This window comes from Phyllostomus discolor, chromosome 1 (genome assembly GCF_004126475.2).
Source record: "Phyllostomus discolor isolate MPI-MPIP mPhyDis1 chromosome 1, mPhyDis1.pri.v3, whole genome shotgun sequence".
Lineage (NCBI taxonomy): Eukaryota > Metazoa > Chordata > Mammalia > Chiroptera > Phyllostomidae > Phyllostomus > Phyllostomus discolor.
In genome coordinates this window covers 66,683,173-66,744,120 of record NC_040903.2, presented here as the reverse complement: position 1 = coordinate 66,744,120, position 60,948 = coordinate 66,683,173, and the positions used below count along the sequence as shown (strand labels likewise).

The following is a 60,948-nucleotide window of genomic DNA, read 5'->3' as shown; positions in this document are numbered from 1 at the left end:
TTTTCTACATGTCACATGCACATCCATTGTTGAGTTTATGAGTTTACTTTTATCTTTTAAACAAAAATGGCATTTTACTTTGTACTTGGTTCTGAAATTTTTTCATTTAATACGAAAGACTTTTCAATTGTTTTCTTAGTTAATCATCTAATAATAGTAGACTTTTTAAAAGTTGAAGTTACAGAAGCAAAGTAGTTTTAAGAACACAATGTTAAGTTCCCAGTAAAATGCTCTTTAGTCCACTCAACTTAATTTTAAATACCTTCATGATAGAAAAAGTTCCTTATATTTCCCACTAATGATTCATCTTAAATAGAAAACAAAAATGGTTGCAACATTTATCAATATATTGTAGTTTAATAGAAACATAGATGATACATACAGTTCATCCAAAAGTATTTTTTAATATAAACATCACTTACAAACAAAACCAAATAATGTTGACATTTTAGTTCTAAAAAAAATCATGTTGTTTTAAAACACTAAGATGCCACCTCAATAGTGACCGCTTCACATTTTCCAGTCTCTTGATCTGTGCACGTCACATGTAAAGATCCGTCCCTAAATGAACAAAAAACAACACTCCATAAGCTCATTTTATAAAAACAGAAAGTCCTTAAGAAATTAAAGTAATTAATAAAGAAGAGAATTTTAATTTTTGAAAGAAGAGTATTAGGATAAGGAAGAAACACAATTTCAGTGTCTCTAAATTTAGTATTATATGCTATAATTATGTAGTTTTTAAAAAAAATTTCCTCCTAGACCACTGATACAAAAGATGGGGTTCCTTGAAAACCCATGATGATGAAGATTTTAAGTTCAAGACTTTGTCCAAGCTCAAGATGCACCATGTGATTTTCAAGCCCAGGCCAAAACAAAACTTACCCTAATAAATTCAACATTCTCACTAAGTATGGTCTATGAATTGTCCTGAATATTAATTTTAAAGTGATATACTTGCAAGACATATTGGTAAGGATGAACTGCTGTTAGGGAAATGGTAACAACTGGATATATGCAATAATTTATTTCCTAGAGATTTTCTGTAGCAACAATAAATTAAACTTATCCTTTCACAGGACAAATAATATGAAATCTGCAAATCTTAGAAAATTATATTTAAAATTAATAAAAATTATATCCCAACTTGCATGAAACAGTTTTCTGGTTGACTACCCCAAAATAATTAGAGTTCATAAAAAATTTAGAATACAAATGACCTGAAATATACTTTTCTTTGTAAGATACAGTAGTTCTTCAGGGCAAAAAAGAAATGTAAATCACTAATAAAATATTTAAGTTTTGACTAAACGATTTCCCCAGAAGGACAATGGCTGAAGAATCAATAAACTAACAGAAAAGGTCAAGTCTCAAAGTGCATTTTCTTAGCATCAGAAGTAGTTTAATTTTGTACCTTTTCATAGTGAGAACAGCTAATATGTCATGTAATCCATTTTCTTTTTTATTTAAATCCTGGAGTATAACCTGTTTATACAGAAACAACACAAAGAGGATTCAGTACTTTGACATATTAATAAGCAGATGAATCAATTATTTCAATGGATTAAATCCTACTTATTACTTAAATAAAACTTTTAAAATAAGGCAGTTTTCAATTTTCCTATCAGTTATCAAAATTCAGAAAATTAAGCATTCTTAACTATGAAATAAAAAATCTCCTCCAGGAGGGCACAGAAGATAATTAATATATTTGCCCCTCTTAAATGCCATGTCCTAGATTAAAATGATTGCAGACTACTTTTCTTTTTAGTAATCAAGCCATACCAGTAACATGCAAATTATATTTTGGTAAGCCTTCTATATATACTTTAAAAAATTTAAATGTTTTAAATTGGAAAACATAGTTGAAAGAAATCTGTGGCAAGTTAGAGATGCTAATGACTTTACCATAAAATTCCTCAGTTTCCTAAAGACAGGTAAACTAATAAACCAAGTTTGGAAGTAACTTTTCAAATTCTGTCATTATCAAGTTTTATGACCTTAAGCATGACACTAAGAATCTTGCTTTACTCATTTGTAAAAGGAGATTTGAACAGATGGCTTCTCTAAAAAATTCTCTCTCCAAATTCAGTGTGCGTGGCTCTTTTCCTTCTGACATCTGTGTGTGTGTATGTGTATGTATACATATGTATATATCTGGGTGTGTGTGTGTGTATATATTATATAAAATGCTGATAGTAGTTGCAGAGTCTCACAGTAGTATATGAAGAGAAAAGGTGGTAAGTGTATGAGAATGAGAAGCTAAGGGAGTAGCAAGACTGCCACCTGAGGTTAGAAATGTGGCACACAGGCAAGTGCTTAGATAGTAATACACAACAAAAATATCTGGACGAGCTTTTGAAACCTTTACCAGTTGAAGCTGCCCTTCTCCAGTAGATTTTAAGATGTTAAGCCTGAGATGGAGTCCAGACAAGTTATATATGTGTGTTTTCATTATTCTTTTGTTGAAACCAGAAAATGGTTATAAAACTGAAGATATACATTCTCTTGTCACCTACATTTGTTTTATTTTTAAATAAAAATAATTCATGCTCATGTCCTGTGATGTTTATAAAAAATTCAGTATAAGGTGTTAAAAAGTAAGCAAACAAAAAAACAAAAACAAAATATCCTCAAACCCTCTTGGTATCTTCAAAACTACCCATGTTAAGCTTCCTTAACAGTTCAAATACCTATAGCTATCTACATACTTCCACACACCTACCCAAACACCTCTTCCCTCCCATGGACCCGTGCCCTCAATCTTTTTAATGAAATACAAATGATGTTCCACAATAAATATGGTCCTGTAGTCCTTGCGTGTGCATATTTTCATGTAACTATATTTCTTGGGCATGTTCTAAGCAAATAACATTGCTCCTCTCACTCTTTTAAAATGATTAGAGGGGACTATATAGTATGAAATGTGTAGTATTTTGAAAAGCAAACTTACCCTGGATCAGAAGCAACATGGTTTAATAGAAACAACATGGGCCCAAGTATAAAACCAACCTGAGGACAAATCAGCTCAACCAAGAAAATAAGGTATTTACTACCATAAGCCTGTTTCCTAATCATCTACAAAATGCACATAATGTCTACCTCACAGCATTTTGAGAATATGTAAAGTGTGTAGTACAGCACCTGGCATTTAGGAAACAAAAAGTGACATTTCCCCTGCCACTCACTGTATCACCAAGGAAGGTCAAGGACTCAAACAGAAAGAATATAAATCCAAATTGTATTGTGTTTTTATTTTCCTGACACTTTCAAATGAAAATTGTCTATTTCTTCTTTCTTACAGAAACGAGTAAATGGAAGTAATCCATTCATAAAAATGTGTTAGATGTCTTATATATTTTCTATTAATTATTATTAAACTGAATTTAATCCATAAAGAAAAGCTAGACAGTTTCATGTGACTAATTCATAATCCACTTTTCATATTCACCTGTGCAAACTTGTTTTCCTCCTTTGCAGAGTTTTTCCCCTCAGACTCATACAGTTCAAGGCACACTGAAGATATACTTCCAGGGGCTTGTAATGTGTGTTGTCTTCGAGCTGGCAAAGGAGTCCCTGATGGAAACAGTACTGTAAAACTGTTGGCTCCTGATTCATCAACTCCCTAATAAGCAGGAAAATAATATGCATATCCCTTGATATTTATTGTTACAATGATAAAAAACCATTCCTTTAAAAATGTAATATATATTTCTTGCTGATAATTGTTGCAAACTATAGACAGACAAGAGAGTAAAATAGAAATAATCCTTAATCCCAACCCACTTTAAAAATAAATTAAAACAGCCCTGGCTGAGTGGCTCAGGTGGTTGGAGCATTGTCCTAGGCGCCAAAAGGTTTCAGGTTCAATCCCAGTCCAGGTGCATATGACAGGCAACCGATCCATATTTGTCTCTCACATTGATGTTTTTCTCTCTCTTTTCCCTCACCCTCTCTAAGTCAATGAATATATCCTTGGGTAAGGATTAAAAAAAACGGAAACATATCTCTCTACCTGTATTAGAAATTTATGATTAAAATTACAGTAATTAAGGAATTAATATGGTACATAAATACTAACTTTATATAAAACCCATTAAAAGTTAAATTATAAATACAAATTTAAAATTATTACGAGTACATAAAGTTTTATTGTGAAAACATGGTATGAACGAAAACTTATGGCATCAAATTTATATCACTTTTACAGAAAAGGAAAGCTAAATGTACCTTAACTAAGATATCTTTGGCTGAACACTCTATCTTCAGAGAGTCTTCCACTAAAAGGTTTTCTTTCCCAATAAGTATTCCTGCTTCTATAGCTGCACCAATAGGGATAACCTCATCAGGAAGGATAGAATTTAGAAGCTCGACCGCTGGGAAAAGATCTTTAATCAGTTGCTGTAGCCTTGGAATTCGAGAAGACCCTCCACAAAGGACAACCTAAAAAATAAAAATAATTTTCAGTTTCTTACTTTTAGAACACTTTTTCTCAAAAATAAGTGTAATAGGCTGATAGCAGGCTGACCCATCTTTTATCATATGTAATGGTATAAGAAACCGTATTTTAATATTATTTTGTTATACTTGCCAAATAAATTCATATATAAATCATTGTCACTGAAAAACTTTATGTAAAACCTCTCCTTTTTGAGTTTGTCCCTTAAATCACCTGGCTCTGATAGTGAATAGGCTTGCGTTCACAGGACTGTAGCAAACTAACACTTAAATCCAGGGAAAAAGCATCTCATTCCCCAAGGCACTACACCTGGGCTCACCCACAGAGGGACAAAAAGGCCCATTTCCCAGTTCCTCCCCAGAAGCAGTCTGACCAGTACTGTCATAGCTGCTGCCTGAAGGTCTGGCTTCTAATCAGCCTGTAATGAGATGTTGATTGGGATGGTCTTGGCACAGCCTCAACTACTAAGGGCCAATGAGGACAAAGATGGTAGCTTAGATGTACACAAAGGTTTGAGAGGCAAGAAGGAACTAGGGTAGGCCTGACTGACAAGGTTCACTTCCTACACAAAACCAGCCTGTCAAGACTGGAAGAGCTGGCAGTTTTATGTAATGCACAGAAACCACCACAAGGAGTCAAGATAAATGAAGATACAGGAGAATATGTTCCAAACAAAATAACAAGATATATCTCCCAAAACTGATCTTAATGAAACAATGATAAGCAATTTACCTGGTAGAGAGTTCAAAATAACAGAAACTAAGATGTTCACTGAAGTGAGGAGAGTAATGCATGAATAAAGTGAGAATTTCAGCAAAGAGGTAGAAAATATAAAGGAACACCAAACTGAAATTATAGAGCTGAAGATTATAATACTTGGACTAAAAAGTTCAACAGGAGGGTTCAACAGTACAGTAGATCAAGCAAAACAAGGGATCACTAAACGCAAATATAGGGCAAAGGAATTCATCCATTTAGAGAAGCAAAAAAAGGTAAAAAAGAATAAATACAGCTTAAGGGGATTATGGGACAAGAATAAATGGGCCAATATGTACGTTAAAGGGGTCTCAAAAGGAAGGGAGAGAAAAGGGCAGAAAGCTGATTAAAAAGAAATAATGACCAAAAGCTTCCTCCATAAACTGGGGAATAAAACATACATCCACATCCAGTAAGCCCAAAAAGTACCAAAATAAGATGAATCTAAAGAGACCCAAGTTGATGCACATTATAATAACATTATCAAAAGTCAAAGAAGAATCTTAAAAGCAGTGAGAGAAAAGCAACTTTATATATACAAGGGAACCCCCATAAGACTATTAAGTAGTTATGTCAACAGAAATCTTGCAAGGCAGATGGGAGATATTCAAAGTGCTGCAAGGAAAAAAAAAATTGTCAGCCAAGAACCCTCTACCCCGCAGCGGTCATTTAGAACTGAAAGAGAAAGTTTTTATACTCAAATAAAAGCTGGAAGAGCTCATCACCACTAGACAGACTTTATAAAAAAGTGTTAAAGGGAGTTCTTCAAGTTTAACAAAAATGCTAATTAGTAACATGAGAACATAAGAAAATATAAAACTAACTGATAAAGGTAAATATATAAATTCAGAGTAGTCTAATATTGTAATGTGGTGGTAAGTCATTAGTATAAAGATTAAAAGACAAAAGCATTAAAAATAACTACAATAATTTGTTAATGGATATACAATATAAAAAGATAATAAATTGAGACATCAAAAACATAAAATGTGCCCTCAGTAGTGTGGCTCTGGGGGTTGAGCATCATGCTGCAAACTGAAAGGTGGCTGGTTCAATTCCCAGTCAGAGCACATGCTTGGGTTGTGGGCCAGGGCTCTGGTTGGGAGCCTGTGAGAAGCAATGGATCAATGCTTCTCTCACACATTAATGTTTATCTCCCTCTTTCCCCCTCCCTTCCCCTCTAAAAATAAATACAATCTTTTTTTAAAAAACCATAAAATGTGGCAGGGGGAGTGAAAAATGTAGAGATTTTTGTATGTTCAAAGTTATCAGCTTAAAATAGGCTATTATAATTTAAGATGATTTATGTAAGCTTGTGGTAATCACAAAACAAAAACCCATAGCAGATAAATAAAAAATAAAAAGGAAATCAGAACACATCATTGCAAAAAAAAAAATCATCAAATCACCAAAGGCAAAGAAGACACAAATTAACCAAACAACAGGCAGAAAACAATAAACAAAATGACATTACTAAGTTCATACCTATCAAAAATCACTTTAAACTATTTCTATACACTAACAACAAATTAATGGAAAGAGAAATTAGGAAGACAATCTCATTTACAGTAACATCTAAAAGGATGAAGTACTTAGAAGAAAAATCATCAATAATCACTTCTTATTTCACAGTCTTTTTATGGATGTTCTCAAAGCTCAGTATGTTGGAGAAGAGGATCAACTGATGAAAATTAGGCCTCGTTAACATTAGGTGTGAAATGACAGGGGTATCATATCTCATGTCAGGGTATGAGGAATACAGTTGAGGGATTCAAAGATAAAACAGACAAGCATGTGCCCTTGCCCGGTGGCTCAGATGGTTGGCGTGTTGTCCTGTGTACATCAAGAGGCTGTGAGTTCAATTTCTGGTCAGTGCACATAGTAGGTTGTGGATTTGATCCCCAGATTGGGGCATATAAAGGAGGCAACAAATGGATGTTTCTCTCACATCAATGTTTCTCTCTTTGAAAAAACCAATAAACATATCCTCGGGTGAGGATTAAGAAAAAAGAAAAGTATGTTTGCCATGGTCAAGTTCCCTAAAAGGTCTGTTTTGAAGGTCAGAAAAAAGAAATCTTCTCTAAAATCTTGAGATCCCACATAAATACCAGGAGGTGAAAAATGTAGACTATAGCCCTGGCTGGTCTGGCTCGGTGGCTCAGTGGATTGAGTGCAGGCCTGTGAACCAAAGGGTTGCCAGTTTGATTCCTAGTCAGGGCACGTGCCTGGGTTGTGGGCCAGGACCCCTGTAGGGTGTGTGCAAGAGGCAACCACACAGTGAAGTTTCTCTCCCTCTCTCCCTCCCTTCCTCTCTCTCTAAAAAAATAAATAAAGAAAACCTTTAAATAAACCCATTGTGAATTTTTTTTTAAAGGAGAATGTAGATTATGTTTTTTCAAATTTTTCATATTTGACATGGGAAAGCTTTGTTACTATGAACCACGTCCCTGAAAACCTTAGCTTTTGACATTTTTATTTAAAAGAGTAAAAAACGTATGAATAATGTGTTACTATTAATGATGACAGTAACCATCAAGTTTTAAATAAATTCTTTAAGCATCTAGTCTGTAGTATGAGATTCTTTTTGAAAACTTACATTTTAATAGGAAATACATCTTTCAAACAAAAATAACTATTTTAATGCCTTTTCAACTATAATTTTCACAGTAATTTAATAAAATAAACTGCTATTAAAAAATCAAACCACCTTATCTACTTGGGTATTTAAAAACATGAATCTAAAACAATGAGGAAAATAAAAAATACTACAGGTTATTCTGAAAATAAAGAAAATAAAAATCTATCAAAGTTAGTGGAATAATACTAAGGCTATTAATAATTAAAACTACAGTTAATTTTTTATTAGGGAAAAAATTAAATGAAATAAATGAGTTAGCATTCAATATAAGAGTTTAGAAAAATAATGAAAGTGTCCTGGGAAGGCTGGAAAAGAAAAGCAGAACTAGACCAATTAGAATAGAGAAAAACACAACTTGAAAAAAAATCTCAGAATGTTTTTTGTGGGGTTAGTGGCAGAAGTTGGAGTAAATAACAAAACCATTACCTATCAATCAGGGAAGGAAGAAAAGAAAAAAACTCAGAAAAAAAAAAGAGAGAGAAATTGGATTGTTTTAATTCAAGAAACTTTTTTTTTATACTTTTAAGTTTTAGTATAAAAAATACATAAAATTAAAAATTATGCCCTGACTGGTGTGGCTCATTGTGTTGGGTGCCATGGGTTAAATTCCCAGTTGGGCTCATGCCGGGGTTGTGGGCCAGGTTCCGGGTGGGGGTGTGTCAGAGGCAACAGATCAATGTTTCTCTCTCACATCAATGTTCCTCTCCCTCTGTCCTTCTCCCTTCTCATCTCTCTGAAAATAAGTAAAATCTTTTTAAAAATTACAAGGACATTATGCAAAGTTATATATTAAAAATTCAAGAAATCATTATGAAATAGGTCTATAAAATACTCAAATTCAAAATTGAAGCAATAAAGAGAAATTAGGAAAATTATAAAAACACTTCAGGAATTAGTTTCAGATAAAATCTGTTTATAGATAAATTCTTTAGAATTCTTGAGGAACAGAGAATATCCATGTATTAAATACTAATCTGGAATACTTAAAATGATGAAAAGGTATTCAATTCATTTTATAAGCACCTGTAGCCCAGGAACAAAACTGAAAACAAACATCTAAAAACAAAACCCTCTGGACCAGAGGGTGCAAAGTAGCAACTTGCAAATTACATCAGGTAAGACATGTTTTATCTCTCCACACAATGTTTTAAAAAGTTCTGTATTAGTTACTAACATTTAAACATTACAGTTGTTTTAATTAAGAGTCCTTATTTTGGGCATCTCTTAAAAAGCCAAAGGTTCCAATAGCTCTGGCTTGCTTTCCTGAAAGGTAGCCATCGGCAGGTGGGCAGCAGCTGCCCCCTTGGACTAGGAGCTCCTATCTGTAGGTGGCACAGCCACCAAGACCTGCTGTGGCTCTCACACCAGCTAGTGGGCATTTGCCATTAACAATCACACTTGTGCTCGTGCTTTCTTACAACAGAGTTCAATGTAAAACTTTTAAAGCTCTTTAAACCCATCTCTCAATCTAGTAGGAGAATGGAAGACCAAGAAGAGTGGGTGTTCCAAGAAAAATAGTAGGGAGCATACTTTTTTGCAGAATGGAATGGTCAGGTAACTCAGCTGTACTATATGGCTGCTAGCCAGCCTAATTGTGTATTTTTCTATGTATGGAAAGAAATTGACTTTTTAAAATTCATCTGTAGGAATAACAGCATAGATATAATTCAAATGCTGTTTTTCTGACATTATATTCCACATAAACATTACTAATATTTCTGTCCCTATAAAGATTGATTTGTTCATTCCTAGAGATTTTACACAAGAACTTGAAAAATAATTCTAAAGCTCTCTGGAAAAAAAGTATGCATAAAGAGAATTTTTAAAAACTGCAATGTTAATAATGAAGGTTTATACCTACTCAGAAAATAAATTGCTTTTTGATGAGCAATTTGGTAATAAATACTAAATCTTAAAATTTCAGAATTAACTCCCAAATTTAGTTTTCAGGAAAGCAAGAATGTTCACAAAGGCACAAAGACTGCTGTTTACAAAACCAAAATAACCTACACAACCAACATCAAGAATTAGTTTTATAAATTATGATACATCCATGCAATAAAATACTATGCATTATTAAAATTGCAGTTGTAGTCCTGGTCGGTGTGGCTCAGAGGGTGGAGTCCATCCCTGTAACTGAAAGGTTGTGGTTCGATTCCTGGTCAGGACACATGCCTAGGTTGCCAGTTCATCCCCAGTCCAAATGTGTGTGACCTCTGTCTTGGCACAGAATCCCAGTCTGGGTGAGTGCGAAGGAAGCCAATCGATGCTTCTCTCGCATTGATGTTTCTCTCTCTCCCTTCCTCTTTCTCTCTAAAAAAGCTAATGAAAATGTCCTCAGGTGAGGATAAAAAGGATGCAGTTGTAGAACCTGGGAACTTGGTTAAAATGGAGGGAGGGATTGATTATATTAATTCATTGATATGCCCTTCCATAAGTCAATTAAACTGAGAGTAAAGGAATTTAAGAAGATATAAATGGAAGAAAGATCTTGAGTTTGACATTTTAACACATTTTAGAAGCTAGAAAAAAAAGATGTAATTGTATTAAGGCAAATGAAGTTTCACATAACCAAAGAGAAAAGGCAAAGTGATTTGACTCATAAAATCCCAGAGTGGCTGGGCACTCAGAAGCACCAAGCCTATACAAAGCAAGGGTGAAGCATGGAAGTGACAGCACAAAAGCCTGGTATAGAGTTACTGAACCCTTACCCTTCCCTTAATCCAGAGAAGTGGCCACCAGCACCTTCTCCCACTCAGAGACCAAGGTCTGGACCACAGAACTATGGGACTTGGGTACAAAGTGGGCATGATGAAGACAAGGGGAATGAGGGAAAGTTTGCATTTTAAAGAGGAGGAACCCTGAAGCTTCCTGTCCTCCAAAGGCTAGACACCAGACATGTTCTTTCAAGCATGAGATCAGAGATTCCTCTGGAAAAACCAAATACTCTGAAGACTAGACTTCCAGATACTAAAATAAGAAAGGCAAGAGGCATAAGAATAGAGAGAGAGCATGGGTTATGGAGGCATACTGCCTGAGTTTCAACTCTAGCACCACAGCTTATATGTCAGCATTAGAACTTGAAGCAAGTACTCAATCTCTTTGGAAACCTCTTACTTTCCCCATTTGAAAATGAAGATAATAGTGCCTACCTTTTGGTGCCATTGTAAGGATAAAATGTGTTATGGACTTTAAGTTCAACCATCCCCTCCTCCTTCTCTGTAAGAAGATTAGACATCCCTGCTCCTGGCTACTGCCCTGACTTTGAACACCTCTTTGTAGTTAAGTTAGGTTGCCCAGCCCTACTGTCAGGCCCAGCCTCTTGTCTAGCTTTGGACAACTGAATGTGAATACACTCAAGTGCACATAGCTAAGCAGAGGATTTAAAACCTGTGCAAGTTCTGTACGCTCGAACCTGGGTCATAGAATGAGAAAAATCATATCACTGGACCTACAGATACCTTCGGTTGCCCACAGGCACCACAAGGGAGAAAAAACTGTTTTGTGTAGAAAACCACTGAGATTTGGGGGCTATTTGTTATTGGCAACAAACTAGAGACAACTCTACTTTTTTAAGCTCTCAAAGGCCTGTATTTTAGAAATATCTGGAGGTGAATCTTTAACAACATCTTAAATCCTAACAATGTATTTGCCTTCTATTCAAACAATTGAGAACTGTACCATTTATGATATATCTAAATGTCAGGGCTCTATGACCAGTTGATGAAGAGAACTTACATTAATTGGTCACCCATAATATGCCATATACAATATTTCATTTTTTTCTTCATAACAACCCTCCAGAACAAGTTATACTTATAATACTTACTCGTGTTATTACCCTCCTAGTAAAAAAAGACAAATAAGACTTGGGAAATAAATGATTTGCCCACTCTGCAACTATTAGCAGTGTGAGTCTTCTGATTCAGGTGTGTCTGTCTTCAAGCTCATTCATTTCCCACCACCATTTTGCTACCATTTTATACTCTTGTCTTCTTCTTCATAATCCACCCCCTAACTTTCAAGCACATAGCACAAAGCTTGACATATTATAAATGATCAAACAATTATTTATTGAATTGCAAAGAAAAAAAGACTTTCATCATATAGCAACACCAAAATAGTTAAAATATAGAAACTTTTAAACTACAGACGAATTAAAAGAAAACAGTATTAAATATTTGTCATATACCTGAACAAAGATGGAATTTATAAACTTAGAAGCAGCTGAAGAAGTCTCTTGGTCTATTTAACAGACCAAGAGATTTAAATAAATACATGAAACTTCAGTATGCCAAATACCCTTCTCCCTAATAAGACCAAAATTAAACAGTAAACTACATACTTCAAAAGATCACAGTAAATAACAGTTAATATTCTGATTATATAAAGCATCTGCACAAATTTTAAAAATATAGATTTAAATAATTCAATAGGCAAAGAATATGAAATATTTACACACATTATGTGAACATTAAAAATCCTTTAATAATCAATAAAATATCAAGTAAAAATCTTTTTTTCAACTCTTCAATGGAAAATTCATCTTTAAATGATAAAACTCAGAGCCAGTAAAGTAATGTATATTCATATTTCTGATAGGAGTGTTAGTTAATTTAACATTTTTGGAAAGTAACCGAAAGTAAAATATATAGTCTGAAGCTATTTAAACTCTTTGACCCAAAAATCTTACAGTGGGAATCTACTCTAAGGAACAGCCCTAAACTTGGTAAAGGCTGAAACGCAAAGATGGGCATCACTGTTCTGAGGGCAGAGAAGACCCAGTGTAGGTGTCCACAACGGAAAAATGAAATCATTTACATTGCCTTTTCTTTTCTAGGATATTAAGAATCTATTTAATATTGAGTTGATGAAGACTATACAGAAATACAGGGAAAGAAATTGGTTATATTATATGAAGAAAATAAAATTCAAAATTGTACATGCAAATTAAATTAGTTAGAAGTATTTTAAAATATAACACTTGTTGCCTTTTGGTATTTCTGAATTTTCTTATATGAATACTTACAATTTTAATAATGAAATTTTAAAATTTACATACACTTTAAAATGAATGTAAATATCCTTAATGAAAAAACAAAAAATTAAGAATTTGAATGTTTTTGAAGTTCTCAAAATGTTTTCTTATGCCAGTAGAGAGGAGCAGTGTGGTATGCTGGTTATGGGTAGACTTGGGAACTACACAGAGTTAAATCCTGGGTTTACCACTTAACCACATGCTCTCCAAGAAATTATTTATCTCTTTGCACCTTGGTGCCTTCACTTATAAAATGGGAAAAATAAGAGCACATACCTCATGAGTTGTTGGTGAGCATTCAATGAGTAAATTCCAAGTAAAACACTTAGAAATAGTGTTTGACACATGGCAAACATTCGAATACCTGTCAGTCATTGCTTACATATTAAAAAATATACTGAAAAGGAACTATTCTTTTTTTGCTAGGAAACTTATATAAATGTCACTAGAGTTATCAATCAAAATTTAATCAATTTTCCTTACTCATTAACACGAGCTTGGGAAATATTTAAATTCATAAAAATATTCTTTCAGTACCAAGGGGCTATTTCCTAAATTCCAAGTCTGAAATTAGTCTTAAAATAAATAAGAAAAATATAAAAGTATTACCTTGTTGATATCATCAGCTGTAAATCCACTTTGTTGTAAGAGTGCTCTGATTGCTTCTATACATTTATTAAAAAGTGGAGAACAGAGAAGTTCAAATCTTGCTCTGTACACATACATACACAGGAGAAAAAGACAAAGAAAAAGGCCTATTTAATTAAACAAGACATCTTTTTCTTATGAAGAGTAATGCCAAAACCTAATGTGACAGTTTTCTTAAGAATAGGTTTATAATCAGAACAGGTTATTTAGCACCTAGCAATGTAATAAATAACATGGGGGGGAGAACATCTAAGTTATTTATCTTAAAATGTCTTTTTACATTTTACATTTCAAATCCAGGTTGGAGATTCTTACCAATGGCCTACTTAGAGGTTTTATAAAACAAAAATGAAGACTCAATGTATGACAGTCCCAATAATAAATCTATTGATCTAAATCAAACCATCATTTAGAAGTGTTTGCTATATTTACATGTTAAAGTTTTAAAAGTTATTTCTATTTTTCTTTAAAATCTGAAACTATATTATACCTAACTTAGCTCTTTGGCACCATCTGGGAAACATGAATGCTAGTATATAATTTTTTAAAATTATATTTTATTGATTATGCTATTACAGTTGTCCTGATTTTTCCCTTTTGTGCCCCTTTCACCCAGCACCACCCCCCTCATGTAATCCCCACACCTTGTTCATGGCCACGGGTAATAAGTTCTTTGGCTACTCCATTTCCTATACTGTACTTCACATTCCCATGGCTATTCTGTAACCACCTATTTGTACTTCTTTTTTTTAATATAATTTAAAACAATTATTTATTTATTTATTTTTAATATAGTTATGGATTATGCTATTACAGTTGTTCCATTTCCCTTCACTCCCCTCCACCCTGCAAGCCTCTCCCACCCACATTTCCCCCTTTAGTTCATGTCCATGTGTCATACTTATACATTCTTTAGCTTCTACATTTCCCATACTATTCTTGCCCTCCCCTTGTCTATTTTTTACCTACCATCTATGCTACTTATTCGCTATACCTTTCCCCACTCTCATCCTCCCACTCCCCTGCTACTAAACCTCCGTTTCTGTAGTTCTGTTCCTGTTCTAGTTGTTTGCTTAGTTTGTTTTTGTTTTAGATGTGGTTGACAATAATTGTGAGCTTGCTGTCATATTACTGTACATGTTTTTTATCTTCTTTTTCTTAGATAAGTCCCTTTAGCATTTCATATATTAAGGGCTTGGTGATGATGAACTCCTTTAACTTGACCTTATCTGAGAAGCACTTTATGTGCCCTTCCATTCTAAATGAAAGCTTTGCTGGATAGAGCAATCTTGGATGTAGGTCCTTGCCTTTCGTGACTTGGAATACTTCTTTCCAGCCCCTTCTTGCCTGCAAGGTCTCTTTTGAGAAATCAGTTAACAGTCTGATGGGAACTCCTTTGTAGGTTACTGTCTCCTTATCTCTTGCTGCTTCTAGGATTCTCTCCTTCATTTTAATCTTGGCTAATGTAATTATGATGTGTCTTGGTGTGTTCCTCCTTGGGTCCAACTTCTTTGGGGCTCTCTGAGCTTCCTGGGCTTCCTGGAAGTCTATTTGCTTTGCCAGAATGGGGAAGTTCTCCTTTATTATTTATTCAAATGACTTTTCCACTTGTTGCTCTTCCTCTTCTCCTTCTGGTACCCCTATAATTCCAATGTTGGAACGTTTAAAGATGTCCTGGAGGTTCCTAAGCCTCTCCTCATTTTTTTGAATTCTTGTTTCTTTGTTCTCCTCTGATTGGACGTTTCTTGCTTCCTTCTGGTCCACTCCATTGATTTGAGTCCCAGTTTCCTTCCCATCACTATTAGTTCCCTGTACATTTTCCTTTATTTCACTTAGCGTAGCCTTCATTTTTTCATCTAATTTCTACCAAATTCAACCAATTCTGTGAGCATCCTGATCTCCAGTGTTGTGAACTGTGCATCTGATAGGTTGGCTATCTCTGTGTCGCTTAGTTGTATTTTTTCTGGGGCTTTGAACTGTTCTTTCATTCGAGTGCTTTTTTTTTGTCTTGATGCGCCATTAGTAGTGAGGGGCGGAGACTTAGGTGTTCAGCTGGGTGGGGCAACCCAGTGAGTCGCTGGGCTGTGAGGCAGTGTGTGGGGGAGGGGTCGGAGAGGGAACTATGGCACTTGCTCTGCTTTCTGTTGGATTCCACTCCCTTCCGCCACTTCCCCCCAGCAAACTGGGCCCTTCTGGTGCTGATTCCCAGGTGGGTGGGTCTGTGCACATTCTAGGACCCTGTGGGTCTCTCCAAGGAACTCTCCTGTGAGGCTGCGAGTCTGTCCCAGAACGTCAACCCCCACAGGTGTTTTCAATTGGTGTTTTGAGGCTTTATTTCCCCGCACTGGGACCCTGGGTTACGCAGTCTGACTCGTTCCCCAGTTTCACCCAGTTTATCTGGGCGTGAATGTGGAAACGCCTGGTCTGCCAGCCACCTTATACGCAGTGCCTGGCTTCACAATAGCTGCCTCACTGCTTCTGTTCGGTAGCCATTGCTTTGCCGTGAGTCCTCTCTACCCAGCTGCCTGACTCCGCCCCTCCTACCAGTCTGGATGAAAGTTTCTTGTTTAACTCCTTGGTTGTCGGACTTCTATACAGTTCAATTTTCTGTCAGTAGTGGTTGTTTTTTTCTGTTTCTAAATTTTTGTTGTCCTTATTTTGGTTGTGCGAGGAGGCACAGTATGTCTACCTACCCTATTTGTATTTCTTAGTCCCCTCACCGCTTCACCCACTGTCCCCCACTCCCCCCCCCATCTGGCAAACATCAAAATGCTCTCTGTATTCATGACTGTGTCTGTTTTTCTTGTTTGCTTAGTTTGTTTTTTAGATTCAATTGCTGATAGATTTGTATTTTTTGCCATTTTACTGTTCATAGTTTTCATCTTATTTTTCTTAAATAAGCCCCTGCTGGTATATAATTTTAAGAACAATTTGTGTTCATGAAAAATGTACTCCCCAATTTTATACTGAACTTCTTAGATGGAGACTGATTTTTAAATGTATTTGTGCTATCTCTAGATATTGAAATATATCTTGTGGTTACAATCTTTGTGATAAAGGCAAAATTTCCTAACAAAAAATTACAAATTCTAATACATTTTTAATAACCGATATTAACAAGCCAACATATACTGAGTACCTGGAAAAACTTAGCACTAAGTTAGAAATTCTGCAAATAAAAAATAAATAAAGACACCCTGCCCACCTTTCACCTTTTGGATTATAGCTTGAAATCTCTCTTAAGAAATCTAGAGCAGTCTAACAGAATTTTCTGTGAGCTTGAGCCATATCAGACTATTGAGCACTGGAACTAAGTGATCCTGAGAAATGGAATTTTTGGTTACCTTTTCTCAGTAATTTAAATTTAAATTGCCACAAGTGGCTAGTGGCTATGGTATTGGATACAAAGAGCCGGAGTCTTCAGAAAAGCCCAGGGCGAGTGTGGAAGCTAAGCTATAATGGCCAGATGAAGAAAGAATTTAATAAAACATAGTGTAATCCTAAAAATAATATAATGCTATAATTCTGGACCTTTTTCACTATGTTTCCAAGTCACCTGTTAGAAGTTTGGGAAGTTTAAATAGTTTAACTAATGGTAGCTGTTATTATTGTTAGTAATATGCAATGTAAAATAAGGCAACATCCTCCCTGTGGACTTTCTGGGTAAAAGTACAGTAACTTGTAACCAAAAGACCTGGGCATTAAAAACAATTTTATGCACATTATATGTACATTACACCTGTGTTTACTGAATGTCATAAAGCTACTAAAATTTAAAATGTTGATGATGGATGACAGAGCAAATGAACCCAAGAGAAACATCAATTTTTAGTATAGTGTAATAAAGAGTATCGATTTTGGTGTCAAACTGGCTGGGTTCAAATCCCAGGTCCATCGTTTACTAACTGTAACCTTGGGCAAGTAATGAAACCTCTGTGTGTTTCAGCTCCCTCACATGTAAAATAAGGACAACAGATTGCTGTGAGAATTTGACGAGTTGATACTTAGAATACAGGCTGCCACACAGAGTTAACCATTAAGTTATAGCAAACCACCACCGAAGCATGGGCAAGGTCCACACCAAATTTAAGCTCTAAAGTAGTAATGGCCATATAGTCCATCGTGTGACTGCCATTTTGTAAGAGAAATCTGAAAATCTCAAACTTAAGTCTCCTCTCCTCTTTTTTTAAAAGATCCAGGATGCCTTTTTCATATACTGCTATTTGCAAACAATAAGCAATCACAACTGACACAATTGCTTTGGAACAGTTACTTAAAAACTGGATCCTAGAAGTAAAGACAGGAAAGTTCTCCTTTTATAGACAGCAAATAAATATCAAATGAACAAACAAAAAATCCAAAGTGAGGAAATTACACCTGAAAATGAATGCACTTGAAATTTTTATTAAAGTTTTTTGAACTTCAGTTTTACCTGGACACAGTGCAGTCAAAATCTTGACCTTCGTATAATGAATCAAGGAAACAATTGGCACTTCCCAAGGTGGATAAAGAATGTTTTGCAATGTCAGCACTGTTCATCAATTTCACCATGGCTCGGGCATTTCCTCTGATATCATGTTTGAAGGACCTAAATTAAAAATACAGTCTCTGAAGTTTAAAAATTACTAAGTCATTTAGCATTAATTATAATTAAAATCTGAATAATCCCTACTAGGATAATAAGCAACTCACGAAGCAATATTAACACCAGATTTTAGAATCTGGCTTCTAACCCTCCAAAATTTCTGAAGAAAATTCTCTATAATTATAAGAAGAGTCTCCCCAAGAAAAATCAATAACCAATGTACTTAATACTCTGGGAATTCTGCATTCTGTACCCTTAAGAATAGAGTGTACTTTGAAGAAAGCGGAGTAGCTATCATTTTTCTTGCAGATAAAACAAATGGAGGTTGAAGGAGATTAATGTAACTGGGTAAAGTCTCATTTTTCACCCTTCACAATTGCAACCCAATCACTGTTTAATGGTGTAAAATTATCTGTCCAGCATTAAAAAAAGTGCTTCTTCAAAGATATTTGACACATACATAATGTGTAAAATTATAGTTCCTCTACCTCCACGATGAATGAATAACACTGCTTTATAAGCAGTGGTCAATGGCCTTGTTTCTAAATATGTCTCATAAATTGGAATTGTGAATAAAATTAACAACACTTTACCTTGAATTGGAACACCTTTATAACAAAAAGTGGTATAGAGCTCTATTTAACAAATGAGAATCACCACTTTTTCATGACTTTTTTACCCAGTTTAGCCAAACTGATGAAAACATTGTTTCAGCTACATTTTTTTAAAGCCATAGTCTCCAAAATATAATCTTTATATATTATATTTGGCTCCTGATATGCCACATAAAATTAAAATTTTAAATGGAATAATTACATCCAGTAACAAAACTAAAATATTCCTTGTGGTAGTAGATTAGTAATTAAATAAACATTCATTCCCTGGAATGTGATAGAATGTGACTATAAACACGGTAATCTTCAGATCTAAACTTAAAAACTGTTCAGAAGGCAGTGAGGCCTCAGTGCCTGTACTTTTTCCCTTCAGCAAGACATAAGTACAGCACATGAAGAATTAAGAAATTGAACTTAAGATCCAACTTCACACAGTTCAGTGTCTGGTAATCCCTTAAACTAAGTAAAAAATCCACGCCCACTGCACTGGGCAGTTTGGTCACTACTTCCCCATGTCTGCCTGGATAGACATTATTAATTCTAGACACAAAAATATCCAGTACATTGGTAAAAACACATCCTCCTTCTAAGCAGAACAACTCCAAATAAATTAGGGGGAAAAAAACTAAAGGGAAACATCAATCAAAATATATCATGAAATCCATTAATACTTACCTCTGAAACTCAGAAGCTAGGTGCTGTGCTAAGGTTTCTGTAAAATGTGTACCTCCAATGTTATAATCAGTGTTTGTTGAAAGAACGCGATATATTCCACTGTTAACTTCCATGACACTGACAGATAATGATGTTCCTCCTAGTTTGAACACCAAAATATTGCTTAAAAAAAGAGATAACATGAGTGAGTTACGAGAGAATCAACATTTTAAAGCTAGGGTGGACTTTTTACACTAAGGAGTCACTTATTTCAATCCCTTTAAATCAGAAATGAGGAAACCGAAAATCTCACACGAGTAACTAAGTTGCACGTGGTCATCACTTAGTGATGAATCAAGCCTAGAAACCAGATCTTGATTTTAAGTTAGTTATCTTGTGCTTAGTTGTGCTGGTAAAATTACATTCTTCTGAGTAACTGGAGTTCAAAACGCTAACCTATTTTTTTTTTAAAACAAAGGTTTTATTTAATTGTTTTTAGAGAAAGGGGAGAGAAGGAAGGAAACACCTTCCACCTGTTTTTTTAAAACAAAGGTTTTATTTAATTGTTTTTAGAGAAAGGAGGGAGAGAAGGAAGGAAACACCAATGTGTAGTTGCCTCTTGAGCGCCCCCTTCTGGGGACCTGGCCCACAACCCAGGCATGTGTCCTGACTGGAAATTGTATCGGTGTCCCTTTGGTTTGCAGGATGGCACTCAATCCACTGAGCCATACCAGGCAGGGCCCAAACACCAACTTTTCAAATAAAGAAAAGATTTGTGATTATAGTGAATTGTGATTTTAAGAGAATTAAATACAGAAATTTTGTGTTATTATTATCCAAGTTACTACTGCAATAACATACTCTATAAAAATGAAACATAAGCAAAACTAGGAGCTAACTTCCTATGTATCAAAATTTATAATTTCTGATATTTCATATCTACCTAAAAAAATTTCTTGTGATTTATACATTTTTACTCAGGGTGTGAAATATGAATAAGGTGAAACAATTTGGGGAAATTAACACATTAGAATTAATTTCTCTAAAGTTGCATGGTATGTCAGATCTATAAATTTGCCCTGACGTGTGTGGAGGCTCAGTTGGTTGGGTGTCTTCCCTCAAAGAAAAGTTTGCCAGTTCCATTCCCAGCCAGGGTACATGCCTGGGTTGTGATTCAATCCCAAAATGGGGTTTGTGTGAGAGGCAAACAAACGATATTTCTCCCTCATACTGATGTTTCTCTCCCTCTCTTTTTCTCTCCCTTCCCCTTTCTCTAAAAATAAATAAATAAGATCTTAAACAAGTAAGACAACTTTGACAACTAAATTAGGAGTATGTGTTGCTATTTCATAATCAAAAAATTCTTAAATCCCCATGCTGGATTTCTTGCCATCTCTGGCCAAGATGAATGTATATAAAACTACTCACTGGTTATAAACACATTTAATAATTGAAATTGGTAGTAAAATTAAGTGTCCTCGCTTGGGTTGGAACATGGCTGGGATTACAAATTTCAAATCTCTCTCCATTAAAGGGACAAAATGTGGTGACAAGAGGAGGGCAGGAAAGCCCAAGCTTTCATTCTGCTATGCCCTTTCTCTGCTTTCCTAGGACATCATGCTTACCTATTGGAAAAACTCTAGAGGAGAGTTTTGATGCTTTTTCATTCACAAAGACTTGTAACCACTGCATTTTATAATCACCTCTACTGATATAATTGTTATAATCTATAATATTTTCTGCACTGAAAACTTAAAGCTGCAAATACGGTTTTTACCTTTTTCCAGTGGGGGAGTCTTGTCCAATTCCATAAGCCAGGAGAGCTGCAGATGGTTCATGGATTAACCGCAAAACATTAAAGCCAGCGGCTCTGGCTGCTTCCCTGTGGACAATTTGCTTTCAATGAATTTAATATCATATGTTCAAATTTACATTTTAGAAAAGATTGCTAAAGATTTTATGCAATAGCAAATAAGGTTTAGTAATTAGAACATGAACAGTAATGATTTTTACAAGCAAGATACAGAACGCAAGAAACAGATGTAACTCTGTAAGAGTAGATCATTTTTCATTTAAAACAATAATGTTCCGAGTCTAATTTCTTAACAAAGAAAAAAACATGTGCTTATATTGAGCAAGGAAAATAAAGCTTTCAAAAATGCCCATGCTTACAAACTTTAGATCTAAGGTGAAGAAATACTTACAAATGTATTCTAAAATTGCATATTTTTATATAATTTCAGCATAAACCCTAATTACCTAAAACTAAGGCAAAGTGACTCATAAACATCAACTTAACCTGGTAATTAAATACATTTTCAATCAAAACAAGGTATTTTCAAATGCGATTTATTTTTTACTATATGATAATATTGTGAAATATGTATTTCCTTTAACTAAGCAAATAAGATAAATCCCATATTATACTTACCCAAGAGCATTTTTTTGCTTTTCTCCAAAATCGAATGGAACAGTAATGACCACATCATTTGCATCTGAGCCCAAGACAGAATGTGCTGTTTCTGTACATTAAAAAAAAACCATAAAAATAAATTCTGATGGACACAAAAATATGTCAAGTGGTACTTGAGTTTATCAATTTGTAGCAAAGATCTTCTAACTACAAAGATTTGCCAGTCCACTTGTTTGTCCCATCCTGTTGATTTTCTACTCTTGTTCTCTTAAACCATGCACTACTTTTTGTGGTTTTAGTATAGTTTGTGGACATAGAACTATGTACTATGCCCTAGTTCTAAGTGCCCAGCTTTTAAGCTTCAAAGTTTCAACCATCTCCCAAATTAGACTCGTTCACTGAGGATGAGTTTCTAATGTGTCAATGTAAAGACAAACAGCACACAATGTCAGTACGACACATTAAAGGGCTGCCTTACATCCCATGCGTTCGTGACATAATCCTAGAGCTGACGTGAGCTTTATCAATAACCTGCTCCAAAATTTCCTAAATTGTTCCAAAGAACATAACTTAGCTCCAGCCCTTGTCTGAAGTGGTGATGAAACCAGATCTATGTAACCTGTCTAAATATTGAGAGTATACTGTCGATCTTAAAGAGGGAGACAGATACTCACTCTTCATTGCATTTATTTAGCCGCTTCATCTTGAGAAGTTTTAAAAATGTTAATCTGGCCCAAACCATTTACATTACTTCTAGGGAAACCAAAGTCAGGGAGTTAAGTCATTTAACCACGGTCACGTAGAAGTAGTGGCCCAGTCAGATACAGAGTTCAGGTGTCCTTACTGCTAATCTGTTCAACCATCTGCTTCTCCCCAGGTCAAAAAATACATCTAACTTTTTAAGGTTAATTTTTAAAAGATTTTCTCTTCAGCTCAATACCTTTCATTTTACTAAATATCAGTCTGGCAACATCTTCTGGATTAACAAATTTGGTTTCCTCTCCAGTATCTATTTTATATCGTAATTTCCCATTTTTTTCAATGACCTAAAAGAAAATTATAAGTGTGTTAAATAAGGAATAATTTTAATAAAAATACAAAGTTACAAACCCATATTACAGGTAAGTACCTTAGTAATTACTTTGTGTAATAGGGAATAATAGAACCATACTCACTAAACATCTACTTTCTGTGATGTATTTCTGAGCCTGTGGGTCATCAGAGCTGTCCATAAAGATAAAGATAGTTATGTATTAAAATCAGTATCATTCATATATAAGGTTTAAAGAACAATGTATTTTTCAATAGGACTGAACAAATATAAAAAATAAACAAAATTAAGCTGCTTAATATTAAAAAAACTTCAAGTATTACAGACTGATTACATGAATGGGTATTTATAATGGTTATAGTAATTCTATTAAAGTATTAATCTTTGCATTTGAAAATAAATAGCTTTTACTTGTTCTGCTCTTGCTGATATTAAGATACTATACATTTGGTGGTGAGTTTTCATATCAATGATTTTGTTACATACTTCCACATCTATAATCTGAAAACACAACCACTGGGATATGAAGGGTAAAGCAGCTGTCCTAACACCATCTTTGTTGTTTGGTCTGTGAATTAACATCCAAAATCAAGAATGAGCAAAACTACGAACGTTATATACGAAAAGGTGCCGAGTATTACAGGTAGATGGATCTATAATGTATTATATAAAGTGGGTACTAAATAAATGTGCATGGCAATGAAAAAAATTACTGGGTGTTACATTGTTCAAAATAGTAATACCAGTTTATGTAGACTATAAAATATTTTCACATGTATTACCTCACATGATCTTCACAATAACTAATGGGGTTAATTTGGCAGGTATTAATTCAGAGGTAACAGGTTCACAGATTAATGACTTAGCTAATAAGGGGCAGAGTCAGTATTTGATCCCAAATCTTCTCTATCAGGGTATAGTTGTCCACACTTTACCCAACTGCCTGGCAGTAAGAAGGTACACGATTCAAGTACTTCTGTCCCTTGAGCAGAAATAGATCTTTGATTTGATTTCATCTAGAAATTAAGTAGTAAATCCTTCCTTCAAACTATTCTTCCAGGGGGCTGTGGCTATTCTGTTCAGAGGCCAGTGTTAAATGTTTAAGTGAAAAAATTAAGTGGCTAATTGCTGAAGGGTCACTGAACATCTGGTGACCCTAACCTGTATAAATACGACTCAAGGGGCTGAAAATTGACAAATTTGGCTTAGAACTCTGTCTGAATATTTGTATATTCTTCATACTTCCTCCTCTATCATCTAAAAATTGGTAGAGAAGGAACAGGTTTTAAGAGCAAGAAAAAAAGATGAAGTATGCCCATAGTGATTTTTTTTGTACCAGTGTTATAATCTGTGCACATTTACCAGTTTTTTTTTTAGTACAGAATTTAAGTCAACCAGGATAATTTATCCTATTATATGTAGGCTATCTACTACTCAGACAAGATATTTGCTGCGAAATAATAGTTTATGGAATACACAGAACTGTTAGAAATGGAAAATTATTTCTCAACTGCTATGCAAAGAGGGCCTTGCTTATGTGAGGACAGAAAGCACACACAGCTCTCAGGGACATGTAGAGGCAAGACCCTCAAGATAAGTCAGCAGAAAAACAGAAAGCGGAGAATGCAGGTGACAGCAAATGATCACAGATAGTGCCAGAAAAGTAGTGAAGTGACCCACAACTACATACAAGTAAAAACTTTATTTGTCCACACCAGGATTATGTAACAGAAAAGCAAAGGGCGGTGGGAGATTGGTACACACAGCACCTCATTTACATCACGGTCTTTAGGAGGCAGAGTGTTAATCCTACCATTGTATCACAACCTTTACCAGCAATGCCACTTTCTCTTCCTCTTGTCTTTGCACAGTCAGCAGGCCCTTGGACCTGGCACACACCAGCACTAATGTGCTACAGGGTTTTCTTTCCCACTACTGTCACAGTTTGGTGCCTTCTATGTGCGTGAGAGTATTTTTACATTCATTTATTTGATGCTCACAACATTCCAGTGAGGTAGGTAGGACAGTTATTAATTTCCCACTTTATCAGTGAGAATCCTGAGTTACGGAATGGTGAAATGACCCACCTAAGGATGGACAGGTAGTAATGGTTGGGCCTAGAGCTTAGGCAGGATTTCCGAGCTTGTTTTTCAATATAATGTTCCCTTATTACAACCTTCTTCCTCTTAACAATATTTTCCCCTTTTCTCTTTACTTCTTTAAGCCTTTCCCTTTAGTTTTATTCCCACATTAAGGCTACTTCACCCATTACTTTTCATAGTACTACCTCCAAAGTTTATCTCCACTTTTGTACTTCAGCACTTCTATTATCTGAAATAAACCCTTGCTTATGTATTTTGCTACCATTAATAGATTTATATAGTACAGGCCTAATTGTTCACCAAATACTTCCTTGTTTTTTCAAAAAAGTCTACCTACCTACATTAGCGTTACCTAGTTTTAACTGACACCTAACCCTCCATATAATGGACTATTCAAATGATTTGCCAATGTAACTGTGACAGGGTTAGAACCTGAGTTCTAACTAGATTCCAGTGTATGCTACCATACCAGCTGTCTCCTACATCCATCACCCACTCATCAGAGCAGCTCACTTGCTTGCCATCATGGTTTAGGTGTTCCCACTGTTTTCTGGATTGTTTCTTCAGCTATTTGTATTTCCAGCATTAAATATCCCAGCCTGCAAGATATAAAGCCTCTCCCAACATGCTCAGTCATGTTTCCAGCCTCTAGAATGAAGAAAAACTTTTAAAATTGGAAATATGGCTTAACACTTTTCTATATCCCAAAGGGTTATGTTTTTGGCAAAAATAGAATGTATTTGTTGAGAGCTTGTGCCTAAAAGGAGTTATCTGTTGCAGGTGGTCTTTATTTACACCACCTTCAACTGTTCCCAAGGTTGTTCTCTTCCACGGTACGCCACTAACTAGGTGATTTTTCATCTACACCACGTGAGAAAAAGTGACTTTGGAAAGTTCCCTAGAAGGGAAGTTTTCTAGGGATTTCCTTCTGCAACACGAGAAACAAGACTAACAGAAAATGAAGTTAGCTATAAGAACTTGGGAAACTGATATAATTCAAATTCTTTCCATGATATTGAAATAGCAACCCAAACTTAAAGATATATGATTGTGCATGTAAGGGCCCCAAATAATATGGAATGCAAAGAATTTACTTAGATTTAGTATTTTATAAAACAGCCAATCTCATTGTATCAGATTATCAATATGAACCATAACACATGATTGGGGCTCCCTGTCAGTTCTTAATTGTATCCTTATAGAGATGAAGAACTATGAAAATGGAGGGAAAGATGGCATGACTACTGAGCGCTTATTAGTAGGTATGTCACAGACACAGCAGTGAAAATAACAGAAAGATACAAATACATGTTGTGTCTATAGCAGTCTTGAACTATAGAGGGTTTTTAAAAAATGAAGACTTCAAATTCCAGAAAACAGGTTAAACATATATTCAAGCAATGAGGTCATGGTATACAACCATAATTCTATATCTTGTTAACTTATGTGCCTCACTCTTGCCTTACCTTGGCCAAGGTCATATACATTAATAACTTATATGTGTATAGTGCTTTTAAATTTTTAAACCCTTTCAACTCTATTAGCCATTTGATCCTCACAACAACCCTGTGAGGTAGGCATGTCAAGAATTGTTAGCTAGCTCCCATTTTACTGAAGAAACTGGTATAGAAAGGTAAACTAAATTCCCTCACATCAGTGACAAAGCCAGGGCTAACTAGCTTTTTGGACTTGGCTCCATCCATTTTCCATTACGCCACCTCTCACATATCCAAAGTCTTCCAATTAGTGGAGAAGTTTGGGAAAAGCAACTAGCACGTATATTCCTATTCTTCTGCATATTTATGGCTCATTCCCTCTTTTTTCTGAGGACATGGAAAAGGAGCCAGGGTACCAAAAGGCAAGTGTTTAGGATATACACCCTTTTATAATCAGTTCCTAACTTTTGGTATTTGAAATTAACCTCTGAAGCAATTTTTCAAGCCCTAGCTGAAAAGCACCGGTTGCCTCTTCCACTGCTGTCGCCAAGCGTCTGACTGCGATCACGGCATCCCTGCGGAGCTCGTTGGCCGCGTCTTGCTGGGCACTGGCTTCCTCACCAATAGCAATCAGCCTGTCCAATTTTTCTTCCTCACGCTTTGAGAGTTCTCGTGCCAATCTCCTGTTTTCTGCCAATTCAGCTGCAATAGTCCTGGCCACTGACCGCCTTCTTCGCCTTGCCCACTTTGGAGGAGGCTCACTGGTCAAAGGCCTATCCCCACCAGAAACAAAAGGAACTCCGGAGGAGGAGATTGGAGGCTGCTGTGTGGAGGCCACCCCAGGAGTGTTTCGGCTGGTGCTGGTGCAGGGACTGGGCTCACCGGACACACCCAGTCTGGTCATGGGGCTGCTCTGACAGGGAGCAACTGCACCTCTGAAAAGGTGGTGGGAACTGCTGTAGCTGGGGGTCCCTTGAGAGCACCCTGAAAAACAAAGCAACAATGTTGCAGAGAAGACATTCCTGCTAATGGAATGCATGGAGCCAGCAGCAGAGTTGAGAGACAGTTACAAACTGTGGTCATTCCTGAAAGGCCTTTCCACAAGGGACTAGGAAGAATTCATTTCCTTACTCTGGACATTTTAGTTTGTTGTAGTCTTACCTCCAACACCTCCCCCTTACCTCCCTGAGCCCCTTTCCACTTAGCTATCCAACCCACTCTATATCCACAAATGCCTAATTAGCCATTATAAATAATTCCAAAATAGTTTGGTTCTAAAGAGTACTTCTACATTTAAAGAGCTCTAATATTTTACATACCTAGCGTCATAGCTTTTAAATATCTGGAGCCCCTTATCTTACTGTTAGGTTTAAAAAAGAGGGAAATGGGTAAAAAAATAGGGACGATGCTGAAAGGAACACCATCCAAACATATATTGCTGTTTAGAACCAAGTGACTCTGGGACCCCAATCCTTCACATTTGGGAATTACCTGCGCCTGAGGATTCATCCCAGGAGTCCTCAAGGTCACTGGTTTCTTGCATCTGGTCACTGATTCTCAGTTGACAATCCTCATCTGATTCCTTAACTGTTTTCGAGATAGGCTGATGATCTGCTGCCTGAGTGCTTTTTGCTCTCAGTATGCTGGTTCCCTCTTCCCCTGGGGTGTCAGAGACCCTTAAGTTCTGATCATAGTGTTTGGCCCAAGAAGCATCCTCCATTAAGTTGTCTGGGTTAGTCACTACCTGATTTCGGAGAAGCTGATCCAATGTGTCATAAAATGGACAGTGTGGTGGGTCACCCACACTTGTGGTGTGGGCAACATATGCCTTTAAATATAATGCCTTCAGAACTTTAAACTTGGAGCGGCACTGACGTTCCGTGCGGCGGAAGCCTTCCTGCTGCATTCGCTTAGACACAGCCTGATAGACATCTGCATTGTGATGCACAGTCTGGAGGCGTTGAATATACTCTGCCTCGCCAAGTATGGAGAGAAGAGTCCGTGTCTCCTGTCTGGACCATCGGATGCCCGCACTGCTATTGGAACTGGCCATAGTGGACTGGGAAGGCTAGCTGAAGAAAGCTCCTGGGCAGCAAGGCGCCAAATCTGAAGGTGTGGGGAAGCTCTGGGTGCTTTCCGTCTATTTCCAGGAGACAGCAGATTCTTCCCTCTCAGGGCTAATTGCTGAGAAGCCAGGTCCAAGGACCAAATTTCTGGCTGGAAAGCCACAGGGGAACGAGAGTTACAGTAAGGATAATTGTGGCAGCAAGTTAAGCAATGCTACCTGTAAGTAGGTCGCAAACAAGCAGGATGCCAAGATTGAGAAAGCCCAACTCTGGGAGTTCATCCAGGATGGACACTGGACCAGGGACTAAAAAGGGGCTTTACTGGCTTGATAAACAAGGGGACTGGCTCTTCCACGAAGGACAGAATGCTTCCAAGGCTGAAACCTGGTACAACTGAGTGTCTGTAAAAATCACCATTGTCTTGTAAGTAGACAGACGGAGATGGGAAACACCTGGAGCATGAGGCAGCTTACTCTGGAGAGGTGCTAGCAGAACCATGGTGTAGCAGTTTGTTTGAGGGGTGCTCATCCTTCACTAATCTTGGCCTAAGCAGCATGCTGTGGCTATGTATTACCCATCTGACTGTCACCATTGCACTCCTTCATTAAAACATAACTTTTAGAGCCAGAAGTTATTCCTATTAATACAATACTTTTTGTGTAATATAGCAGAAGACAACAACATCATTACTCCAACTGTCTACCCCAAAACAGCAGCATAAAACAAAGAGGACTACCAGGGGATATAGATCCATGGACATGTTCTAGATTTTGATTGGATCAATGTATCTGCTTATGATACTACACTACATTTTGCAAGATGTTATCATTGGAGAAAGTGGTAAATCCAGTAATACATATGACCTCTTTGTATTATTTCTTACAACAGTATGTACAATTACTCAAAAAATTCAATTTAAAAAATCATATTGTCAGCTGCTTACAGTGAATTTAGCTTCAACATCTGTAACTCATTGCTTTTTTATTTACAATTTGAATATCTCTGACACCAACTAATTTGTCTTCATCATCACAAAAATTTGAATTCATTCTGAAATACTATAGTTTTTGGCTTACTGCATAGATATCCTAAGGGAAAAAAAGTGTAAAGTTCAGTTTAACTACATGCAGGTAAGGAATAATAAAAATACCTTATATATAAAAAATATTAAATTTAATCTATAATCCCAAAATTCTAACATCAACATAAGGATACTTCTATTTACATTCTCAACTGAACAACATGGAAAGGAAACAATCTGGGCTAAGGGTTAGAAGTCCTGAACTGCAGTCCGATCTAGTTCACCCCCCTAACTAATTTAGGGTACCTTGATTTTCTCATCTGTAGACGGGGAAGGATTAAAACCTACCTTACCAGTCTTATAGGGATTTGAGAGGATTAAATAAAATAATAGATGTGAAAACACTCTGAAAACTTAAAAACACTATATCAAGCATTACTAGTCCAGTGAAACTGAAACCCCCTAATTATAGTGGGAATCTATAATTTGAGGAGACATGAGTCTGGGGAAGCAAGCCTCTTTAATGTTTTTAATTAAAGTTATAACAGATGATTAACCTGATTCTTACTCAAAACATTAATTAAGCTATTTCTCTAGTGATTAAATTTGTAAGCCACTGGAAAAGCTAGTTCCCTGAAAGTGTCACAAAAGGACCCAAGGAAGAAAACCCATAGTGTCTACAGAAATTATGAACAAATATAGCAGATTTAGCAAAACTCAACTACAAGGCAATAAAGTCGTCAAAGTCCCACAAAATCTTTCAAGTTCCCTCAATTAAAAAATATAAAGTAAAAGTCCAAATCACCACCTCTGAATGACACAAACTGTCAGAACTAAAGGAATGTTGGCATTTGCCCATAAGACCTGTCAGCAAGTCTGAGTGAATCCCATCCTTGAGAAGACTCAATACTAATCATCAAAAGAAACAGCCTACTGAGGTACTCTCTGAAATGACTCAGCTGTAAAAATCAACAACAAAAAATGGTGTTTCTAGCTTCATTCCACATTATGTTTAAAATGTATAAACACATTTTTATTACCATATGTAAAAGTAATATTTTACTCCATACCTTCTGCCAAGAATCTGCTTTACTTTCATTACTGTATTTGAAATATTTCTTATTCTACTTTGCTTTGCTGCCAATCCAACAACCTGAAAAAGAGTAATATATTACAATGCATGTAATTTTTACTTATTTCAAGGCACAAAAATGCAGGGGAATAGTACCTCTTCATTTTCTGAGTAAGCAACAACAGCTGGAGTAACTCTGTCTCCTGCATCATTTGCAACAACATCAGCCCGGCCATCCTGGAGAAAAACACACAACTGTATTAGTTCTTCTGAATGAAATATATAGCTCATTAGGCATATTCAGACATATTCTGCCAGTGTTACTGTGCCATATATGTGGAAAGAAAACTTGCTCTATGAAAATTTTAAACTTGTAGATTTAATTGCCACTATTAATTTCCTGGACTTATTATATAAGGCCAACATTCCATGAAGAACTGCCACATCTTTTTTGTCTTCTCTGCATAGTCAAGAATTGGAACATAGTAACAACCTATCTTTATCCAAAAATAAGTCTTATTACACCACCCTTTCTACTTCTCTTCCTTTCTCTACAAATACATCTTTATTCCCCTTTCTACAAAAGATGAAGTGGCACTAATCCCTTTGCCTTTTCCTTACAAATCATTTGACATTTAAACGTGAGTGTCAAAGAAATGCAGTATTATTGTTCCTCCGATCTCCCCACTGAGAGGAAGGCCACAACTCTCTAAAGCAGAAAGACCAAAGTCAGCGCAGACGACGCACCATCAACTCGCTTCACATGCTGCACGGGATCAACAGCTCTAGTTCCAGATCACTGCCACCTCGCCCTTTCCCGGCAAACCTCCTGAAACCTCCAGGCCTCCTGCGGCCACTACATCCCTGAGACCCTCCGGGTTTTCTGCAGCCTTGACGTCCCCAGGCCCGCCCCAACCCCGGGGCCTCCCGCGCCTACGACGTCCCGGGGACCTCTCCCCTCCGGGACTCATGGAACCAATACGTCCCTGAGACCCTTCTAGACCTCATGGAACCCAGGACGTCCCCAAGACCGCTCTGAGTCTCCAGTGGCCTTGACGTTCCCGGGACCGCCCCCTTCCGGGCCTCGTGGAAACCACGGGGTCCCCGAGACAGCTTCAGGCCTCCTTCGGACGCTGCGCGCCAGCTTCTTCATGACCCTCCGCCAAAGCGCCGATGGCTTTCCGGGGGTTGCAGGGGAGGAGGTCGGGTCCGCCCGTACCTTGGCCTCAAAACTTCCCCGCAGTAGCGTCTCTCTGCGCGACCTTCCTAGGCCGGTGACATGCCTTTCACAACGCCATAGGTAACCAAAGGACCTGCCTCGCACTCAGAGAACGGGGTGGCTGACAGTAGGCCCCTAGCCCAGCCCCTCATTCCCTCACCTTATAGACGGCCACACAGGCTGATGTGCAACCCAGGTGAACTCCGATGGCCGCCATGAGGCGGCAGAGACGGTAGCAGCTGTAAAGACTGTTCGCCGGCTGGCTACAAGTCTCCGGCTCCCAACAGCCCCATCAGGCACCGCGGAGACTTCACGTTCCCGCCCGCCCACTGCGTCCGGTCCAAACGCCGCGGCCTCCTGCGTCGTCGCCAATCAGCGGGAAGGTCCCGCCTCTCACAGGGCAATTAACGAATAGCTTTAGTGCCTCTCTCTCCCCGCCCCGCTGAAAAAGGCACCGCGTGTACTGTAGTGCGCATGCGCCAGTCGGGGTGGGTGCGGGGGAGAACAATTAAAAAAAAAAAAAAAAAAAAGGAAAGCTCGCCTCGGCCCCGCCCGGTTCTTTGCTCGTTTCAGGAGACCCAATACTAACGTGGGTTGAGTTGCGTCATTTTCCCTAGCAACTCCGGGTTTGCTCCGCTTTCCAGAGTACGGTAGCAGTTTCCGGCGATAGCGTCTAAGCTGGCGTTGGGTGCAGGTGTCTGAGGAGTTTTGAGCTGCAGTTTCAGGATGTGGTGCGCGAGCCCAGCCGCAATGGTGGCCTTTTGCGCCTGGCTTTGGGTCTCTAACCTGGTGCCGACGCAGGGCCAGGAGACCGCGGGGCGCTCGGGGGCCGACTGTGAAGGTGAGCGGTGTGAAACCTGCTTGCATGGCGGTGGCACCGCGCTGCAGCTCAGCTGTTGTCGGCTTTGATTTTCTTCACGTCTTGCCTATAAATAATATTTCACTCCGAAAAAGCGAGCCCTTTCTCTAGTTTCCTATTGCCTAAGCCCGAGTCTGGGCGAAAGTTCGAGCTGGGCCTCAAGATACCCCGAGGCGCGTCTTGGTCTGTCGGTGAAGGTTAAACTGCGTTGTCTAGGCTGGTGGGTTTTGATGTGGATTCGATTTTGTGCAAACGCGTCTGGATTCAGACGACCCTGACGCCGAATTGATTCAGCTTCTACTAACCGGCGAGATTTCCACAGGAGATGTCTTTTAAGTTAAATCAGTTTGCAACTCCCTAAAGGAAAATAAAACCTGACACGTTGCCTGTAATTGAGTTGAGGTGGCTTTAACTAAGGACTCTGAGGACGTAACTAGCGTTTGTTATGACTACAGGGAAAAGTTGATTTACAAAGGAGGACAATAACTCTTAAGAAATACAGAAGAATGATTCCTTTGAAGTACACGGAATCTCAGCTGTGGATTGAAATCAGAACACATGCTCTCTGGCTCTGGCAGACTTACCTGTTTTTGGCAAAATCAGCGTGGTAATACTTCCTTCTGAAGGCTGTTAACATCAAAGATAATTAGGTCCACTAGCTGCATCCTTTTGCACTACAGTAGCACTTAACCCGCAATGAAATAATTTAAATGCATATCCTCACTCTTCTGTAAGCTTGCAATCATTACTTAACAGGAAATTGTAAATTCACAATATGTGTTGAATGAATGGGTGTGTTACAGCTAAGCTGCAGAATACAAGTCCAGTTTTCTGTCAGCCCTGCAATATTTAAACTTTTCTCCAGAAATTAAGAATATCTATATGATGTGACTTTGGAAAACTTTATATTGATATTTGCTGAGTTAAGTTACAATTTTGTTTAAAGATCGCTTACGATTGTGTTGTATACATTCCAAGCCAAATTTTTTGAGGCATAAACAATTGATTAGTTATGAGTAATTTATTTTCTGGAGCTTCTACTTAAAAACATTTCAGAAGAGCCAGAGTATCTGGATTAATACATGTGAAGCTTATGCCATCTATTCTTAATTTAATATGCATATTGTGTTTATTAACTTGCATGTCTGACTAACCTGGGTATATATTTCCTTTGTTAGATAAATAAGATATAGATTTACAGCAAAAGAAACACTAGTTTTAGAACAAGAACTAGATTGTAGATCTGGTTCTCTTACTGCATATCAGACTATCATTAGCCACTTAATTTCCTTCAAGATATAAGATTAAAATGCTATTTTATACATAATTTAAGGGAAAGGTAAGAAACTGATAGTCCAGGAGCCACCTGGGACCTACTGAAATATTAAGTTCACAAAGCATTTTGAAATACATTTAAATCAATTGGCTGCTTTTAAAATTGGAAGACTTCTGCCTTTTCTTAAAATACCAGGTGACCTGTTAAGACTAGTCCACATGTCCATGTAGTGGGAATTGGCTGTGGCTGCTTCTTTTAGAAGGAACATGTGTCCTCAGAATTTTGTTTCTGTCTTTCCTACACTGGGATTTCCTCACCCATGCATTTTATTTGCCTGGCCCCTGTGAATATTTAAGTTTCTGAGTCCTGCTTTAGGTGATGTGATGCTTACTGGAAAAAAACAAACAACTGTAAACATTTCCAGGTCTTTAAAGGTATCATATTATGATTATTTTTTAAACTTTTTATTTTGAAATGATTGTAGATTTGCTTGGGACTTTTAAATTTTATTTTATTAAAAATTATTGTATTGTACCCTGGCTGGTGTAGCTCAGTGGATTGAGCGCGGGCTGCGAACCAAAGTGTCACAGGTTCTATTCCCAGTCAGGGTACATTCCTGGGTTGCAGGCCACGGCCCTCAGGAACCGCACATTGATGTTTCTCTCTCTCTCTCTTTCTCCCTCCCTTCCCTCTCTAAAAAAAAAATCAATAAAATCTTTTAAAAAAATTATTGTATTGTTGACACCATTACAGATGTCCCCATTTTCTCCCTTTGCCCCCCTCTACCCAGCTCCTACTTCATCTTCACTACATTGTTGTCTGTGACCATGGGGTATGTATATATGCACATATGTTCTTTGGCTAATCTTTTCCTGTCTCCGCACCCCCCCCACCTCCCTCCCCTCTGAGATCTGTCTGTTCCATGTATCCATGCCTCTGGTTTTATTTTGTCAGTTTATTTTGTTCATTAGATCCTACATGAGTGAGATCATGTGGTATTTGTCTTTCTCTGACTGTCTTATTTCACTTAACATATATTCTCCAGATCCATTCATGCTATTGCAAAGGGTAGAAGTTCCTTCTTTTTTACTGTCATGTAGAATTCCATTGTGTAAATATACCACAGTTTTTTTATCTGTTCATCTACTGATGGGCACTTGGGCTGTTTCCAGACCAGGGACTACTTTTAATAAAAAAAAGCCCACAACATAAATAAAAGGTGGATGGTTACTTGGTTATAGCAATAAATACATGCCAGGATCCTTAAATTACTAATTGTTAGGTGATTTATGGTAAGATTATTCTCTTCATGTAAGCCAAGGGATAAATTTCTATTCTTATCTTGGCTTCTCTGTGGCATGGAATACCATTGACTTCTTTCTCTTCCAGAAACTTCCTTCTCTTGATAGCACTGATTTTGCTTTTTTCTTGCCTTTGCTTCCTGTCACTCTGTGCCCACTTGTTCATGGTATCTTTCTGATTCTGTAGCCATGGCTTCAGTATTAGACTTTTCTGGAGTTCTGTCCTCTGCCCTCCTCTCTTCTTAGCCTACACACTCTTCTGTCCAATCAGAGTCTAGCTAACTAGAGCCTGATTCATTTCAAATGTTTATATCTAATCTGCTTCCTTTCTGGAGTCCAAGATTTTGCACCCAATTGACGACTGAACATCCCCACTTAGATCCCCTATACCCCAAACTCATGGAGTCACAAACCAAAGCCATCAACTCCTCCCTTCTCAGGCCCCAAAACCTGGTAACTAGACCAGACTTCTCTTTCTCCCTGATCCCTTATGCCCATCAGTGTCCACTGATTCTACTTTCTGGTTGACTCCCTTCTCCTTCCATTGTCTTGTTGCAGATGTTCACCATTTCTATCTTCCTCACTGCCACAGCAGCGCTCTTCCTGCCCCATTTCCATCTCCTCTTTAGTCTCCTGGCAGTGTTATCATATTACTCCCTTGTTTAACATCTTTCATTGGTCACACATTCCCCTGTCCCCCCAGGTCAGTGCCACCCCTTTGCTTTCCCCACAATATCTAGTCTACTTCTCATGTTCAGTAATGGTTTTGGTCTCCTCCATGTGTGCACTCCTTGAAAGTCAAGGCTGTTTTCTCTCACGATATCACCCCTGGGGCTACCACAATGCAAGGTGTAAAATAGGCACTTAATTTTGTTGAACAAATGTATGCATATATGTTGCAGTAAAATTTTATGTAACAGTGAGTCAAAGGTATATCTCTGGAAGTACAAGTTAGAATTCCCAACCCATCATCTAGGTAGTAGATTGGCAAAGCAACAGCTAAGGTCTAGAAATCATATGGACATGTATTATGGGAATAGTAGAAGAGCTAGGAGGCACTGGAACACTGGGTTTCTTTTGCAGGAAAGTGTGAATTAGGGGTCACTGAGAAGCCTAAATGATAATTTCTGCTGAGTTGCAGCATTAATTATTACAGCAATATCTCCTTTGCATACTCGATATATTTGCTAATTTAACTCAGCAAACTAAATATTGGCAATGTCTCATTTTTCACATTCTGTCAGTATCATTTAACACAGCTGCTTAGTCAGTCCCCACTTTTTTTTTAATGCTTTCTTCATTATTTTCTGGGAATACACTCACTCTTCATTCTCATCCTACTTCAATGGCTGCTCCTTTAAGTCTTTTTCGAGTTCTTTCTCACATTACCAATTTCTAAACAATGGAGTTTTAATAAGACTGAGACCTGGGACCACTTTCTTCTCCATGTCTCCTTATTCCCTGATCTCATCTCTTAAATACTATTAAATATTGGCTTGGCCAAAAATTCAGGTTTCTTTTTTTTTTTAAATAAAACTAACATTTTTCATTTTCACCAATGACTTTATTGGTTTGGATATTATGAGTATGTCAGCTGTCTCCTGCTATTGGCTTCCAGTGGGTAGATGCCAGGGGTTCTGCTAAACATCTTTCAATGCATAGGACAGCCCCAAAGTCGAGAATTATTTGGCCAAAATGTCAAGATAACCAAGAAACTTTGAAAGCCACTTTGACACATTTGATCAGTCATAGCACCTTCCCCATATACTGTACCATACATTGCACAAATCTGTTTTTTGCATTTCAGTTGTGTTTTTACCTTTCTTGAAATAATAAAGCATAATATGCCAAAAGTGTTACATATCTTCTTCCATCTTCAATATTAAAATGGCTGCACAAAAATTCACCAGTTTTCATAAGTTTTTTTTAAAAAATGCATGCTGATATGATAGCTGTCACAATATAGTCTAACAAGATTGTTTTGAATGAAGTTAAAGACAAATAAGCTCTACTAGAGTCATTATATGGAAAAAAACGAAATGAGCCCTGGCTAGTGTAGCTCATTGAATTGAGCACAGGCCTGTGAACCAAAGCGTTGCTGGTTTGATCCCCAGTCAGGGCACATGCCTGGGTTGCAGGCCATATCTCTAGTAGGGGGTACATGAGAGTGAACCACACATTGATGTTTCACTTCCCCTCTCTCCCCCTCCCCCTCTCTCTAAAAATACATAAAATATTTTTTTAAAACAATGGAATTTTTGACTACCCCAATACTATTTGAATGTTGATGTGCTACAAATTTAGGTAGATAGACCTCACCCCTAAATTCCAGATTTATGTGTCCAGCTGCTTCTCATAGCTTCTCTTTGGATTTGTATTATTCAGTGTTCCCCAGAGAAACAGAACCAATAAGTGAGAGACAGGGGAGAGCAGGGAGAGATTGATTTATAATGAATTATGTTACCTGGTTATGGAGGCTGAGAAATCCAAATTTCATATTCTGTTCACTAGAATATAATCTTGAGGGCAAGGGCTTTTTCCCTTCATTGCTGGATCTGAAGAACCTAGAGCATTGTTTGGCACTTAATAATTGCTCAATAAATATTTGTTAAAGCCATGACTGGCTTATATTTAGTGTTCTGTTCTTATTAATAGCATTAGAAATCAATATGATTTCTAAAAGATGGTATGACTTGCCTTCCAGCTGAGAATACTAAAATACTGGTTAAAGTAAAGATGTAAAAATTATTAAAAATGTAAGTTAGGAAGGCATACCCAGAGACCAAAAACAAAATAAAAGTGGGAAGCAGGTAAAGGAGCCCTGAGGCTGACTTTTTCTTTTTTTAATTTTATTTATTCTTGTTTAGAGAGGGAGGAAGGGAAGGAGGAAGAGGAAGAGAAATATGGTTGCCTCTTGCGCACCCCCACATGGGGACCTGGCTCACAACCCAGGCATGTGTCCTGACTAGGAATTGAACAAGTGACCCTTTGGCTTACAGGTCCACACTCAGTCAATTGAGCTATGCTAGCCAGGGCTATGACTTTTGTTTTGAGGGCATTTGCTACCCACTGAGCTGAAGGTAGGTATTCACAGCTTTGGTAAAATGGAGAGAATGAAGACAATGTCAAGGACTCTCCCAAGTTAGAAGTAGAATACAAGATTATGCCCCACCTCACCCAGTTAATTAGGAATTCCACAGAGCTTCATTATAACAGGTAATGGGAAATTAAGTACAACTCTACTACCATCTTTATAGATAAAGGAAATTGCATTACTTGAACTTTTTACTGAATAACAGGAAACAAAAATATCTCCAGATAGTTGATAATCACAGGCTAACCCCACACATGGGCTGAAGCCCAAATTCATATTACTTGCATGGTTCAAAACATCTCAAATCAAGAATTTAGTTTCAAGGGATTTCAAGCAAACATCAGCAAACGCCAGTCTTACAGATAGGAATCCACCTTCCACCTAGTCCTCAAAGAATTCCCACAGCTGAAGTTCTAAGAGATAAAGCTTACATTCAGAAAAATGACAAACCCATGTGGAAGCCCCATGAGATGAGGGACAGAAGAAACGAGAAGAAAGAAGCAAGAAGAGAGACTGAGAAGGCTTCAGGTACTGGAATTACTAGGGATAGAATATAAAATGTTTATCATGTTTAAAGAAATAAAGGAGGGATTAAAGATGTAAATAAAGGGCAGGAGGCTATTAATAAAAAGTCCAACCATATTTGGAAAAATACCAAATAAACTCCTACTAATAGGAATTAACGGGGTTAATCATAGATTAAACACCTGAGCAAATTAGTGAGTTAGAAGATTGACATAATTATCAAGAGGGAATCCTTGACAGTTTAAGAGATAAAAATATGAAAGATAAAGCTACAATGAAGATAAAGAAAAATTCCAACACAGGTTAAGTGGCCTGAGGGGAGGATAGCGTGTTTTCCCAACCCGATGCTGTTATCAGTCCACAGATTGGGAAGTCCAACATGCTCCAAAAGGTATGAATAAAAATATCCAATTAATATCTAATCACACAATAAAGGAATTGGAAAACACAAAGGAAAAAAAGAAAATTTTAAACATGGCCAGAGAAAAAAGAAAAGCGGAAATTCCCAGGTTTGGACCCAGAGAAGGTGATATCAGAGCCCAAGTACTGCCTTCTGAGTGTGGTTTTGGGAACTAATTTATTTAGGGCAACATTAAAAATAAAATTAAAACAATGAGGCAGTATACAAAATATTCATGAAGTTCTGGTTACTCTTGAAGTCCTAACTCATTGTAACATGTGTAATATACTTAGTAGTTCTCCCCTACTTCTGCCACTGCCCGCTAATCTGGTGGTTCTTTTTCTTCTACAAAATCAAACTGGAGCAGATAAGGGGGGGACCAACAGCATGGAAGGAACTGGGGAGTATTATGCTAAGTGAAATAAGCCAGGCAGTGAAAGAGAAATACCATATGATCTCACCTTTAAATGGAACCTAATCAACAAAACAAACAAGCAAGCAAAATACAACCAGAGACAATGAAATTAAGAACAATTTAACAGTAACTGGAGGGGAGGTGGGAGGGGATAATGGGGGGGAAAGGGGGAAGGGTTTTCAGAAACAACTGTAAGGGACTCATGGACAAAACCAAGGGGTGGTGGAATCAGGGGAGGGAGGCGGGCATGGCTGGGGTGGGAGAGACTGGTGGGGGGAAAATGCAGACAACTGTGCTTGAACAACAATAAAATAAAAAAATAATTTAATAAAAATAAGAAGAAAGGCATTAAGGATATAAAGGGAGGAACTGACTGTGGAAAAAAAGGATATAAAGAGGATATTTTCAAACAAAAAACAAATAAAAATAAACAGAAAAATGTTTTTTTCAAAATTTCCTCTTCTATTTTTTTTTCCTACCTCCTCTTTAAAACTCTTTTGCTTGATTTGGAATTTCAGCGATGGTCTTTCTCCCTAGTCCATCATCTTCCCAGGCTGTTAATTTTTTTAATTAAATTTATTGGGGTAACATTCATCAATAAAATCATTTAGGGTTCAAGTATAAATTTTCTATGATACATGATCAGTATATTGCATTTGGTGCCCACCACCCAAAGTCAAGTCATCTTCCATCACCATATGTTTGCCCACCTTTACCCTTTACTACCTCCCACCCCTTTCCCTCCTCTATTATGTCTTTCTGGAACTCATATAACTTAGGTATTTGGCTTCCTGAATTTCTTGCCCTTTTTCTACTTCTTTGTTCTTTGGTTTAATTTCTGGGGATTTTTTTTTTCAACTTAATCTTCTAAATAAATCTTGTATGGACTTCTCTAACTTTAGCTATCATATTTTTAGTTATCAAGAATTCTTGTCTTTTGGTTGTCTGGATATTGTTTATATTTGATTTATCACTTTTGTTCTAAGAACTTGTTTATTTTTACCAGCTACTAGTTTTATTGATCTTTATTTTCTCTACCTAATTAATTTTTGTTCTTTTATTATTCAATATCTTCTATGTTCTTTTGTTTTATATAGTTATGCTTTTTAAAACTTGAGTGAATGCTTACTCATTAATTTTCCATTTTTCTCTTTTGAAAGGTACACATTCAATGTTATAAATGTCATTCTAAGTACTACCTTAACTACATCCCTTAAGTTTTCTAGATAGCATTTGATAGGAATTAAGTCCTAAAAATTACACATTTACATTACTATGTCTACTTCCACCCACCGAGGACCAAGAAGTGTGCATGTGAAAATATCCAGGCATATGACTGCATTGACCATGTTGTTTTTGTTACCGATTTCAAATTATGCTCAGAGAACGTGGGCTGTTACGATGCAGGGTTTTGGATACTTGTTTAGACTTGCCTTTTGCTCGATAATGGCAGGTTTATAAAAATGTTGCTTACTTTCTTGAAAACATTCTGAATTTTCTAATCTGGAGGAGAAATGCTCCATATACGTTATTAGGTGGACTTTGTGAATAGTATTGTACAAATGTTTAATGCCCTCATTAGCTTTAGTCAATCTGATTAAATAATTGTTGAGAGGGTGTTAAAACATCTACCATGATGGTGTCGATTTGCTATTATAAATCTGTCAGGATTTTGTATATTATCAGGCTATGTTATTGGGTGTACAATACTTAAAGTTATTTTATATTTCTAGTAAATGGTTCATATTATAGTTAGTAAAAGAGACTTTTGTTATTCCCAATAAACCTTTATATGGTAAACCAGATTTTGGATAGAAATGTTCTGACTTATCTTTTTAATTTTATATTATTTTTTAATTTCAAAATTATTTAACTCATTTAAAATAATAGCAATAAATCCATTACATGTTAACATAAATAACCTGATTTTGATAGAAAATAACTGCTTCCCAAAACAAAAAGTCAAAATATATGGAGATTTCTACTCCAACTCCAGATGGCATAACAGAGACTGTATTTACTTTTCCTTCTAAACTAGAAAGCCAGATGAAATATGTAAAGCAATGTTTTAAAGTTGACATTCAAGGTCATTTTATATTAGTTTCAGGTGTATAGCATAGTGGTCAGACAATCATATCATCTACAAATTGATTCCTCTGGTCTAACATCCTCCTGGTACTGTGCATAGTTGTTACACTGTTGTTGACTATATTCCTATGCTGTACTTTCATCCCCATCACTATTTTGTAACCACCAAATTTTTATTCTTAATCCTTTCACCTTTTTCACCTACTTCCAACCCCCCCCACCCCGGGCAACCATCACTTTGTTCTCTGTATCTATGAGTCTATTTCTGTTTTGTTTGTTCATTTATTTTGTTCTTTAGATTGCACATATAAGTGAAATCATGTGCTATTTGTCTTTCTCTGACAGACATTTCATTTGCATAATATCCACTAGGTCCATGGTGTTGCAAATGCTAATATTTTATTCTTTTTTATGGGCAAGTGTGTAACATTCCACTGTATACATATTACCACTTTTTATTTTTTTATTTTTTAATCCTTTTCTGGGGATATACTTATTGGTTTGAGAGAAAGAGGAAGGGAGAAAGAAAAACATCGATTGGTTGCCTCCCATAGGGGCCCTTACTGGGAATCAAAAAGGTATGTGTCCAGACCCTGAATAGAATGCACAGCATTTTGGTGCACAGGATGATGCTCCAGCCAACTGAGCCACACCAGCCAGGGCTGTATTACCACTTAAAAAAAAATCCACTTGTCTATTGATAGGCCTGTTGGTTGCTACATGTCTTGGCTATTGTAAATAACTATAATGAACACAGGGATGCATATATCTTTTCTTTGTAAAAATATATATTTTTATTTATCAATTTTGGAGAGAGAAGGGAGGAAGAGAGAAAGAAACATTGATTTGTTGCTCCACTTATTTACACATTCATTGTTGGATTCTTATATGTGCCCTGATGGGGAAATCGAACCTGCAACCTTGGCATATCAGGATGATACTATAACCAACTGAGCTACCTGGTTAGGGCTGCGTATATCTTTTCAAATTAGTATTTTGGGTTTCTTTGTAAATATAACCAGAAGTGAAATTGCTGGGTCTAAGGCAGTTCCATTTTTAATTTTTTTAGAAACTGGCATACTGTTTTCCACATATCTGTTTATTTTTAAAACTTTTCATTTTTTATACATTTATGCATATTTAAATTAATGATATATTTGGGTTTTATTTCTCTCAGTTAATTTTGTGTTTTTAAAAGAAATTTTGTGTGTTTTTTCTTGTGTTTTTTTTCTTTTATTGCCTTCTAGTGGCCTGATAATGTTTTTAAAATCTCTTCATGTGCCCTGCACTAATACTGATTTAGCAGTAATTTATTTACATTTTTCAGATACTAACTCTGACATTTTTAACATGTTTAATTTGCTAAAAATTAATATGACTTAACAATTCTCTTTTGCTACCCTCCTCCTGGATGATAAAGGACCTCATGAAGTTTAACTCAAATTCATCTTTATTTCCCTAAGTGTTAGGATTGTCCAGTATTGGGGTTTACCTGCATTTATGCCCCTACATGTCCTTTATTATTGTTTTTATAGTTAACTGTTAGATTTTTCTCCAATTTTCCATTTTCTTTCCTTATCATTGCTTCTTTTTTATTTTTTCTAGTTTCTTTTTCTTAAATTGTTGTTCAAGTACAGTTGTCTCCATTTTCCTCCTCTCAGCCCCATCTATCCCCACCTCTCACCCTTGATTCTACCACCTTTTGCTTTGTCCATGTGTCCTTTATACATGTTCCTTGGCAACTCTTCCCCTACTTCCCCCACTGTTCTGCCCACTCCCCTCTGGTTATTGTCAGATTGCTCTTAATTTCATTCTCTCTGGTTATATTTTGCTTGTTTGTTTGTTTTGTTGATTAGGTCCCACTTATAGGTGAGATCATATAGTATTTGTCTTTTACTGCCCGGCTTATTTCACTTAACATAATGCTCTCCAGCTCCATCCATGCTGTTGAAAAGGGTGGGAGCTCCTTTCTTTCTGCTGTGTAGTATTCCATTGTGTACATGTACCATAGTTTTTTGATCCACTGGTTTACTTATGGGCACTTAAGTTGCTTCCAGCATTTGGCTATTGTAAATTGTGCTATGAATGTTGGGGTGCATAGGTTCTTTTTTTTTTTAATATATTTTATTGATTATGCTATTACAGTTGTCCCATTTCCCCCTTCACTTCCCTCCCCCCGTACCCCCTCTCCCACCCACATTCCCCCCCTTTAGGCCATGTCCATGTGTCATACTTATGCGTTCTTTAGCTTCTACTTTTCCCGTGCTATTCTTGCCCTCCCCCTATCTATTTTCAACCTACATTCTATGCTACTTATTCTCTATACCTTTTCCCCCTCTCTCCTCCTCCCACCCCTACTGCTAGCCCCCGATGTGCCCTCCATTTCTGTGGTTCTGTTCCTATTCTAGTTGTTTGCTTAGTTTCTTTTGGTTTTGCTTTAGGTGTGGTTGTTAATAATTGTGAGTTTGTTGTCCTTTTACTATACATGTCTTTTCTTTATCTTCTTTTCTTAGATAAGTCCCTTTAGCATTTCATAAAGTAAGGGCTTGGTGATGATGAACTCCTTTAATTTGACCTTATCTGAAAAGCACTTTATCTTCTCTTCCATTCTAAATGAGAGCTTTGCTGGATAGAGTAATCTGGGATGTAGGTCCTTGTCTTTCATGACTTGGAATATTTCTTTCCAGCCCCTTCTTGCCTGTAAGGTCTCTTTTGAAAAATCAGCTGACAGTCTGATGGGAACTCCTTTGTAGGTGACTGTCCCCTTATCTCTTGCTGCTTCTAGGATTCTCTCCTTCGTTTTTACCTTGGCTAAAGTAATTATGATGTGCCTTGGTGTGTTTCTTTTTGGGTCCAACTTCTTTGGGGCTCTCTGCGCTCCTTGGATTTCTTGGAAGACTGTTCCCTTTGCCAGTTTAGGGAAGTTCTCCTTTATTATTTGTTCAAATAACTTTTCCACTTGTTGGTCCTCCCCTTCTGGTACCCCTATAATTCGGATGTTGGAACGTTTAAAGGTGTCCTTGATGGTCTTAAGCTTTTCTTCGATTTTTTGAATTCTTATTTCATCATGCTTTCCTGCTTGGTTGATTCTATCTTCCTTCTGGTCCACTGTGTTGTTTTGAGACTCAGATTCCTTCCTTTCACTATTGGCTCTCCTCCATATATCTTCCTGCATCCCTTTTATGGTAATCTGCATTTTTTCATGTAATTTGCATCCAAAATCCACCAGTTCCGTGAGCTTCCTGATCACCAGTGTTTTGAACTGTGCATCTGATAGATTGGCTATTTCTTGGTCACTCAAAAGGATGAGTCCTGGGGGACTGATCTGTTCTGCTGGAAACATATCTTCTGTCTTTCCCTATCTCTCCTATTATTTTATTTATTTATTTATTTTTTCTCCGGTCTGGTCGCTCTTGTTATGGTAGGGGGCGGAGCCTTAGGTGTTCACCGGGCTGGGTGCCCCAGTCGCTAGATTGTGACATTATATGTGGGGGCAGGGGCGGGAGCGGGGACAGGAGGGATCAATGGCGACCGTTCCATACTCCTGGAGCCAGACACTTCCCTGGGCTTCTGGGCCGTGAGCTCTGCCCTGGTCCACAATCGCTGCCCCACTGATTCCCCCAGCCGCTGCTTGCGTACTCAGGGATCACCGCTGCACCGCTGCGCTCCCGCGCCCGGATTGCTGTCGCGCCGATTTTGCGCCAAATTTCCCCCGACCTACACGCACCTGCGACCCGCGCCAGCCCCGCGCCTGCTCGGCTAGTCATCCCCTACCAGTCTGGATGTACGGGTCTACTTCAACTTCTTGGCTGTCCGACTTCCATTTAGATAAATCCTCTGACAGTTCTGATATTATGACTGCAAATCATTTGTTGTAAATTATTGTGGTTCTGTTCTTGGTTGTGCGAGGAGGTACGGTGCGTCCACCTATTCCTCCATCTTGCCGGAAGTGCCTCATAGGTTCTTTATCATCATTACTTCTTATAACTTGATCCTTCCTTCTGGATTTTAGTATCCTTTCTGAAGTGCATTGTTTAGCAAGTCTCCTACAGTGCTTCATACATAGAAAGTGTTCAATAAATCCCTATTCACTGATTAAATCAATATATCAAATGAACATAGTTTAAACAACTTTAGGTGTCTAGTTTGTGCATTAGAGTGATTTATATATCTTGTCCCATTTGCCAGGCAGATAGATAAGACAACTGATTATTGGGTCTAGGGGATAGAGCACATCACCTCACTTTAACTAATACCATGAATTAAGAGGGAGCATGGAGAGAACCAAGGGCCTATGCCTCTCTAATTTTCTGTACTATGTTTCCCTAGAAGTCTCTTTCAAATATTAAGGCTATACTTTTCCAGCTTAAGCTTCTGGCCTCTGTTTCCTTCTTGGTTTGCTTGTGCCATTTGAGAAAGCAACATGGAAAAGCAACCCCCTCCTACTGTAGAGTAACTGAATAAATAAGTGTGAGCCCAGAGTCATACCATCTGGAGTCTAATTTTTTCTCTACCGCTTATTGGGCAAGTTACTTGGCCTTTCCTTGGCTCATTTCCTCTTCTATAAAATGAGGATGGTAATGTATCTACATCATACATTCTGGGACTCATCAAAGTCCCAGAATGAGCTTAGAACAGAAGGAGCTTAGAATAGTGTCAGCACCTATAAACACCCAACACATGGCTGTTGTTGCCCTTGTCTCTCATGAGCTTCATTTATTCACTGGCTCTTGACCCTGGGATCAAATACAACTGTTCCTTTTGGGGTTTAATGTCAGGCTCATGCTGATGGAACATATAGACAGAGGCAGACCACCAAGGGGCTTCATCCAAAATACATATTCAGGTTTTTCTCCATGCTTTAAAATAAAATGTCCCTTGAGTGTAATAATAGGGGACATTTACACCCCTTCGACATCAATGGCTAGATCTTCTAGACAGAAAATCAGTAAGGAAACAGTGGCCTTAAATAACACACTAGGTCAGATGGATTTAATTGTTATCTTTAGAGCATTTCACCCCAAAGCAGCAGAATATACATACTTTTCAAGTGCACATGGAATTTTTTCTAGGATAGATCACATGTTAGGACACAAAACAGGTCTCAATACATTTTAAAAAATTAAAATCGTATTGAGCATCTTCTCTGACCACACTGGTGTGAAACTAGGAATCCATTGCAAGGAAAAAAAAACTGAAAAGCACACAAAGACATGGAGGCTAAATAACATGTTACTAAACACGGGATAACAGTGAAATTAAGGAATAAATCAAAAAATACCTTGAATCAAATGAAAATGAGGACACATGAAACCAAAATCTATGGGATATAGCAAAGGCAGGCCTAAAAATATTCATAGCATTATAGGCCTATGTCAAGACACAAGAAAAATCTCATATAAACAATCTAACCTTACACTTAAAGGAACTAGATAAACAACACAACCCAAAGTTAGTAGAAGAAAGGAAATAATAAAGATCAGAGCAGAAATTAAAAAATAGAGTCTAAAAAAATACAAAAGATCAATGAAACCAAGAGCTTGTTTTTCAAAAACATAAACAAGATCGATAAACCTTTAACCAGATGCACAAGGGAAAAAAAGAGAGAGGACCAAAATAAATAAAGTGAGAAATAAAAGAGGGAAAGTAACAACTGACATCACAGAAATGCAAAGGATTGTAAGAAAATATTATGAACAACTATATGCCAACATATTGGACAATTTGGAAGAAAACGATAAATTCCTAGAAACATGCAATCTCCCAAAACTAAATCAAGAAGAAACAGTATGTCTGACTAGACTGATTACAACTAATGAAATTGAAGCAGTAACCTAAAAACTTTTAACAAACAAAAGTCCCAGAATGAATGTCTTCATGGTGAATTTTACCAAACATTCAAAGATGAACTAACAACTATCCTCAAACTATTAAAAAAATTCAAGAGGAGGGAACACTCTCAAGCTCATTTATGAGGTCAGCGTTATCCTAATTGCAAAACCAGGTAAAGACACTACAAAGAAAGAAAGTTATAGACCAATATCCCTGATGAACACAGATATAAAAATCCTTAACAAAATATTAGCAAACTAAATCTAGCAATACATTAAAAAGGCCATGCACCATGATCAAGCAGGATTTATTCCTGGGATGCAAAGTGTGTACAATATCTGCAAATCAATTTACATGATATGCCACATAAACAAAATAAAGATAAAAATAATATGATCATATCAATTGATTCAGACAAAACACCCATTTACGATAAAAACTCTTAGCAAAGTGGGAGTAGAGGGAACATATATCTTTTTAAAAAAATTTTGTTGGAGTTTTTTTAAAGATTTTATTTTATTTATTTTTAGAGAGGGAAGGGAGGGAGAAAGAGAGAGAGAGAAACATCAATGTGGGGTTGCTGGGGGTCATGGCCTGCAACCCAGGCATGTACCCTGACTGGGAATCGAACATGCGACACTTTGGTTTGCAGCCTGCGCTCAATCCACTAAGCTATGCCAGCCAGGGCTCGGGAACATATATCTTAACATAATAAAGGCTATATATGAAAGAATTCACAGCTAACATTATACTCGATGTGGAAAAACTAAAAGCATTTCCCTTATGATCAGGCACAACTCAGGGATGTCGTCCGCTTTCATCATTCTTATTTAACATAGTACTGAAAGTCCTAGCCATAGCACTGAGATGACAAGAAGAAATAAAAGGCATTCAAACTGGAAAGAAAGAAGTAAAACTGTTATTATTTGCAGATGACTGGTACTGTATATAGAGAATCCTAAAGATTCCACCAAAAAAGTACTAAAAATGATACATGAATTCAGTAAAGTAGCCAGATACAAAATAAATATCCAGAAATTGGTTGCATTTTTATAAACCAATCGTGAACTATCAGAAAAGGAAACTAAAAAAAAAGTCCCATTTACAATTGCATCAAAAAAATAAAATAAAATACCTACGAATAAATTAAACCAAGGAGGTAAAAAAACCTGTACTTGGAAAGGTATAAGACATTGAAGAAATTGAAGAAGATACAAATAAATGGAAGCAGATATTGTGCTCATGCATAAGAAGAGTTAACATTGTTAAAATGTCTATACTACCCAAAGCAACCTATAGGTTCAGTGCAATGCCTATAAAAATACCAATGACATATGAGGGAGTATCCCCCCAAACTGGAATTATCTTCTCAAGGGCAGGCAAGCCTCTTGTAGTGCAGGCTTCCTCCACTAGATGAGTGTTCTAGGAACTCATCTGTATCAGTGTACCAACTGGGGTTGTTGTGAGAGGCTGAATTTGGCTTCACTGAATTTTTTTTAAACATTCTTTCAACGAATTTGCCCATTTCATGAGGGGTGATTTACGAGTGCACCTGCCCACACTGCACTGAGTGTTCAGCAGTTTTTGACCAAAAATGGCATGACCCCTGTGCCCCACTGTCCCTATTCACCTGATCTCACCCCGAATGACTATGTTTGTTTCCGCAATGAAAAAAGTCCTCAAAGAGAAATGTTGTGCAAGAGGTGAAACAAAAAATGTCAGAAGCTCTAAAAGGCATCAAAATTGACACATTCAAAAACTGTTTCAAGCAGTGGAACAAAGATCTCAATAGGTATATTGCATTAAATGAAGAATACTTTGAAGATGACTGAAGTTTGAATACATAATAATAAATACAAAAATTTTTATAAATAAATTTGAGGTTTTGGGGGGCACCCTCTCATATTTCACAGATCTAGAACAAATATTTTAAAAAATTATTTGGAACCACAAAAGACCCTGAATAGCAACAGCAATCTTGAGAAAGAAGAACAAAGTTGGAGGAATCACGCTACCTGATATCAAATTATACTACAAGTCCATAGTAGTCAAATGAGTATGGTACTGCCATTAAAACAGACACATAGATTAATGGAAAAGAATAGAGAGCCCAGAAATAAACCCACACCTATATGATCAACAAAGGAGTCAGAAACATTCAATGGGGTAAAGACAGTCTATTCAACAAATGGTGTTAGGAAAATCGGACAGATACGTGCAAATAAATGAAACTAGATGATCTTCTTATACCACATACAAGAATAAACTCAAAATGGGTTAAAGACTTAAATGTAAGACTTGAAAGCACAAAACTCCTAGAAGAAAAGAGGCAGTAAGTTCTCTGACATCTCTCTTAGCAGCATTTTTTTCTGATATATCTCCTCAGGCAAAGGAAACAAACCAACAAAATAAACAAATGGGGCTATATCAAACTAAAAAGGTTTTTCACAGTGAAGGAAACCGCTGACAAAAGGAAAAGCCAATCTACCAAACAGGAGAACACATTTGCCAATGTGTTCTTACATTACATCTAGTAATAGCTTAATATTCAAAATTTATAAACAGCTCATATAACTCAACAGCAGAAAAACAAGCAATTCAATTTAAAAATGGGCAGAGGACCTGAATAGACACTTCTCCAAAGAGAACATACAGGTGGCCAATAGACATATGAAGAAATGCTCAACAGCACTAATCATCAGAGAAATGCTAACTATCCCACATTGAGATATCACCTGATACCTGTCAGAATGACTATCATCAATAAATCAATAAGCAGCAAGTGTTGGAGAAGATGTGGAGAAAAGGGATTCCTAATGCTCTCTTGGTGGTAATGCAGACTGGTGCAGCCACTTTGGAAGACCGTATGGAGGTTCCTCAAAAAATTAAAAATGGAATTGCCTTATGACTTAGCAATTCCACTTCTGAGTATATACCTGAAGAAATCCAAAACACTAATTTGAGAGAATATATGCACCCCCATGTTCTTTGCAGCATTATTTACAATACCCAGAATATGAGAGCAACTCAAGTGGCCATCGATACATGAGTGGATTATCGATACCATGAGTGGTGGTATGTAATACAATGGAATTATTATACTCTGCCATAAAAATGGATGAAATCTTACTATTTGCAACAGCATGGATGGACCTAGACGGTATTATTCTAAGTGAAATAAATCAGAAAAAGACAAATACCATATGATTTCACTTATATGTGGAATCTAATGAGCAAAAGAAATGAACAAACAAAATAGAAACAGACTCATAGGTACAGAGAACACACTGATGGTTTCTAGTGGGGAGGAGGCCTGCAGGTCTGGTTTTAAAAGAAGTGAAGGTATTAAGAAGTGCAAATTGGTAGTTAAAAATAGTAACAAGGGTGTCAAATACAGCATAGGGAATGTAGTCAACAATATTGTAATAGCTATGTGTGGTCCTAGGTGGATACTTGAAATATCAAGGGGACCACTTTGTAAATTATGTGATTGTCTAGTCACCATGTGGTACACCTGAAACTTGTTCAAAGTAGTACTGAATGTGAAAAAAACAAACAAACATGTCCCAATCATCACATCCTACAGAAAGCTGTACTTTCTTTAGGGCTAGCCAAATTTGTAGGAATGTTCTTGATTCAGGTGGAACTTGGTTCCAGAGATTGATTGATTCTATAAACTCATATTATTCAAAGCCTAATCCTAAGCTAATAGCTACAGGCCCTAAATCATTCTTCCAAATATTTTTGATTCACTGTTATGATGTGTTAAATCATAGTTATACTTTTTATTGGATGAGTAGAACATATACACAGGTGTGCTAGTGGTTATCTTGTATGTAAATATGTAATTTCTCTATTCCTTCTAGTATGTGAAGAATTCTTGAACCGGTTCTACAACTCATTGATAGCCAGAGGAATTAACTTTTCTTTGGACACCATAGAAAAAGAATTGATCAGCTTTTGCTTGGGCGTCAAAGGAAAAGAAAACCGCCTGGTATAGTAAATTTTCACATTTGGTTTTACCTTTGGGCTTCAGGGAAAATAACGACACTATTGTTTCTGATCTTGGACTTAACTGTTCTCCTGCTCAGATGCTGGCCCCAGGCATGCTCGCCATAAGAGCAAGTAGGAACTTTTCATTCAGTGAAATGCAGTCCTATGACTTTTAATCTAGAATACATCTGTTTTCATTTTGCTTTTGGAATAAACCACAGGAAATCAAGCTTATATTTTGTTAAATAAAATTACACAATTGAATATCTAATTGAGAATTTATTGTTTTGAGTTAAGAATGGGAAGTCTTTCTATTTCTTACTAAGACAATTAGTTCAACCTTTCAAAATATTTTATATCCTTGTTTATACATCACCAATGAAGTATTTTTATTTTCTTGTAATGATGCTTATAGAGTGTTTCCTGAGTATACACAAATGACTTTTTCAATATACTGGTTTATATCATGAAAAACAGTCTTAGGCCAATTTGTTTTGCCTAAAATTGTATGTTTAACTTTTCAGTTAAGTTTGCACTGTAGGCATCTCATCACTGGCACACAGTAAAAATCTCAGCATTTATTTGAACCATTAAGTTTTATATTTGTAAATATAAAATGATTAAGTTGGGTGGTTTGAGAAGCAGCATAACATGAAAAGTGGCCTGAACTATAGAGCCAAAATACTAGATTTCTTAAAATTCAATCTCCTTCTGCCCTCGGCTCTTAGCTGGAGGAAACAAATCCTAAAATACAGATGGGCACCTCCCTCGCACACCCAGGTCTGGTAGAGGCAGCCACAGATAGTGAATGGCATGATAGCTCCAGACAGGTAGCTCGAGGTCAGTCACACACAGTGTCCGACACCAACCGGTATCTGAACCCTGAATAAATGGATCCAGAACCAACACAACCAGTGGTGGGCCTCAGACCACACCAGAACTCAACCCATCTAACCACACTAGCAGCACGCCCAAAGGGGGATTCCAGCAGGCACCAAGCCCTACTGGGAACAATTCTGCCTTGGGGGGCGGCATCTGCATGGCCTCTCATGCATGGTGATCAAGGTTTACCCTTACAGTCAGCCAGCCTGAAGGGTTAACTCAACCCATGAAAAGGCCAACAGCATTCAAGACTCAACTCCACCAGGGTACACATAACTTCCAAGAAATATTCCTGGAGCATGGAGCTCAGGTGATTTGGAAGAGTGTACCACTGAGGCCATTGAGACACCTTCATCATAAAGTCATCATAACAAATTTGGGAGTTAGAATAGATTTACCTAATACACAGAAATAAAATGGGGAGACAAAAAAAACATGCCCTAAATGAAAGGACAAGAGGAATCCCCAGAAAAAGAATTAAATGAAATGGAAGCAATTAATATTCCAGGTGCAGAGTTTAAAACAGTTGTCATAAAGATGCTCAAGAACTTTAGGGGAAAAATGGATGATCTTAGTGAGAACTTAAAACAAAGAGATAGTAAATGTTAAAAAGGATGTAGAAACTATAAAAAAAGAACCAGTCAGAAATGGAGAAAACGATATCTGAAATTAAGAATGCACTAGAAGAAATTGACAGTGGGTTAGGTGAAGCAGAGGATGGAATCAGCGATTTAGAGGACAAACTAAGAGCAGGTACCCAAGCTGTGCATCAAAAAGAAAAGAAAATGTAGAAAATGAGGGAGTTCTAAGGGACCTCTGGGACATCATCAAGTGTAACAATGTCTGCACCATAGAGGTACCAGAAGGAGAAAAGAGAACAGGGACCAAGAACATAGTTGAAGAAATAAGGGCTAAAAACTTTCCTAAATTGGTGAAGGAAAAAGCTACACAAGTTCAGAAAGCACAGAGTCCTGATCAAGAGGAATTTAAAGAGATCCACACCGAGACACATTATAATTAACATGACAAAAGTTAAAGACAAAGAGAGAATCTTTTTTTAAGATTTTATTTATTTAATTTTAGAGGGGAAAGGAAGGAGAAAGAGAGAGAGAGAATCAATGTGTGGTTGCCTCTCACATGGCCCCCACTGGGGACCTGGCTTGCAACCCAGGCATGTGCCCTGACTGGGAATCAAACCAGCGACCCTTTGGTTCACAGCCTGCGCTCAATCCACTGAGCTATGCCAGCCAGGGCAAGAGAGAATCTTAAATGCAGTAAGAGAGAGACAGTTACCTAAAAGAGAGTTCCTATAAGGCTGTCTGCTGATTTCTCAACAGAAACACTTCAGGTCAGAAGAGGTTGGCATGAAATATTTAAAGTGAAAAGCAAGGACCTACAACCAAGACTATATAATCCAGCCAGGCTATCATTTAAAACTAAAGACCTTCCCAGACCACCCCCCCCCCCCCCCCCGCCAAAAAAAGGCTTACAGAACTTGTCATCACCAAACCAGTATTGCAAGAAACATTAAAGGGCCTGCTTTAAAAAGAAGAAATAGAAATTGAGAGGAACCTAGATATAAAGAAAAAATGTCAATAAATTAGTACCTATCAATAATAACCTAAAATGTAAACAGATTAAATGCTCCAATCAAAAGACATAGGCTAGCTGAAACACAAATACTATATGATCTCACCTATAAGTGGAACCTAATCAACAAAACAAACAAGTGAGCAAAATAGAACCACAGACATGAAAATAAAGAGCAAACTGACAGTAAACAGAGGAGAAGGAGAAGGAGTAATAGGGGAAAGAAGGGGAAGGGTCATGTCAAGGAACACCATATAAAGAACCCCAAAACAAGGGTGATGGGGTGGGGATTGACTGTGGGAGCAGGGGAGGAGGAATGGATAGAGTAGGGAGAGCGACCGGGAAACTTGGGACAACTGTAACTGAACAGCAATAAAAGAAAGATTTTATTTATTTATTTTTATAGAGTGGAAAGGAGAGGGGAAGGGAAGGAGAGAAACACTGATGTATGAGAGAAACATTAGTTAGTTACCTCTCATACATGTACACACCCAGGCCAGGGACCAAACTCACAACCTGGGTATGTGCCCTGACCTGGAATTGAATGGTGACCTTTCCCTATTCAGGATGATGCTCAACCAACTCAGTCACACCAGTCAGGGCTGGAATTGTGTTTTGACACAGTGGTCCCACTTCTGGGAATATATCTTAAGAATCCCAAAACACTAATTCGAAAGAATATATGCACCCCTATGCTCATTGCAGCCTTATTTACATTAGCCAAGATCTGGAACCAGCCCAAGTGCCCATCAGTAGATGACTGGATAAAAAAGCTATGGTACATTTACACAATGGAATACAATATGGCTGTAAAAAAGGAAGGAAATCTTACCTTGTGTGACAGTATGGATGGAATTAGAGAGCATTACGCTAAGTGAAATAAGCCAGTCAGAGAAAGACAGATACCATATGATCTCACTTATACGTGGAATTTAACAAACAAAATAAACTTCTGAACAAAATAGAACAAAGGCATGGATACGTGGAACACACTGACAGTGTCAGAGGGGAGGTGGGTAATGGGGCTGGATGAAAGAAGATGAAGGGGTTAGTCAGAAAAGCATGTATATTGTATATAACACCTAGACACAGGCAACAGTATGGTGAGAGCACGAAGGAAAGCAGGTGGTGGTTAGGAGGTGGGTAAATTATTAGTGTCAACAATAAAATAAAGTTTAAAAATGAAATAAAATAAAATTCAATCTCTTCTCCTTGCTAGCTGGTGACCTGCAGTTGGCTTGGGAATAAAATGTAATAGTACTTACTTCACAGGATTGTTATGACAATAAGTCAATACCTGTAGAGCCCTGAGAGCAGCGCCTGGCACAGGGAACACTCAGCAAGCCTTGGAAAATTGTATGAACTGTCAGGAACTTCTAATTAGAATTCTCATGGGAATGGAGTCGCTTATTTTCTGGTGTCTTAGCAGTGCTTAAAATTTAATAGCTGGTCCATGAAAACTAGGTTAACCTCTTTCTTACTTCTGAAAACCACATCACTTGCTTTTCTCAGTGTCTGAGCCACTAAATTCTCTTCATTCTCCTTCAGTGCTATTATCTAGGAGCAACCAAAGATGCAGCCACAAAGATCCTAAGTGAGGTCACCCGCCCAATGAGTGTGCACATGCCTGCAATGAAGATTTGTGAGAAGCTCAGGAAGATGGACAGCCAAATCTGTGAGCTGAAATATGGTATAATGGAGTCCAGTGTCTTTTTTTCCATAATGTCTGAAGTATTGCCAATTCTCAAAACAGGCTATGTTTCTAGAAAGTCGGTGTTAGAAGGGAAGGAATTCTCCAGTTGCCACTAGGTTGTTGGGTTGCTGAATGATACTTAATGCTACCTGACCTTGGCGTGAGAGAAATGAATACCAGCACAATCAACTTTAGGTAAAACTGTCAACCCAAATAGAAAAGTTTAAACTCTTAAACCACCAAGCCAGTGTTGACTGTGCACGTCAAGGAAAATTCAAAGTATCAAGGGAACAACTACTCACAGGGATTTAGCTCTCAGTAACCCATTAAAAGAAGTTGCATTTATTCCAAGGTGATGAAAGGACTCAGAAGTTTTAAATGTGTCTGTATCTTTTCCCCTAGATTTGTCTGTCTATTAGTTTGCCTGCCAGCTTTAAATTTTAGGAAATAGGTTATTTGTAGCAAATCAGGTTTTGCCTAATGAAATAGCCTTTTTGAGAGTACCTAAAATAAACAGCCAGGATGGAAAGATGCCCTACTTAAATCATTATCCTTGGCCTATATATTATTAACATAGATAAATCTATTATTTTTATACTGAGGATTTCTATCTGGGCCAGCCTTTCAGGTAAATTGAGTAGGTACAGTAAAGGCTTTTGGGGGGGGGGGTTCTTTCTTAGCTTATCCTTAGCACCCGAAGTTCCACCAGTACAGAACCCATTTCTTTTGCTCAAGTAATTGTTTTATGTTACATACCCAAATCCACTGTAGTATTGTAAACTACCTAATTAGCACCCGGACTGAATTATTTTAATTTTATTTCTAACATAGCTGTGTAGAATCGTTATGCACCATCATTACCTAAGTGACTTTAATAGGTTTAAGGTTGGAAGATACTCAAAACAACCTGCTTCTGAACTTGCCAAGGGCAGACTCCCGCTTCCAGGGTAGTGATTATGGGACAGGCATCCCTTTTATTGGCCTTCCAAGTAACGCAGGAGAGGCAGGAATCACTGAGTCCATATAAACAATATTCTTGAAACGGACAAACCTGTGCTTATTCTTTAGTTCACAGAGTTATTTAGAATATTTTCTATTATGTGCAACAGAACTTACTGGGTTCTTGACATAGCTATATTCATCAGATATTATTAAGAAATGAATATTTACTAGTGTTTTGGGCAATGCTGGCCACTAGAGGCCCTTGGGGAGCCATGACTAATTTTAATTTGGTATCAAACTTTCCTTGTAGTTTTAGAGGTCAGAGAGGTTTCCCCTTTTTAAAAACTAATGCCAGAATTCTAAATTCTTTTAGAAGAGCTCAAAGAAACTACTGACACTGTCAATGAGTGTATTCCTCATTTAGAGCTGTTTAGTTTGATAGACCACTGTCCCAATGTCTTGTTCCCTGCTTATTATTGGCAAGGAATTTGAGATTGAACACGGGTTTTTGAACTGTGGGGTAATAATAATTTGGCTATAAATGCTTCTACTTTTATAGGTATTCTGTTAAGTCAGTCATGAATTAACAATCAAGATAAAGTATAGAGTTGGATTATATTTCAATGAGGAAGTTGACTTTTAGTTTTTTGACCTGAAAAAAATATTTTTGCTTGTTCCTGTATCTGAAAAGGATGGATATCACTATAAAAATGTAAGGGTAGCTGATTCTCCAAGTAAACAAGGTCTTAAAATCCAACTTTTATTTAATTGTTTTCTAGAGTTATTGAGGTAAATTACTTAAAACATTATATAAATTTAAGGAAAACTACCCCATTTTGATAGGGAAATTATAATCATAAGTATAGTACAGATGAGCCTTAATTTGTTTTTCATTTTGTTTTGGGGCTGGACAATAGAGAAGTAGTTGAGTTATTGACATTCTCTGCAGATAATTTGTAAATGGAAAACAGTAGTCTTGGTAAAGGAGTTAGAAGTTGGTGACAAGTGTTATTGGCAAGAAATGGCAGAAGCCAGATTGACTGGGACTGAAGTGCTAGCATTAGCGAATTTGGTATATACACCCCACAGGACTGCAGTGACTGCTGTAGTAAGTTAGTAATCCCAGGAGGAGTGGGGGAACAGGTGAAGTTAAGCAGAGATTCAAACCAATGAGGATCAATAAGAATGCTCCTGATTATATTCACATGTTTAGGTTTCTTCACATTTGTATTTAAAGACTCGATGGTACGGTGTAATATATATGCTTAGCTGTTTTACTGAAGACATATCTTTGTATATAAAAAGTGAGCCATAACTTTCTAGTTAAGTATAATCTACGGATTCCTGTTGGCCACACACCAAGGCTGTCCCAAGGCATTCCTTTCTACTGATCATGCTCTTTTACCTTATGAGCAGCTTTTAGAAGGTGGTGCTCTTCATTTCAGAAATGTTGATCTTGTGAAGCCATGGTAGCAGATACTGCAAAGCTACACGGCTTCAAACCCATGTTTGAAGCATGTATAATCTCATGGAGAGAAAGTCTGATTAGAACACAACTTGTCCCAATAGCTTTGTATATATACACTTTCCTTAGGTATGCCTTGGTTTCCATAGAAAATGGAACAGTTCTCAGCCCCAAGATAAGTAACATCATTTGCCTTTCTCAATGTTCAGAGTTGCTGTTTTTAAGAGTGTGTGGTTCCTTTTTGTCATTTAGAAAAGAAGTTAGACTTAGCATCGGTAGACCTGTGGAAGATGAGAGTGGCAGAGCTGAAACAGATACTGTACAGCTGGGGAGAAGAGTGCCGCGCCTGCGCGGAGAAAGCCGACTACGTGAATCTGATCAAAGAACTGGCGCCAAGTACGCAGCAAGGCACCGCAAACCAGAGGCTCTGACCCTCCGACGCTGGTGCTTCAGGGACTGTAATTAGACACAGAATGACTGTCTAGGATATGGGCGTGTTGGTTAAGGGTAGCTGGGCATGCACTGTGCGTGATCTTTAAAATTTTGTTTTGATAGTACACTTTGGTACTGGTTGCTTAGGTTTGTAAGTAAAACTGTTAATATTAGTGATATCTTACATTTTCACTGTACCAAAACTTACAAGTGCCTTTCTCATAATTTTCTTGTAAGGACTGGGTAAATGATCATTGGCTACCTCCTAAAACTGGGAAAAGTGAACTACTGAAAAATGGATTGAGTAAACTGATTCCAAGAAGGAGAGTGCTCACAGGCCCCTCTTTGTGCACTAATACTTCATTAAATAGATTGGATTAGGACAAAAGGAACAATGTTTGGCTTATTAACTCCTGGCATAAAACCTTAGGAGTGGCTTGATCAAAAGTGTTTTTTATTTTAAAGTAAACTGTTTTCAACTGCAAATCACTCTACTTTCTAGCTCTTTTTGGTATCAGAAATGGGAGAGCAGGAGGTACTACTTGAAACTAGTGTCTTCCATAAGAAGAAAACCTGTTTAAAACCTATTTAAACATACTTAAAGAAAATAGATGAAGAATCCACTCAAGTATAGCCAATGTTTTAACCGATTGTATCAATACTCACAATGCTAAGTGAGCAAAGCTCAAGGTTTTTGCATGCCTTTTTATCACACAGTAGATATGTTTTTGATAGAAGATTAACACACATTAAGGGCTCAGACAGACAACATGGAGTTTTATGGTTCCTAGTGCTGTCTTATCAGCTTTCAACTGTAAAATCATTTTTGGCTCCATTTTCTGGCCAAATACAAATAAGACCACACTGTAGAAGTGGCTGCCTCTGAGTGGCAAGTGGAAATGGGAATGAAAGCTCGAGGGCACTTTCTGGGGGTGATGGGACCTCCTATATCTTGATGGTGGTTACACAGGTGAGTAATGTCAAACTTATCTGTTAGTACAATGAAGATCTGGGTATTGTATGTAAATTATATCTAAAATGCTGCTGTAGAAAAATTATTTGAAAATTAACAAAAATTAATTGATTAAAAACTTCTTACGTATTCAGAGAATTGCAATTATTGACTAGGTGTCCTTTTGGGGAGTGGAGGAGAAATTTTCCAGACTGAAAGTATATGTTGGAAGTGTTATTGTAATTTTAAAATGCCACCCATGCAAACAAAATTTCAGTTGAGTAGTTGGGAATGTAACCAGATTTGTAAGAGAATCAGTGGTTAGTAACTTTAAAATGAGAATAAAAAAGCTTTGGTGTAATAAATAGCCAAAAGGGTTATTGGTTTTAGATTTTGGCAGCTTTGTCATTATGTGTCAAGCACCCTACTTAATTATGAATCGTATCTTTAAAATGCCTAAATTTAGGTTTTTATATTTGTTTGTTTTGCCTTTTATAAACTTATGCTTGTTTTTCTTTAATGCACTTTGAACCGTTGAGAAAGTTGTCATTTGAAAATAGTATGTTTGATGTCTAACCTCAAAATCAGGTCATATTTCTCAGTGTGTTTTTTTTTCTTTTTTTTTTTCAGAATATAAATCTAGGCAATAAGAACACTATCCAGCAGGTCATTGAAATTCATGATATTTAGTCTGGTTTTCCAAAGGGCATTTGCTCTAAGTCAGAGCTACTCAAACTTCTAAACTGTGCATACAAATCACCCAGGATCTTGTTAAAATGTGGGTCTGGAATTAGTAGGTATGGGAGGGACCTGAGCCTCTGCATTACCAACAAGCCCCAAGTGATGTCCAGCCTGCACTTCCAGGGACCACACTTTGAGTAGCAAGGGCCTGAGTCGTGGGTCCTGTGATTGATTTTTTTCCTTCTGCCTGTCCCAATCAGTTAGGTTTATGATAGAGCTGAATATAACTATAACAACAAAAAACACAACAATATACCACAAACATTGATTCTTTCAAGTAAAAGAATTCCAGAAGTAGTCAGTCCAGAGTAAATATGGCAGTCCCACAAACTTATTAGGGACTCTCTTTTCTTTTTGCTTCATATCCTAGTGGTGGGTTCCATTCTTACCTATGGTCCAGTTGGCTGCTGGAATTCTTTGTTCCAGAAGGAAGAAAGCATTAAAAAACCTGCCCTGAACTGACCAAGCCACGTGGGAGAAGAAGTCGTTTGTTCCAGAAGGAAGAAAGCATTAAAAAACCTGCCCCTGAACTGAGCCAGCCACTTTAGGGGAGCCTCTCTACCCTCTCTCTCTTTCCTCCTCGCATTCATCCCCACCCACCAAAAATTCAATATCCCACTCAACATTCTGCCTGTATGTCACTGACCAGAACTTAATAACATACCAAATGTAGCTGCAAGGGAGTTTGGGAAATAA

At 37.3% G+C, this 60,948-nt stretch overlaps 3 protein-coding genes across 5 annotated transcripts; 1 reads left to right on the top strand and 2 right to left on the bottom strand.

Moving 5' to 3' along the window:
* Positions 1–335: 335 nt before the first annotated feature.
* HSPA14 (heat shock protein family A (Hsp70) member 14) lies at positions 336–32,117 on the bottom strand. 2 transcript variants are annotated; one of them, XR_004902724.1, is made up of 14 exons: positions 31,933–32,075; positions 30,710–30,790; positions 30,552–30,634; positions 22,981–23,029; positions 22,746–22,851; positions 21,824–21,914; positions 21,170–21,274; positions 19,414–19,575; positions 17,972–18,127; positions 13,501–13,603; positions 4,231–4,443; positions 3,452–3,576; positions 1,415–1,485; positions 336–561 (listed from the first exon to the last, which is right to left on the bottom strand). XR_004902724.1 is itself a non-coding variant. In XM_028505464.2 (14 exons), exons 1-14 carry the CDS (start codon positions 31,987–31,989, stop codon positions 483–485), a joined length of 1,530 nt encoding a protein of 509 aa, XP_028361265.1. In that variant the 5' UTR covers positions 31,990–32,117; the 3' UTR covers positions 336–482. The 2 variants fall into 2 exon arrangements, 1 of the variants encoding a protein (XP_028361265.1); XM_028505464.2 differs by having other exon boundaries at positions 3,452–3,625; positions 31,933–32,117.
* LOC118500178 (zinc finger and SCAN domain-containing protein 20) lies at positions 24,540–32,081 on the bottom strand. Of its 2 annotated transcripts, XM_036024017.1 has the most exons (5): positions 31,933–32,081; positions 30,710–30,790; positions 30,552–30,634; positions 27,886–28,611; positions 24,540–27,378 (listed from the first exon to the last, which is right to left on the bottom strand). In XM_036024017.1, the coding sequence occupies exons 4-5, from the start codon at positions 28,445–28,447 to the stop codon at positions 26,855–26,857; spliced, it is 1,086 nt and encodes a 361-aa protein (XP_035879910.1). In that variant the 5' UTR covers positions 28,448–28,611; positions 30,552–30,634; positions 30,710–30,790; positions 31,933–32,081; the 3' UTR covers positions 24,540–26,854. The 2 variants fall into 2 exon arrangements, with proteins under 2 accessions (XP_035879910.1, XP_035879913.1); XM_036024020.1 differs by lacking the exons at positions 30,552–30,634; positions 30,710–30,790; positions 31,933–32,081 and having other exon boundaries at positions 27,886–29,548.
* Positions 32,118–32,300: 183 nt separating the features above from the next.
* On the top strand, positions 32,301–60,191 carry CDNF (cerebral dopamine neurotrophic factor). Its single transcript, XM_028506226.2, has 4 exons — positions 32,301–32,613; positions 51,429–51,556; positions 55,576–55,717; positions 58,380–60,191. The coding sequence occupies exons 1-4, from the start codon at positions 32,499–32,501 to the stop codon at positions 58,556–58,558; spliced, it is 564 nt and encodes a 187-aa protein (XP_028362027.1). The 5' UTR covers positions 32,301–32,498; the 3' UTR covers positions 58,559–60,191.
* The last annotated feature ends 757 nt before the right edge of the window (positions 60,192–60,948 follow it).

What these genes read in the sequence shown, in the direction of transcription:
- LOC118500178 (XM_036024017.1), bottom strand. Translation starts at nt 28,447, where the DNA reads ATGGCCAGTTCCAATAGCAGTGCGGGCATCCGATGGTCCAGACAGGAG. An exon ending in GGATGAATCCTCAGGCGCAG is followed by an intron (nt 27,379 to 27,885) that starts GTAATTCCCAAA and finishes TTTGTTTTTCAG; the next exon opens with GGTGCTCTCAAGGGACCCCC.
- HSPA14 (XM_028505464.2), bottom strand. Translation starts at nt 31,989, where the DNA reads ATGGCGGCCATCGGAGTTCACCTGGGTTGCACATCAGCCTGTGTGGCC. An exon ending in GACTCCCCCACTGGAAAAAG is followed by an intron (nt 19,576 to 21,169) that starts GTAAAAACCGTA and finishes TCTTTTTTTAAG; the next exon opens with CAATATTTTGGTGTTCAAAC. An exon ending in AGGAAAACAAGTTTGCACAG is followed by an intron (nt 1,486 to 3,451) that starts GTGAATATGAAA and finishes CTGTATAAACAG; the next exon opens with GTTATACTCCAGGATTTAAA.
- CDNF (XM_028506226.2), top strand. Translation starts at nt 32,499, where the DNA reads ATGTGGTGCGCGAGCCCAGCCGCAATGGTGGCCTTTTGCGCCTGGCTT. An exon ending in CTCGGGGGCCGACTGTGAAG is followed by an intron (nt 32,614 to 51,428) that starts GTGAGCGGTGTG and finishes TATTCCTTCTAG; the next exon opens with TATGTGAAGAATTCTTGAAC. An exon ending in AAGGAAAAGAAAACCGCCTG is followed by an intron (nt 51,557 to 55,575) that starts GTATAGTAAATT and finishes ATTCTCCTTCAG; the next exon opens with TGCTATTATCTAGGAGCAAC.